This window comes from Lycium barbarum, chromosome 7 (assembly GCF_019175385.1).
Source record: "Lycium barbarum isolate Lr01 chromosome 7, ASM1917538v2, whole genome shotgun sequence".
NCBI classification, from domain to species: domain Eukaryota; kingdom Viridiplantae; phylum Streptophyta; class Magnoliopsida; order Solanales; family Solanaceae; genus Lycium; species Lycium barbarum.
In genome coordinates, this window is record NC_083343.1 from 72,056,066 (window position 1) to 72,128,154 (window position 72,089).

Sequence of the window (72,089 nt, forward strand, 5' to 3'; positions counted from 1 at the left end):
TGAATAAAATTAAAGGTGGAAAGTTACCTTGATGAAGGAGTAGTGACCTATCCTTAGAAAATTCGCCTCAAGGGTTCTTGGGAACCGTTCTTGGAGTTATGTGGGGAGTGGGGTCGAAATAAGGTATATAAACAGGGCTTCTGATTTAATGAGGACCGCTGCAGTGGTCCCCGCTTCGCTCAACGGCCTCGTTGCAGTGAGAACCACTTCCGCTGTAGTGGACCCTTGGAAGTTTGACCTTTCGCTGTAGCGAGACACCTTCTCACTGCAGCGGCTTCATTGCCACGGGAATCATGCACTGCAGCGACGCCCCTTAGGCAGTGAGCACGGAAATTTTACTAACCTTTAACCCGACTTCTCACAATCAATCTGAGGTCCTAATAACACAAGCTAATCATGTAAACCAATGTAAAAACATGCTACAGACTCACCCGCTGTTAGGCCCCGTGTTTTCGCACAGTTGGAAATCGGGAAATAACTACGACTCGGGTGTTAGAAGGGCATAAATTAATTTTTGAGAATATGACTATGTTGGTTGTGTAATCTTTAATGCTAAGACCTCGGGGAAGGCCGAGGATAAATTTGGAATTTCGGAAATTAGTTTCGGGAATTACAAAACGGGATTTTTAAGCATTGGGCCAAGAAACTACAAATGCAATTGAAGCCCAACAATGGAAGAGGGGGGATCCGGCCATGTTATAGGCCCAAACCCATTTTAAAAGGGTCATGTGCTATGCACATGACCCCTAAATAGATATATATGAATTATACTTAGTATTATCCAAGAAACAACTCACAAAATCAAGAACACCCAAAAAAAAGAAAAGGAAAAATCCCAAGCTGGTGTGGTGGTTCAATAATCTTGTTCTTTACATATTTGTGAAGTACTCAAGGCCCTCTTCAACGGGGTATAATTAGTTTGGCACGAGGACGACGTTTTCGACAAGTCGGGGTTTCAAGAAAGGTATGAATTCTTACCCTCTAATGTTATAGAATTGCTATGAATGGGTTAAGGATTGGAAGTAGACGAGAATCCCGTAATTTGGACATAAATGGAAACGTGTGGGTGTGTGTTTGTAGTAGGTTTGGCCGTGAGCCATAGATGGGAAAATTGGTGTGAATTGATCTTGTTTAAGTTGGTAGAATGTGTTGTTGTGGCCCTTATATCGTAAATGATTAATTGGTGAATGAAATTGGCATTTAAAAATGATTTTGAATATTATCGGAAAGCGTATACCTTCGGTATCTTTATGTATATCAATGTATATCTTGGGTGTTATGGACTTTAGATGTGAATCTATATCGATGTTGATGAATTCGGAATGAAACTACGTGAGTTAGAATGTTCGTAAGTGCATTTTAGATGTTTTGAAGAATTTGGGAAATAATGGATTTTATGCAATTTCGTGTATGGCATGGGTTGTAATTAGAATGTGATTGTATAAGTTTGAATGTGGGAATACATACAATTATGTAGGTATAGAATTGGAGTTGTGAAAGTTTGAATGAAAAGTTGCCAACTTAAGAAGTCATGAAAAACTTTGAAACTAGAATGGTGTTATTGTTGTTTGTTTTGGTTGTTGATGTGTGGGCTGTTGTAGTTGGTTAATTTGAGCCGAGCTATGCCTCGGGGATGTTAGATTTATAGGGGAAGTGCTGCCGAAATTTCGGTAGGCAATTGTGAAGTTAAAGGCATTTCTAAGCCTAAGGATCTCATTTGGTAACTTTGACCATTTGCAGATTTTTGACGAAACGGGACGAGACATTTGGAAGAGCTTACGACGTCTGTGAGGTATGTAAAGCCTCCCACTCTTTCATTTGGCATGTCTTAGTGTGTCAGTCGAATAGGAGACCTTTCGGAGCATTTCTGCTCCTCGAAACCCGATCCACAGAAAAGTTACTATTCATTCAATTCTATTGAAGCCTAAAGGCTCCAATTTGGCTAGAATGCCACTATTCGTCCGAAACCTATCAAAATGTGGTCGGGTAACCTAGGAATGATAATGTATGACCTTTGGCATATAAATGCTCGTAGAAACACGTTCGCCACCTCACTTCGACTCGAGGTGGGCCCGCTACCCCAAAATGCCCGATTTGCCCTTCGGGCCACCTTTGATAATAAATTTGTACATACTACTTCGGATCTTTGGAACATCCTCCTACGGGGTAGGTTTGGGCAATTCGATACGCTAACCTATGTTTTGAATTATATGGACCATTTTGGAAACGTTTTGCGAAATGAAACTTTATGTCGACTAAGTATTCGACTATTTTGTAATATGATATGATTTATGAATTTACTTTGTTTTGAAACACTATTTTGAAATACGATTTGCATTTGTTTGCTCACGACTCCGCTCGTGCCTTATTATGACTTCGTTCGCCGGTTCCCGGGCCGGTTTTGATTCGTGCGCTGTATGATAAATTCGGCCGTATGCTGTGTTACGGTTCCCGAGGCTTCGCCATAGGGCCCGGTACCGTTGGAGTTATGCTGTGATATGGCTCGGGATGCGATACGCTCACCGATGATTATGATTATGTTCGGGGATGTACGGAGATTTGAAACCTTCTGGTGTTATGATGTGTGTGGCGCCAGCGTCGGAGTGGCGACCACGTTCTTAAGCGTTTGCATGATTTTGTTGCATAAAATATATGTATATGATTTCGATACAGATTTTGACATACCAGTTTGTACCCCCCTTTGACATTTGATCTGCTTTCGGTTTTGATCCATAATTCTGTACTCCGTGCTTTACATACTCAGTACATATCTCGTACTGACCCCCTCTCTCCGGGGGCTGCGTTTTATGCCCGCAGGTGCAGATTCCGGTGATCTTCCGCAGTAGGCTTCACCTTTTGCTTTCTCGGAGTACTCTTACTTGATCCGGAGTCCACTCTTGGTACAGACTCCTCCACTTTGTATATACTTTGTATATTTGACGGTTTGGGTACGGCGGGGCCCTGTCTCGCCATATGTTATGTTTTGAATTCGTAGAGGCCTGTAGTCATCTTTGTGGGGCGAGGGTCCTATGTGTATATTGTATGATTTTGCTTTCGGGTCTTAAAGCGGTCTGTTTGATCTGATGGCCCCAAATGGCCCTTATGTATATATTTGTATTTTTACCGGCGATGCCTATTCCGCCGCTTTGTGTGAATTTGATTTGATATGACCGCTTAAGACATAATTTCGATATAAATTATGTTTGATATAATTTTTGTAAAATTTTGAAATAAATTTGAGTTCGGAAATGAATATGCGATTTGGTCTGGGTACCCAGGTAGGGTGCCAGTCGCGGCCCACGGGGCTGGGTCGTGACACCCGCAACCTCAGGATTCCCAACGGAGGTCAGAATTATTAAGTTAACCCCCAAATGAACACACAACGAGCTCAAACAAAAGACATAGTTAACCGTATCAAGTTTTAAACCTTTAATTTATACTTTTTGAGTTGTTGTTAGCTCGTTCCTAGCCTCGGGAAGATACTAGCGAGGGTAAAAGGGTCAAAGTCTCCATAACGACCGAGCAGGTCGTTACATAAATACTTTCAACCAACGGAGTACAAAAAAATTATCATTAAAAAATACTTGAAGCATGTGATGAAAAAATACAAGAAATTTGAGTTCAAGAAGAAGAAGAAGAAAGACTTATGTTACAGATGTTTGCACGTTCAAAGTCACTAAAAAAAAAAACACAAGTACAAATTTCTAGAGTAGAAACTAAGAAGGAACAATTTTTTTCGATTGATTGCAATAGAAGCAAGGAGGAGCGTTGAATTTTGCTTCTGTTACTTCTACTATTTTCTAGAATAATTATTTGTTTAGTTATAAGAGAAGTTTAATAGTTGATTTAGTAGAATATTCAGTCTTTAAGTTTTAGTAAGAGTCTAATACTTTTGTTGTATGAGGAGTCTACTACTTTATTTATGTGCCTATATAATGGCTTATAAGTAATAAAATTTAGATGAGACAGTTTTCATTCATATTTTCTACCTTGTTGTTTGCATCTCTCTCCATAAAATCACAACACTCACTACTTGCCGAGTGGGCTTAACATATAACTTAATCGAATGTGGTGCATATAGTACATCTATATCTATATCTATATATAATATAAAGCTGGGCAATAGAAAAGTGATGTGGCACCTCTCTATGACCAAGAATCCTATTTATCTTTTTTTCTCCTATTTTTTTTGACAATTTCTCCTACTTCTCTATTTTTTTATTGCACAAGAATAAATATGTCAATTAACCATTCATTCATATTCTTTAATGTAATTCTTTTTTCATATTCTTTAATGTAAAATCTTAATGGTCTTTATTTCCATTACTCCCACAACTTTTTATTATCATAACTCCAAATTAATTAATAGTCATGTTTATGACATTATTTGGTATTTCATATCATAGTCTTATAAATAGAGACATTGTAAAAATTTTGGGGCACCAACCAATCTCCCCAACACTCTTACCACGTAACAACTCATGTAGCATCACATTTGGAAGTGCAATGTGCATCTGAATTTCCAAGTTGAAGCAAAGGGAAGGAATATGAATGAACAAGAAAAGACAAAGCCAAAGCAAAGCCAAAATGGAACTTGCTTCAATTCTCTGGAGGACGATTAGGGATGTAGTCAATGAAATATTAAAGAGGAAGTGGTCAACAACAACAAATATAATTATTTTCAATAATTTGTAGAAAATTTTGGGCAGTAACATTAGCTTATTTCATTCATTATGATTCGTTTAAGATTAATTGTGCGTACTAACAACTCCGGAAGTTATTATTTTAATCCCGTTTATTACTCTTACTCTTCTTCCCCCTCTATTTCTTATGAATATAATGTATATTACTAACGAAAATGGTATTCATTTGGAATGTGAAATATCTTTTTTAATTTTTTTATATACAAGTCAAACAAGGCAGTAGACACCATGAGATGGGACTTGGACATCCGTATCATTTTCAGCAATTCTTGTAGGCACTTTTGTTTCGATTACCCTCCCTCTTTTCCTCTTCTTTCTCACATAGTATCTAATTTTAAATGTTTTTTCTTTATTCTTTGATGATGCTGATGTGAAAATTTATATATGTAGGTTGGTGAACGGAGGGAAATAAGGAATAGTAAAGAGTGAGGACAAAATTATTAAACTACCCAAATATGACTCTACAACAAAGCAAAAAATAAAGTGAAATACTTATCGATATAAACTTTACACACTACGACACAGAGCGACAAATTACTCTCAAAATTTATATAGTCCTATATGTGATTTTTGCGAAAAAAAAAGGTTTTGCTTCACCTATATTAATAATACAAAAATCAAAATTAGAGAAAAACAAATATCTAAGTGTTAATCTAATCAATATGAAGTTGAAGAACAAAAACGTATTTCAGATATTCAAAATTTAAAATAATTGTAGTACTCCAGTATTATAAAATTTATATATATATAAATATGATGAGTCATTTTATTATCGCATGAAGCGCGGGCAAGTTTACTAGTTTATTAAATAAACTACTTGACATAGTATTTAACAGAGTATCCACTCCATCAGTAGAATACAACACATTCAGAAACACAGTTTTCTGTAGGTTTTTCAACTCAAAATCAGTAGGATACAATAGATCAAGAACTTTACCCAAGGCTCTTTCTCTACATGCAATGGTCTCAATGAAACAGAACAATCTGTTAACCCTTTCCCTTGACTCTGGATGAACTAAAAGGTACATGATTTCTTCACAGTTAGGTCCATTAGTTAAAAGAGGATTTTGTGTCACTTCTATCTCGGTGCAGCTCTAAGACCCGAGGGTCCTTAGATGAGCATCTTTATCAACAACATATCTCTAGAGCAGCTAGAGTAATGGGGAATAAGACCAGAAGGTGATACAAGTGCATCCACAAGAACGTCGTTCAGAGTTAGTGGTATAGTGCCCTCATCCAATATCTGCACTAAGTAAGAAAGTGCAACTGCAATCCAAAGAAAAAATCACTTAGCAGCAACTGAAATCATCTCTTGTGGGAAATCAAAACTTTTGCGAGCATTCCCAGAAAGGAGCGATGAAGAAACATACTCTTGAGAGGTTGCTTCCAATTTCTCTCCTTTGCACGTTCTTGATATCTCGTCAAGAAGGTATCGTAGTAGCTATTTCAGAAACGATAGGAAGAAAGCATCACTAAGAAGAGGATATTAGAGTTGTAGAAGAGGGAGAAAACTTATGAAAAATTCTTCTATTATATACTTTTGGCCAAATACATAGAAAGCCCCTCTAACTAGTCCAAATATTCCATCTAGGCACCTAAACTTAACCTATAACCATTTGAACACTTGGTCCCTATTCAAAATGTGCCACTTAGACACATCTTGATAAGATGAAGGATGGCATTATAGGGTTAGTTAATCACATGTCATTGTGAATGTAAGAAAAAATGCAATGACATGTGATTAACTAACCCTATAATGCCATCCTTCATGTTATCTGTTGGCCCAGCCACCACCAATCCACCATTATTAGCATCCCTACCATTCCGCCTCTCCTATTCCTTTTACTTTCTTATTTTTGAGATTCCTTTTTATCAAATATGATATGAAAATATTTCTTAAAAATGTAGAGGAGTCCGGCGAGAATCGAAACGATGAAGACAAGTGAACATGTAATTTGCTTTTTTTTTTTTTTTGAGATAAGGTAAAAAATTTATTAAAGGGGTACCAAGAAGGTACTAAAAGGTTACATAAACAACAAAAATCTCCAGAAAAGAAAAACATACCACTAGACTTTCCTTCCTAGTAGATCTTGGAAATCCAATAGGTGATTCAGACTTCTAATTGAACTACTTCTACACCAGAAGAACAAATTCTTGAAGCAACTATCTTTTACTCTAGAAATAGGAGGTGTATGTCCTTCAAAACAGACCTTGTTCTTTTCCAGCCATATTGTCCAGAAAATGCACAATAGAATAGTCCTCCATATCTGCTTGTTCTCTTTATGAATAACCTGTTGTTGCCAACTTTGTAATAAATCTCTCACATACTGAGGCATCATCCATGTAATACCACATATACTTAGAAATACTTCTCAGCATTGTTTGGCAAACTCTGCAATGGATAGACAGGTGCTCCACTGTTTCTAGATCTTCTTGATACAAGTAACATCTATTGCATAATACAAAACCCCTTTTTTACAGATTATTTTATGTCAAACATGCCCCCCTTGTATCAATCCACCCAAAGCATGCTACTTTAATAGGAGCCTTGGTCTTACCTAACATCTTCCATGGCCAAGAAACTTCCTCTTGACCTGACTGCTTTGTTAACAGGCTGTAATAGTTCCTAACTGAAAATTTTTTGTCCTTTCTTGCTATCCAGATTAAAGAATTCTCTTTATAATGATCAGTATGAACTGATTCTATTTGTTGAAGCAACTTGCAAAAGTCCTCAATCTCCTAAACATTTAAATTCCTTCTACTTGTTGCTTCTTCTATGGTGGGATACATTATGTGGAATGATAATTAGATAAGGGATTGTGTTTTGTACAATATTTATGTACTTTTAATCCACACAAATTGACATTTTCAGAGAAACATCATTGATTGAATCAACAGATGTCAAAGTAATAGAGATTTGGCCAGGTTCGTAAAGAAAAGTGTTTGACTTATTGAAGAGGTTCAAACTGGGTTGATACAAAAGTCGGATATATAAATCCTTTCATCTCCTCCTGTGCCTTCGCCATATTCACCAAAATCTGCTCCACCACCATCTCCACCAGATCATCACCATCTCCGACAATACTTATCTAAAACCAACCAGATTTCATCCATATATTCTGCACCAAATTGCAATTGCAATTCCTACCAATTTTTGGGTTATTCTCAAGGGAGAACAACAAAGGTTTCAGTTGGATTTTAAGGTCTTAGGAAAAGTGGTAGAGAATGGTAAAAACAAAGTTTTTACTTTTTGTTCTTTGTTTTGTGCAAAAGAGTTATTTATTATTTGGGACCATTTTCCACGTGCCATTATTTAATTGGGATTTTTTGACAAGTCAGCGTGTGTGAATTACACGCAGTTTACTTTGCTTATTGTTTGAGTAAAACATGTCTAAGTGGCACATTTTGAGTAGAGATCAAGTGTTCAAATGGTCATAGATTAAGTGAAGGTGTCGAGATGGAATTGGGACAAGGTAGAGGGGCTGTCTATGTATTTGGCTTATCCTTTTTTCTTTCGGTTTTCATAGGTTGCACTTCTCCTTTCATCTTATACTGTTTCCTCCACATATAGTTTAAACTATCACCTTTGCAAAATGAAATAAAACGAAAAATATTTGAAGCCTTACCCTCCACCACGGCCCATCCGCCTTCCAGCTTTGTCAAATGCAAGTCCTTCATAGAGAGAGAGAGATAGAGAGAGAGAGAGAGAGAGAGAGTAGATGATGTTAAATGCAACTCAAAGAATTATCAGATTTGTCGATAATTTCAAGTTTTGAACTATGAGATGTTTGACAAAGATAAGCTAGGAAGTACTTACAAGGTAAAAGTAACAAATCAACAGGCTCATCCGCCAACAAGACTGCAATAAGAAAATTTCGTCAATTACTACCTACTAAGTCCACAGGCATATTTCAATCTTAAATGCAATGAAACTATACTGAATAAAAATAAGAAGTATATGACCAACAAGATTTGCATAATAAGCAATGTAAGTCAAAAAAATAGCCCGTCTACAACTGAGTTTCTCAATGAAGACCTCAAGGTCTTCGAAAGATGACGCAAGCACATGGGGGAAAATTAATATCAGCTTTGAAAGAAGCCACAAGGTCAAGCTTCAGTCCAAAACTTAAAAAGAAAAAAAAAACACAGCCATTGCTCTTCTCCATTTGTAAAACACATCTTATTATCATTGAGGCCTTCATCAAAGCAGCCAAAGTTTCAAAGATAAAAAAGGGCAAGATGATAGAAAGCTATGATGCTTTCATCTTTATTCTCTTGTTTGTCTTGCATGTTTCGGCGAGGAGATCTACTGTCACAACTGCACCCCAGACGTATATTTAGATTTTAACATTGATTATTCTGATTTCCCACAATAACAACCATGACCTTTAGAAAGAGCATTTTCAATATTGAGAACTATTGGTAACTATTCCTAGAAACAAGGTAAATGAAAAGACTATTGGTCATGCAATGTAAAGTTATTCTCGAGAACCTTTCACCATACTGCAAAATCTACTGAATACAAATTAAAGTTTCCAGTACGGCGAGGGTCAGAACACTGCTAATATCAATTTATTTAAGATGTTAACTTTAGGAAAGTTATGATCACATGCATCAACAATTTTCCAGCTATACTTATTACCAAAAGAGTTTGCTAGAATGATACGAACTTCAACATTAGAATATCACTTGATTACTAGAATAACAAATAAAAGAAATACACTATTTAAAGACAAAAAGTATGTATACCATCCTCCCTATCATTTCCTCTGGTATCTATTGGAGCTGGCTCCAAAATGTTCATTGAGTTTGTAATCAAGTCCTACATGTTTGAGATGTTTAGCATTCGCATGTTCCTATTCTTATCTTCCACACATGGGACATAAATCTTTTTCCTCATTTCCAAATCCGGTTCTGATTCGATAATGGCATGAGAACTAAAAAAAAAAGTTCTATAAGAAGTGAACCATTAAAGAGAAGCACTAAAAGAAAAAAAAAAAATAGCTATGAGAAAAATCCTTGTACCTTAGACTTGATAATAGTAAATGAACATAAAAGTTCTAAATTAACGACACTAACAAGTATATAGCTATCCTCTGTACATCAGTGATTACCTGAACTGTTCTAAAGGTTTCTCCTAATATTTCGCAGAATCAGGAAATAAGTTAGTGAGTGTGAAGTACCATAAACCATTAGTTTTTTGTGGTGAATGGGTCAGAACTTAGCATAGAAATTGTTCAACTATATAAGCTGAGGTAGTAATCTGTCTGCACTGTTTCCACTACTTTGCACCTGCCGCATGAGTACTTAGGAACTTGACAGTAGAAACTTGCTCCTCTTATTTAGCTTATAATATAAAAAAAATACAAAAAACAAGAATGACAAAGTGACCAAAGGTGGTCGATGAGCTTCGCGACTATCATAACCGGTGGATTGAATCAGAAAATTTCCTATTCCTCTTCCCCTCCCAAACCCCTATTTTTCTTCACTAATACTTACAACTACTACTGCTACTACTAGACGGATCCTCACTATCCATATTTCTCCATTTATACCTGTTTTCTAAGATAAAAATTGAACTATAAATATTGGAAGTTTTTGTTGTGGCTGAGAGACACACCTGCGGATGGCTTTTGGAGAGTGTGTAAGAGTATTTTGGTTGTGTCAACTTCTCGCAAAGCACTACAGCTTATGTAAGCGCACAATCTCTTACCATCTTTAAACCATGGAGCCTCCAAAACAATCCTTTGTATTGCTTCATCTGATGAGCCACATAGGGGTCCAATAGTTAATAATATCTATGGAGTTTAAAGTTCTATGCAGTGAATATAAAATGAATTTATACAATCAGGTGTTTTTTTCTTTATAACTGTGGTGTTCGGACCAACTAGCACGCACCTCGGCAAATTCCATGGGATACCTGCCTGGGATTTGAACCTAAGACCTCACGGTTCTCAACCCACTTCATTGACTACTTGTTACACCTCACACTTTCAGAGCATGAGCACACCACGTATTTCACCGTATTAATGGAGTATCGGAGACGTCCCGTGTAGTTTTGAAAGGTACAAGCTATGGGAAGTACATAAGAATGAAGTAAAGGATGAATTATGATCTCGTAAGTCGTAACCGGGAAGGGCGACCTTGGAACCAAAGGACGTGACCCTTATCAAGTATAATTAATAATAAATATCATGTACGAAAAGTTTCGGAAGATTCCGGGATCAAGCAAATCAAAGAAAACAAGTTTGTCAAAAATTTAGAAAAATTTGGCAGAATTTTGGGTCAACTTCAGAGAGGTATTTCTCCTGGTATATCAAAAGTTTTGAGGTGTTTCAAGAGCTTAAAATGAAGTTTATTGAGTATAATTTCCAATGCAACAAACCATTTGTCAATACAACATTGGAGTAGGCAGTTATGGGCGTTTTAAAACGGACTGCCAGAAGCCTGCGAATCTACGCGGAAATTCTAGAAACTACTTAAAAAGCCCACCAATTTTGGCCCATCAGCCCAAACCGAATTGGAATACTATATATACCCCCTTAAGTCACCTAAATCACCTCATTTTTCACCATTTCTCATCTCTACACTTCTCTAAAAGCTCACACAACATTCATCCAATATTCTTACACCAAGATATAGTAAATTTAGGAGTTCCTACATAAAATTAAGCTCGGGTTTGTAAGATTAACAACGAATCTTGACAAATCAAAGAAGGGCCACGACTTTGGGGCTCATATTTTCACCCAAACCGAACCTTCTAGACCCTTTGAGCTTTCTCCAACACTCCAAACCATTCCAAATCAAATCAAGAGAAGCTAAAGCCATAAAATCTTTAACTAGTTCATGGAAGGAGCTTGTTCGTACTTCTAATTGAAGTTGTAGTGGATAAGGTTTAGGGTGAATTGTGTAAGGTGAAGTTCTTCAAGTTATAAGGTATGTTTTTCATCTTGAGTTTGATATTAAGTCATTTATTTGAGGATTTTAATGGTTTAAAGTAAGGAAAAACATGGTGTAAAGGTCATAGATAGATATGTTGATGTTGTTGGCTTATGGACTAATTTTCAAAGGAAGTTTCGGACAGATTTGTATACATTTGCCATGTAGTATCTTGATTACGTTATTGTTGATGTTTTTAATGATGTTTGGGAGTTGTTTTGGAATTTGGAGAAAGTAGATAATACAGGGGAGATGCTGCCCGAATTTCGGCAGATTATAAGAGGATTTAATTTGAAGGTTTAAGACAAGCATATGACGATAAGCGTAACAATAGAATGAATTCTATTGTATGTAGGTTTATAAGATTGGGAGGATAAGCTTTAAGTAGTAAGGAGACCAAAAAGGTATGTTAAGGCTAAATCCCTTTCTTTCTAAAGGCATGATCCTCTTCTTATGAACTCATACATGGCTTCCATAACATTCTTATTCCCAAAAGCTAGAAGTTCATGATTCTTAGAGCTTCTTATGATGCTAAAGATAAGTATGTTCCGTGATGATAATGATGATGATAATGATCCCACTCTAGAGATTCCAAAGCTTATGGATTTAATGCTATTATTAGATTATTGAGCTTATTTCATGATTTTCGTGATTTTATTCACTGTTCTTGATCTCACCTTATGTTACTTGTTCCTTTGAGGTGAGATATAGCGATGACAATAATTCCATAATGACATATCGGAGGCTAACAATCTTACGTCACTCCGATAAAGTAATAGCTCTTATTTAGGCTCTCATGCATGCTAGGAATATTATATATGCATATAGATATTTTACGATATTACCGAGCCCTATTATGGACGGGTACCGATATTACCTAGTCCTTTTAAGGCTGGGTACCAATATTACCAAGTCCTTTTAAGGCCGGGTACCGATATTACTGAGCCTTACTATGGCCAGGTACTGATATTGTATAGGTATGTATGTGGATATATGAAATGTTTCTTCTCAAAAAAGGTTAAGTAAGTATGAGGTCTTAAGAGGTATAAACGATTCTTTTATCTTACGCTATTCTTCCTGCTTTTATCATGTTACTATTTATGCCTTACATACTCAGTACATTATTCTTATTGACGTCCTTTTGTTTATGGACGCTGTGCTCATGCCCGCAGGTAGGCAGGGAGACGGATCAGATCCGTAGGTGCTTTATGAACGGATTCTCAGGAGCACTCCACTTACTTCGAAGCTACGGTCTATTGGTATTGGTCTTTATGGTCACTTGTATTCTATGTAGAGGCTCGTAGACATGTGTGTACAGTTGGACGTTTCATAACCCTACCGGTTCATATTGTTGTATAATATTTTAGTAACCTTGTCGGCTGGTGATGATGGTCATGGTTGTTGAGGATTATATAGAGATGTGCCGTTATGTTGTGATATTTTTCCTTACAGATTATGATATCCATAACCTATCTTTATAGTCCACCCAGAAATGATTATGAGATGTATGCTTAGAGGTGCTCAGTATGTTAACTCCGGGTGCCCGTCATGGCCCTCTGGTTGGGTTATGAAAAAAGTGGTATCAACGCAGTTCGTCCTAGGGAGTGTCTATGAGCCGAGTCGAGTAGAGTTTTATTTATGGGTGTGAAGCGCGCCACACTTATAAACAAGAGGCTGCAGGGCATTTAGGAACCATTGACCCTTCCTTCTCATCTTAGATCGTGTCGTAGAGCTAAATTATAGGATGTGATGTCCCTGATTCTAACCCTAAATGTTTTGATTGTGGACAAGCAGTTGATTATGTCGCTATGAGGTAATTGATGAGAATTGAAGTTGTTACTCCGAAAGGTATGTTTCTGTCACGACCCAAACCCCGTGGGCCGCGACTGGTACCCTAACTGGGTACCCATACGTACCTACCTGATCGAATTCGAACCATACAGATTTTTTTTTTTTTTTGTGTTTCAAAACAGAAGTACAGAAGTAGGCCGATACAAGTACGGCACGCGCGTAACATACGTATATATACATATATACCTGAACATACAGATATTTACAAGTAAGCCGATAAGGCTAACATACAGACGAAACCCGTAACCCACACATCTATCTACAGGCCTCTACAGACATACAGAGTCATATGACGGGACAGGGCCCCGCCGTACCCAGAATATACAAACATACGGAGTACACAGAAGACAGAAGATATATACCAAAAGATATGCTCCAAGTCAAAGGAGCTCTTCAAAAAGCAAAGTCGGAAACCTACGCGGGCGGCGTATCACCTGGTGCGTCTGTACCTGCGGGCATGTAGCGCAGCCCCCGAAGAACGGGGGTCAGTACGGAAAATGTACCGAGTATGTAGAGCAAAAACGTAACAGATATAAACATAGTCCGAACTAGAGTCACAGAAATATAACGGGCAGAATCATAAATCAAACTGACGGACAGAGTTATGATCCAGACAGACACACAGAATCGTGTCACACACAAATGAACAGAATTATAGTTCGGGCAGACAGACGGAATCATAATGCGGACAGACGAGCAGAATCTGAATTCATACGGACATACAGAAGCAGAAGCCATACGGACATACAGAAATAGTCGTACCACAGACGGACAGACAGTAGTATGTCGGACAGAATTATGCATGCAGAGTAGCACAGAGTCATACAAAATCATACAGAGGCGTGTGCTTTATAAATACAGATGGCACACGCATATATTCATACAGATCCCGGCCCTGTCTGGGGGCGCGGTAACAGAACCCGGCCCTCTTAGTACGGGACGCGGTGGACAGACAGAATCAAATCAGATCATATGCCATCCTGGCCGCCATCCCCATACACAGATCATACAGACATACAGATCCCGGCCCGTACGCCGAGGGACGCGGTGAACAATGCAGAGAAATATGCACGATAACAGAACCTGGCCCGGGTCGCAGTGAAAGAATGCATTGAGATAGACACGAACCGATAAATGAGAAACCACCTACCTACAGACTCAACATACAGACTCAATCAAACTGAAGGGTGCCAAACGGCGAGCCAAAATCAGAATATCCATATAGTATGCATAGCACGCGCCTATATCCTAGTTGGGAAGGCACGACAGATTATTACCAGAATGGGATTCTCAGATGTTCAGAGATCATAATGTATAAATTACACAAAAATAGCCATAATATACATAAAATAATAGTTCAGAAGTTTTTGGAGAAAATCGGACCAAAACAGATGTATTTTAAAATCGTACCGGAAGTATCGGGCCTTGTGGGCCCACCTCGGACCAACCCGAGGCTACATACGTAAATTATTGATAGTTGACCTTATGAGGTCATCCATACTCAATCGGAAGTGTTCCGACTCCGTTTGGGGAAATTTTGTGCAAAATCTCACTTTAAGGGCAATTTGTAAGAAAATAGGTTCAATTGAATTGAAGGAATTGGAGCGGTTTTCCGTCTCGAATTCCAGGGAACGGAGTCGGACTTAAGGCTCGCGGCCGAACCTACCACATCCAGAACATGCCTAGGAACGTAGAGAAGTGCTTCACATACCTTGATGGCGCCTTATGCTCGCTTGGCGTCAATCCAAATTTCGTCCAAAATCTGGAAATGGTCAAGTTTACCATTTGGTTAGTTCCATTCTTTCAATACTCTAACTTTACACATAATTGCCTACCGAAATTTTGGCAGCATTTCCTCTGTATATACGACATCCCCGAGACTTAGCTCGGCTCAATTTAGCAACACAACAACCCAGAGGAGACATCCAAACAACAACAAACATCAATAAACACTAAATCATACGCTATGGCATTATTAGCCACCTTTCGACACGACGAATCATCTTTCGTTTCAAGCTTACATTTCCAACCAAAACTTATTATTTTCATATCCATTATCCATCAAAATCATTACGACACACATCGGAGGAATCCATAACATGTTCACATAATATTCATAAGATATTCATAAAATTCACAAACATTCAACTTTCCATCAAGTCACTACTTTTCCAATCCCTTCCTAACTTTCAACAACTTAATAACCAATCTTCCATAACAACACAATTAACATGCTAACAAGATTCAATTCACCTTCCAACACCAACACACACCACACGGCCACACCTCAAAATTCTCAACTTTCCTTAATTCATTCAACTTTCATTTCTAATACAATTCCTACCACACTACAACTAGATTTCAACGTAGTTTCAAGTCACCATAGACATGCAATATACATATATGCATTTCGGCCACACACCCCAAATTCCAACACACCAAATTTCCATATTTTTCATTCATTCACACATACTACAACATACATACATCATTTTTAACACAACAAAAGCATGAAATCCTTACCTTTCTTCAAGTTCTACACTTGGAAGATGAAATTGTTTTCTTGCCACAATCTTTATATCAACTTGTAGAGAATCTTGTGCTTAGCAATAATCTCTCAAGAGATGAACTTTTTAAACCAAAGGATTGGCTCCAAAAAAAATTTTCTTTCTTTTCTTTCTTTTTTTCTCTCCAAACCCGAAATGCTCTCTCTTGCTCTCTACTCTTTCTCTTTGATTTTTTTCTTGAATGTTCTTAAGGATATGGATGATATATATTTAGCACATGGAAATTAATTAATTCCATGGGCCTTGGGTTGGTCTTGGCCGAATGGGCCTCTTAAAATTGGGCCTCACTTCACTTATTTTTTTTTTTGAGCCCAAAATGGTTGGTTACATATGGTAATTCATGGAACAAGTTTCCAAAATTCCAATTTTGCCCTTGGCCACCTTTCGTAATTCCACCCCATTGAATTCATAACCTACACATGCATACCAAGTAAGGTCCAATTGTGGCCTTATTCATCACAAGTCAATTTATCTTGAATTTTTTTGAATAAGCGAAAATGTCGGATGTAACATCCTCCCCCCCTTTAAAAACATTCGTCCTCGAATGTTAAATTGACCTTATGGGGCGTCATACTACTTCGGGAGGGTTCCCTTTATAGTCGTCCTTTACTGACTTTCCGACATGGCTTCTTTACCAACATCATGGGGTAATTTTTCACATCACTGATTCAAATGCCTTCGTAATATATTTTCTCGTACCCCACGTAATTGTCGAACCATAAGCTATATTCTTGTAACAGACGAACGCTTTCCAGACGTCATAGTCCATACTATTCCTTGTTACACTCCTGAGATCCCTACCGCATCAATATAATCCCACTTCATACCAGACACTTCTTACCAACAGATTCAGGACTGGAACCGGACGCGTTGAGGCATATCGGACGGATTCGTAATCGGAAGCAGACATGCTAAACTCTGGCGGGTGGATTCATAATCAAAAGAAGAGATACGGAAGTATGTCAGACAGATCTGAGATCAGAGTCAGATGTATAAATAGGTATCGGACGGATTTCGAAATCGGAATCAGGCTTACAGAAATGTATCATACAGAGTCGCACTTAGAATCAGACATGCGGAGATGTATCAGACAGATGCGTGATCACAATTAGACGTACAGAGGCACACCAGACGGATTTATGTCCGGAGTCAGAAATACAGAGGTGTGTCAGACAGATTCGTAATCGGAGTTAATCGTACAGAGATATGTCAGACAGAAACGTATTCGGAGTCAATCATACAAATCGTCTTGGGTGTCGCTTATCGACTCTTTCAAAGATTCTGCTTACTCGCTTTACTTATCTTTCTCTTACCCTACTATCCATACTCTTTTTCCTTTAACAACTATCGTCATACCAGACTAACTTACGATGTAATTGGGCGTTTTCTATCCCCTGACAACATTCGGGTCGTCGCTGACTGTTATCCAGATTCGCTAAATTTTCCGAGTGGTACCACATCGGACTGTGTGGTGTTTGTAAAGGCACTAATTACTTCATACATTCTCTTTTCCTTTAGATTACCCCAAACTTTCATTTATATCAGTCATACCTACACTTGTGCAAAACTTTGCATTACTTCCCAGGGGGTCACCCATCCCAGAATTGCTCTGGCCTGAGCACGCTTAACTCCGAAACTTTCATGCATTTCGACGCGTTAGGGCAGATATAATTTCGTCGATCGCCCCGCACGACCTTTGTCACGTAATTTTAGAGCAAATCGGGGTCTTCGCAAATTTTCGGAAAATTTTTGTAGCGGGTCCCACCCCCGGCTAAGTCGTACCACTACCATGTCGCCTTTCTGAATCTTAAACATTCACTTTCATACACATATACATATGATTACAGATAACCCACGGATTTAAGTCTTCGTCACACGAATTCCGCCTCCAAATAATCGGTGGAATCTGATAAAATGTCACCGCAAGGTGTTCTTCGGCCACCGACAGAAGGAACTAAAGTCTGACAAGTATCGCGGGACCTTTTTGTACTTAATCTACATGTTTACCTCCATATCCTTGGAAAAATTTGGGCAGAGTTTCCTCTATATTTCTTACTATCTGGAACCTGTACACCAGAAATACCAGCCATGCCGCACAGGGCTAACACAGATATACTCACATACATATCATATCATGTCGTATCACAGCCACACGGGGCTGATAACTTCAAATAAGAATTATAACGCCGTCGACACTTACCACACGTGCCCCACTCAAATGGCATCGGAGGCACTTTCCTGTTTACTTCCATCCAGGATTTCCAAAATCACTCTGACGGTGGGGACATTTAGTCGCCCTTGTCTTGGGTCACTAGATCTCTAATTCCTTTAAATTTCCGTCGTCTTCATAGAACAACATCTTACAAATATCATACACACATAGGAAGTTCTAAAAACTCATACACTTATGAATAATCAATATCGAGTCTGACCTGGGGAGCTGCCGTGAGAGGTATGTCCACTATCATCCACGTCTGCCTGCTCCCTACCTATGCGGTCTCCATTATCACTCGCATCCGAATCGGAGGGGTATGGACGATCAGACAAATCCCGGCCCACTGGTGACCCAGGCCAAGAACAGGAGAAATCCATAGCACTCTCCGAGGTGGCCGGGCTATCAAGGTTCTCCCTACTAATAAGAGCTGGTGCATACTTGAAAATCTCCTCCTGCGTCATCCCAGAAGAATGCTCCGAAGGGCCTGCCTCATGACTATCCTCCTCCTCGGAGGTAAGAAGCTCCGGAGGGGTCATCGCCAAATCCTCCGAGATATCTGTATCGTAGCCATCCTCCACGGGATCCTCTGCTCCAGGGTTCGGAGACTCTGGAGGAGTCGTAGATGGGTCCTCCGACGGATCCGTATCGTAGCTATCCTCCGGGGAATCCTCCGAAGGACCCGTCTCGATCGAGTAACTGGGGCCCTGCCTACTCGGCCCCGGTGACAGCCTGGGGGCCTTCTTAGCACCCCCATCCTCATCGTCGGAAGCCGTCCTCTTCATTCTTCACCAACCTGCAATCACCTGCAAGGAGCGGGTCAGATACATTTCCCCCAAATACCGACACTTCTGCTCTTTGGAGCCTCGCTGTAGGTACAGCAATTCGCGAGGGAGAATCATCCTAATCATACCGCTTTATCGCACGATCTAAGAATCCAAAGAAGGGTAACATCCTAAATGCCCTGTAGCTTCCAGTTTATAGATGTGGTGCACAACACATCGATAAACAAGACTCTACTAGACACGGCCTGTAGACATACCGAGGACTAACCGCTCTGATACCACTTTTGTCACGACCCAAACCCCGTGGGCCGCGACTGGTACCCTAACTGGGTACCCATACGTACCTACCTGATCGAATTCGAACCATACAGATTTTTTTTTTTTTTGTGTTTCAAAACAGAAGTACAGAAGTAGGCCGATACAAGTACGGCACGCGCGTAACATACGTATATATACATATATACCTGAACATACAGATATTTACAAGTAAGCCGATAAGGCTAACATACAGCCGAAACCCGTAACCCACACATCTATCTACAGGCCTCTACAGACATACAGAGTCATATGACGGGACAGGGCCCCGCCGTACCCAGAATATACAAACATACGGAGTACACAGAAGACAGAAGATATATACCAAAAGATATGCTCCAAGTCAAAGGAGCTCTTCAAAAAGCAAAGTCGGAAACCTACGCGGGCGGCGTATCACCTGGTGCGTCTGTACCTGCGGGCATGTAGCGCAGCCCCCGAAGAACGGGGGTCAGTACGGAAAATGTACCGAGTATGTAGAGCAAAAACGTAACAGATATAAACATAGTCCGAACTAGAGTCACAGAAATATAACGGGCAGAATCATAAATCAAACTGACGGACAGAGTTATGATCCAGACAGACACACAGAATCGTGTCACACACAAATGAACAGAATTATAGTTCGGGCAGACAGACGGAATCATAATGCGGACAGACGAGCAGAATCTGAATTCATACGGACATACAGAAGCAGAAGCCATACGGACATACAGAAATAGTCGTACCACAGACGGACAGACAGTAGTATGTCGGACAGAATTATGCATGCAGAGTAGCACAGAGTCATACAAAATCATACAGAGGCGTGTGCTTTATAAATACAGATGGCACACGCATATATTCATACAGATCCCGGCCCTGTCTGGGGGCGCGGTAACAGAACCCGGCCCTCTTAGTACGGGACGCGGTGGACAGACAGAATCAAATCAGATCATATGCCATCCTGGCCGCCATCCCCATACACAGATCATACAGACATACAGATCCCGGCCCGTACGCCGAGGGACGCGGTGAACAATGCAGAGAAATATGCACGATAACAGAACCTGGCCCGGGTCGCAGTGAAAGAATGCATTGAGATAGACACGAACCGATAAATGAGAAACCACCTACCTACAGACTCAACATACAGACTCAATCAAACTGAAGGGTGCCAAACGGCGAGCCAAAATCAGAATATCCATATAGTATGCATAGCACGCGCCTATATCCTAGTTGGGAAGGCACGACAGATTATTACCAGAATGGGATTCTCAGATGTTCAGAGATCATAATGTATAAATTACACAAAAATAGCCATAATATACATAAAATAATAGTTCAGAAGTTTTTGGAGAAAATCGGACCAAAACAGATGTATTTTAAAATCGTACCGGAAGTATCGGGCCTTGTGGGCCCACCTCGGACCAACCCGAGGCTACATACGTAAATTATTGATAGTTGACCTTATGAGGTCATCCATACTCAATCGGAAGTGTTCCGACTCCGTTTGGGGAAATTTTGTGCAAAATCTCACTTTAAGGGCAATTTGTAAGAAAATAGGTTCAATTGAATTGAAGGAATTGGAGCGGTTTTCCGTCTCGAATTCCAGGGAACGGAGTCGGACTTAAGGCTCGCGGCCGAACCTACCACATCCAGAACATGCCTAGGAACGTAGAGAAGTGCTTCACATACCTTGATGGCGCCTTATGCTCGCTTGGCGTCAATCCAAATTTCGTCCAAAATCTGGAAATGGTCAAGTTTACCATTTGGTTAGTTCCATTCTTTCAATACTCTAACTTTACACATAATTGCCTACCGAAATTTTGGCAGCATTTCCTCTGTATATACGACATCCCCGAGACTTAGCTCGGCTCAATTTAGCAACACAACAACCCAGAGGAGACATCCAAACAACAACAAACATCAATAAACACTAAATCATACGCTATGGCATTATTAGCCACCTTTCGACACGACGAATCATCTTTCGTTTCAAGCTTACATTTCCAACCAAAACTTATTATTTTCATATCCATTATCCATCAAAATCATTACGACACACATCGGAGGAATCCATAACATGTTCACATAATATTCATAAGATATTCATAAAATTCACAAACATTCAACTTTCCATCAAGTCACTACTTTTCCAATCCCTTCCTAACTTTCAACAACTTAATAACCAATCTTCCATAACAACACAATTAACATGCTAACAAGATTCAATTCACCTTCCAACACCAACACACACCACACGGCCACACCTCAAAATTCTCAACTTTCCTTAATTCATTCAACTTTCATTTCTAATACAATTCCTACCACACTACAACTAGATTTCAACGTAGTTTCAAGTCACCATAGACATGCAATATACATATATGCATTTCGGCCACACACCCCAAATTCCAACACACCAAATTTCCATATTTTTCATTCATTCACACATACTACAACATACATACATCATTTTTAACACAACAAAAGCATGAAATCCTTACCTTTCTTCAAGTTCTACACTTGGAAGATGAAATTGTTTTCTTGCCACAATCTTTATATCAACTTGTAGAGAATCTTGTGCTTAGCAATAATCTCTCAAGAGATGAACTTTTTAAACCAAAGGATTGGCTCCAAAAAAAATTTTCTTTCTTTTCTTTCTTTTTTTCTCTCCAAACCCGAAATGCTCTCTCTTGCTCTCTACTCTTTCTCTTTGATTTTTTTCTTGAATGTTCTTAAGGATATGGATGATATATATTTAGCACATGGAAATTAATTAATTCCATGGGCCTTGGGTTGGTCTTGGCCGAATGGGCCTCTTAAAATTGGGCCTCACTTCACTTATTTTTTTTTTTGAGCCCAAAATGGTTGGTTACATATGGTAATTCATGGAACAAGTTTCCAAAATTCCAATTTTGCCCTTGGCCACCTTTCGTAATTCCACCCCATTGAATTCATAACCTACACATGCATACCAAGTAAGGTCCAATTGTGGCCTTATTCATCACAAGTCAATTTATCTTGAATTTTTTTGAATAAGCGAAAATGTCGGATGTAACAGTTTCCTGCCTTATTAATATTGATAGAATTTGATATAAGAACTGGAGTGAGATGTTACAGGTATTTGTGATCGCCCTGTGAGGCATTGGATGTGTTTTCTGGGCTATGTGCAGGAATGAGGTAGGAAGAAGTATAGAGGAAAGTCTGCCGAAATTTTTACAAATTGAATTGTTTGAATATCTGTGCTATAGAGAAAGAATGAAGGGAAAATGTGACAATCGGATGTTTGGTAAGTCATGATTGAATGAACAATTATTAGATGCTTTCAAAGAGAAATTTTAGAATTATTTTAATTTAATTTAAGGGAAGAACCTTGGAGGGGAAGAATGATTAGTAGTTAAAGGAACTGGAATGAGTTGCATTCGAGATTTCAGAGGATTGAGACTTATTGAAAACATAAGGAAAGTTGATATTAGGAACTCAAATACGGTATTACAATTTATAGATTAGATTGGTTAGAAGAGATAATGAAGTGATATTGTTATGGAAAAGGAAGTTAACGAGTAGAGGAAAGTTTTACTGTAGAAGTTTATATATATACACATAATATTAGGACAGGTTGATGATGGGTTTGTACTTGTAGTGGAATGTTCTACAGATTTCTAGGCACATACTATAAAATGGCAAAGGGAAAAGAGCACTTTAAGAGCAAAGCAAATCAAGAAGGACCTTGAGGACGGAAGTAAGAGAAAGTACGTTCATGAATTGGTTAAAGGAAGTTATGTGACCATCGATGGTAAGAGGAAGTCTAATAAATTAGTAAGGTTAGCCAAAGGTAGACATTGATAGCATAAGAAAATGGACATAGAGATACGATTACAAAGGAACAGGATGAGTATACAAGGGATAGACATACATATGAGCAAGCTATGGTATCGTAAAGGGAAATAAGAAATGAATGAAGGGAGAAATAAAATGGTGTATTTTACTAATATTTCATGATGAGAACAAGAATCGGTGGGACATTAGAAGGATTATGACACATGACTATGATACAAGCAATTAGTTAAGAAAAACTATGGGACAATGTTAGCTAAAATAAGGAAAGGACGGATCGTGAGAATGAATGAGATACAATATCAACTTTTGCTGGTATGGTATAGACATAAATCGGAATCGGGAACCAAGAGGAAGAAGAATCTTAAGTGTAGACATCTGACTTGATATAAGAACTCAGCTAGCAAAAAGGAAATAAGTTAAACCATGTGATGAAAAGAACTCCGACATTATATGGAATAGAGGAGTTGAAGGATCGCTAAGGTCGGCCAGATGACCACCAAAGACGGTTAATACTCAAATGTTATTGGTATATGAGAACATCCTTAAAAGGGGGGGGGGGGGGGGGGGCAAGGGGGGGGGGGCAAGGGGGGGGGGGGGGCGAAGAACAAATTCAGTTCCAAGATGAACTACAATATTCTCAAGTTCAGAAGAGGGAAATGTACTGGCTTGAAGGAGCCAAAATTCGAGATGAACCAATATATCAAGAATGCGCTAAAGAAAAGTGAGAATGGAGTAAATGCAAGTATATTATGAGACAAATGTGAAAAAAGAGGCATGACAAGATGATGAAGGTTTAGCGAATCAAATAGAATAAGTTTCATCAACGTGATACGTTGTGTTCCGGGCGATGATTCGAATCACTTACACCGGAGAAATTTTGGTTGCAATTAAATATGCAATAACGTACTCTAAAAGGTAACAAGAGGAGTAAGAAAGGCCTGCAAGCTGACCAGGAATAAGTATAAGGGACAATCAGGACTACTAACAAGAACTTGTAGCACTAGAAGAGATGAAAGCTTTAAAATAGGAATATTTATAGGAAGTTTAATGATCTTCAGAGGAAAGAAGATAGTGTGCCTATGGATAGTAAGACATCAGTACTGCCTGAGATTAGAAAGTTCCTCGTAAGTTGTGAAATTTTAAGTCACCGATTATATCAATTGTGAGCGTGTATGACATAGAACCATATAAACAATCGCCGTAATGAAACGACCAGTAGAATGGTGCAAGGAAGGCGATAAGGGGCCAAAGGAGAATAGAGGCTAATTTAAGTCTCAAATAATCACCGGTATAAGAGAACCAAGGACTTAAGGAGGGAAGCATACTCTTATTGAAAGGAAGTTATAATTAAGTAAGATTTTACCTTAGCCCCATATTTATGAGTTATATTGTAATTATGTTAAGATTGGAGGAGAAGAAATTGAAGGAAAAGTTCAAATATGAATTTGATGATATCTTGAGTCGTAAATTAGCTTGAGCTGTGATTATTAGTATATTATGAGTATAAACTTGCTACGAGGGAGTATTATATACACGTATATAAGGGATTGTGTTGAGGTTGGTGTTGAAAAGAAGTTTGGATGGACAATCTGAAATAAAATAATCACTGAGAATAATAAGTCATCAGCAATGAAATGTTATTGCAAATCATCTGGGCGCTACCATAAGTGGAACTATGATGATATTGTAAGGAATTAAGGAGTCCGACCAAGGAATTAAAAGGAGATGATATGGTATGTATATAAGGTCGACTAGTACAAAAAGGGATAATCTAAAACAACACCAGAGAAGGAAGCAAGGAAAGGTGCCATATTTGAACAAGAGAGTTTGTCTACTAGTAGAGAAATAAGGAGCAAGGAAAAAGAGTACAACAATTAAGAGTACTCACAGATCAAGGGGGAGCAGTAGCAATCATGAGTTAACACAACCTTATTGGCAACAGGTCCCAGGACGGTAACTAGATATCAGTTGACCAATGAGTACATACATAAGAACATGAGGATATGAAACTAATGAATGAGTTCGACAAAGAATTGGGAGAATATGAAAGAAGACTAATGAGCCCATATTATAAGAGCATGGAGATCAGGAACTAAAGAAGGACAACCATTTCAAGAAATTAATGATAGCATCGTAAGCTCGCAAGCTACAACATTCAAGGACGAATGTTTCTAAGGGGGGAAAGATGTTACACCTCGCACTTTTGAGCATGAGCACGCCACGCATTTCACCGTATTAATGGAGTATCGGAGACATCCCGTGAAGTTTTGAAAGGTACAAGCTATGGAAAGTACGTAACAACGAAGTAAAGGATGAATTATGATCTCGTAAGTCGTAACCGAGAAGGACAGCCATGGAACCAAAGGACATGACCCGTATCAAGTATAATTAATGATAAATATCATGTATGGAAAGTTTGGGAAGATTTCGGGATCAAGCAAATCAAAGAAAATAAGTTTGTTGAAAATTTGGAAAAATTTGGCAGAATTTTGGACAGAAATTTTGGGTCAACTTCAGAGAGGTATATCTCCTGGTATGTCCGGAGTTTTGAGGTGTTTCAAGAGCCTAAAATGAAGTTCCTCGAGTGTAGTTTCCAACGCACCAAACCGTTAGTCAATACGACATCGGAGTGGGGAGTTATGAGAGTATTAAAATGGACTGCCAGAAGCCTGCGAACCTACGCGAAAATTCTAGAAACTACTTAAAAAGCCCACCAATTTTGGCCCATTAGCCCAAACCAAATTGGACTACTATATATACCCCCTTAAGTCACATAAATCACCTCATTTTTCTCCATTTCTCATGTCCACACTTCTCTAGAAGCTCCCACAACATTCATCCAATATTCTTACACCAATATATAGTATATTTAGGAGTTCCTACATCAAATTAAGCTTGGGTTTGTAAGATTAACAATGAATCTCGACAAATCAAAGAAGGGCCACCACTTTGGGGCTCATATCTTAACCCAAACCTGACCTTCTAGACCGTATGAGCTTTCTCCAACACTCCAAAGCATTCCAAATCAAATCAAGAGAAGATCAAGCCATAAAATCTTTAACTAGTTTACGGAAGGAGCTTGTTCGTACTTCTAATTGAAGTTGTAGTGGATAAGCTCTAGGGTGAATTGTGTAAGGTGAAGTTCTTCAAGTTATAAGGTATGTTTTTCATCTTGAGTTTGATAGTAAGTCATTTCTTTGAGCATTTTAATGGTTTAAAGTAACGGAAAACATGGCATAAAGGTCGTACATAGATATATTGATGTTGTTGGCTTATGGACTGATTTTATAAGGAAGTTTCGGACGGATTTGTATACGTTTTTCATATAGTATCTTGATTACGTTATGGTTGATGTTGTTAATGATGTTTGGGTGTTATTTTGGAATTTGGTGGAAGTAGATAATACAGGGGAGATACTGCCCGAATTTCGACAGATTGTAAGTGGATTTAATTTGAAGTCTTAAGACAAGCATATGACGATAAGCCTAAAAATTGTATCAATTCTCTTGGATGTAGATTTAAAAGGCTGGGAGGATAAGATTTAAGTAGTAAGGAGACCAAAAAGGTATGTTAAGGCTAAATCCCTTTCTTTCTAAAGGCATGATTCTCTTCTTATGAACTCATACATGACTTCCATAACATTCTTATCCCCAAAAGCTAGAAGTTCATGATTCTTAGAGTTTCTTATGATGCTAAAGATAAGCATGTTCCATGATGATAATGATGATGATGATGATGATCCCATTCTAGAGATCCCAAAGCTTATGGATTTGATGCTATTATGAGATTATTGAGCTTATTTCATGATTTTCTTGATTTTATTCATTATTGTTGATCTCACCTTATGTGACTTTTTCCTTCAAGGTGTGATATAGAGATGACGATAATTCCATAATGACACATCGGTGGTTACCAATCTTACATCACTCCGATAAAGTAGTAGCTCTTATTTAGGCTCTCATGCATGCTATGAATATTATATATGTATATAGCTATTTTGCGATATTACCGAGTCCTATTATGGCTAGGTACCAATATTACAGAGTCCTTTTAAGGCCGGGTACCGATATTACCGAGCTTTACTATGGCCGGGTACCGATAGTGTATAGGTATGTATGTGGATATATGAAATGTTTCTTCTAAAAAAAGGTTAAGTAAGCATGATGAATGTCTTAAGATGTATTATGAGGTATAAACGATTCTTTTATCTTATGCTATTCTTCCTGCTTTTATCATGTTATTATTCATACCTTACATACTCAGTACATTATTCTTACTGACGTCCTTTTGTTTGTGGACATCGTGCTCATGCCCGCAGGTAGGCAGGGAGACGGATCAGATCCGTAGGTGCTTTATCAACGGATTCTCAAGAGCACTCCACTTACTTCGGAGTTGCAATCTATCGGTATTGGTCTTTATGGTCACTTGTATTATATTTGGAGGCTCGTAGACATATGTGTACAGTTGGACATTTCATAACCCTACCGGTTCATATTGTCGTATAATATTTTAGTAACCTTGTCGGCTGGTGATGATAGGCATAGTTGTTGAGGATTATATAGAGATGTGCCGTTATGTTGTGATATATGTTCTTACAGATTATGATATCCATGAGCTATCTTTATGGTCCACCCAGAAATGATTATGAAATGTATGCTTAGAGGTGCTCAGTATGTTAGATCCGGGTGCCCGTCATGGCCCTCTGGTTGGGTCGTGACACCCCTAGGCCACACCCATGCGTTTATACAATCAGGTTATTGAAAAGGTTAGTGTAGGTAAGTGTTACGGTTCGCTTTTACGCGGTTTAAAGGTATAAAAGTTACTAAGAGGTTGTTGGTTCTCTAAATTGGATATTTAATTTTTAGACTTGCCACCTAATTTATTCAAAGGAAAATTAGAAAAATCGGGTTAAAAGAGTTTTTCAAACTGAGAAAAATTCTTTGGGACCAGAGTTCGAGGTAAGGGTTCTGGTGATCTCACAGGGAAGGTTTTAAGCACCCTGATATTAAGGATTCGTAGAATACGGCTGACCTACGAGCTTCACTGTGTTGTATAATTATGCGTTTAAATGTTAGGTTTTCCGCAAAATAGCATTCTTGTGTTCATATCATCATGTTTTGGAAATATTTTGGCAAAAAGTCCCTTTATAAATAAGGGGGTTTGGTTTGGAAAAAATCCGCGCAAGTGTTCAACTCAATTTGTTGCCGGACTAGGACACACTCGGGATTTCTCCCAAGTAGAGTCACTACTATTCTAGTCCTAACGAGATGGGTTTAGTACTTATGGGTTTTATGATACATATATATAGAAAAACATGGGATATAGTCCCGTTTTTATACATATATATATAAATCATAAGTATTTCAATTTGAGTCCAGTTTTAAGTGAAGCCCATAAGTCAACTTAATATTCCAAGTCCAAAATCCACCAAACAACTCAACTCTTGGCCTAATAGTCTATTTTCAGTCTGCATTTTGGTCCATTTCAGCCCGTAAAAACGTTAATCCTTATCAAAAGATGGTCTAAATATTTTTAGCCCAAAAATCAGTTATGGCCCATTTCCAAGTGGACTTCCAGGTCCAAATTGTCGTTTTAGTATAAAACAAAGCAGTTATATTTTGGTTCAAATTTTATTCAACTCATGCCCAAATCTACCGAAAAAGAATTACATTTGTTGTTTCCAGCACATTAAAACATTAGGTTTTATTCTTTGTAAGAAGCAAATGTGCGATTTTTCTATTAAAAAAACAAGCAATATAAAATCTCCATTTAACCAGTTTCATTCTTTTTCTTTCCCTCAAAATGTAGTAAGTCTAGTAAATTTCATTTTTTCACAGCTCATAATTCCAAAGTCTCATGTTTACAAGTGTTTTGAAAAGACAAATAATTCGTTTACTTAGGCAGACCGTTTCTATCAATTTTTAAGCATAAATCGAATTTTGAAAGAATTTTGAGTTTGTTTTAGATAGGTTACCTAAGTTTACTAAGTGTGATCCTAGATTCTAACATTCATAGGGTTTCACTATATCATAGGTTTATTTACAAAATACATTAGATAAAACAAATAACCCAATAAAAGGGGGAAAGGAATTTTTTTCACTAATGGGCTACCCGTACCCATTAGTATTATTTTCACCCATAGCTGGGCCTTCAATAATAAATATTTGCTTCCCTTGCCATTTTTCTCCTCTCAGGCAGACTCAATCATGGATGGAATTTGGCTCAGCCCAATTCATGCGTGATAAATGCAAAGGCCCAAAGGCCGAAGGTATTTTTTACAAACACATAAGAAAGATTAGGATTAGTAACTAATCAATAGACTAATCAATTAATCATTATTATACTGATTTTACTTATTAATTTTTAGACTGATTAGGTTATAAAAAGTAAAGGCCCATAGAGACTTAAACGAAACATCACAGACCCAAGCCTAAGACTGAAATAAAGTAAACAGGCCCATAGGGTCATTTTCTTAAATAAAAAAGGTAATGCCACACAAATAGATATACACAACTATCAACCCTATACCATTAATATACACACCCATGGAGATACTAAAACAACCCAAAAAGGAAAGCTTTCACCTTCTTGTTCCTAATGCCGCACAAGATTCAAGGGGTTTGCAGGATTAACTTACACTCTAAGGAAGTCAAATTTTAAGCCAACTTACACTTGAAAGCATGAGGAGATAATAAGACTACTACTTCACTTAAACAGACTTCAGTGGAGTTAATGTACCTAGATGAACTGCACAAATATCCAGTTTTAATTATCTTCTTAGTGGGTTAGTGAAGCATGGTTTAAACTAGTATTTCATAAAGGGCAAGTATTCATTTTATCCTTATTGGATAAGTGACTCCATTTTATACAAACAAAGTGATTAAGTAAGACACCTAGCAAGTTATCATTCACTAGATTACACTAACTTATTTATTAACACAGCAACAAACCATACCCAAAAGATGTGACAGTTTTGAAATAACTCAGAGTGTTCCAGTTTTAAAATCCATAAGCCAATTACAAGTTAAACACCCAGTCAAATAGAGATTCAGCTTAAACAAAGAGGAGAAACTAGGTGTCTAAGAACAAATTTAGAACCCAAACAAGTCATCACTTAGTTACTAAGTGTGTATAATCTCCCTTTAAAGTTAATTTCTTTCAAACAAGACACTAACATAGCCATGTATTAAAACAAATTCTCAACAGATTATGTAAGCAAATTTTAGTTGGTCATAGACTAAGCCTAATCTTGTAAACAAGTTTGACTACCAATCTGTAAGCCATATTGAAGTATAACCTCCCATGAACGTCAATACCAACTTACTGCCCAACTTAAGCCACATTTTAAGCTTACATAGAATCATATAACCAAAGTTAAGCCTTATTTAAAGTGAATACAGTGTTGTCAAATAATACGGGTCAAACAGAGACCATTATAAAACATCTAAACTTGATTACTTACCCTTTTAGACAAATTTAGACTATAAATCTTTTAGGTAATATTATGAATGATCTAGCATGATTCAGGAATAGGGATATGTATTTAAAAGGCAAATACTGATTTAAATCATACATAAGGATAAGACCAGCAATTTATTAACATCCTAGGTTAATGTAAATACTTCCTTAATTACTATAAACCCAATATTAGCAGACAATAATTAAGAAAATTAAGAATACATATTTGATTAATATAAACAGTATCACATATTAAACCAACCTAGACAATAACAAGTTAACAAGCAACACATATTAAACTAATATAGACAGCAATACATATTGGACTAACTTAGATGGAAACCATTTAACAAAAACACATATTAAGGTAATGTAGACAGAAATCAGACCCCAGTTACTAAACTAATCAACATTATCTTAACCTAACTTAAGCAAAATGAACTAGCAAAACTAACTACCTTTAAACTAAACTAATACTAAACTAATAACACATAAAGCATAAATTAATGAAATGCAATAAAAGAAAAGATGAGAAATTACCTTTTTATGGTGCAACATAGAAGAGATTGAACTTTAGTAGAACCTTTTCTCCTCCAAATTCCAACACTCAGCCACCAATCAACAATAACAACAACACTTAATATTTAAAAACTTTAAAATTAATCCGAAAGTTAAAGGTTTTAAGCAAAAATGACTAGAAATCCTAAGTATTCGAATTTTTATGCAAATGAGATTTTCAGATGCTACAACTTTTTTAAAAAAAATGCAAATTTATAGAACCCCTAAATCATAAAACCCTAATTCTCAAATGATGTGGGACAAGCAAACTGTCACGACCCAACCCCGTAGGCCGCGACTCGTGTCCGAGCAGGACACCTTACGTATCCAGTAACCCCAAACCAACATATAAATTAGATACATAAATATATAAAGTCAAACGGAGTCACAAGCTATCGTACATAAGCAGATGTAGCGCACAGAAGCCGATAAGGCCATCACAGAATACGTATTTCCCAGAACATATACACAACCCACATATGTGTTGTTATAGCCCGTATATTGTACGTTTGGAAATTCCAAAGTCGTCGTGGAAAGTTAAGGGCGAGACCATTTTCGAAAATTATTTTAATGCACAAGTTGGTTATAAATATTATTTATGAACATTGGTAGTATGGAAATATTGAGAAAGGTTAAGGGCAAAAAGGAGAAATTGCAAAATGGTAAATGGTAATATTGAGGAAAGTCGAGGGGCTTAAGTGTATATACATAGGTAAATGGTGGACAAAATAAAAATAAGACATATGGATAAAGCTTATGAGATAAGCTAAGTGGTCATCCTTTTATTTAAGAAAATTTCAAGAAAATGGAGGAAAACTCTAGGCAAAGAAAGAAAGGGAGGCATGTGGTTATTTCATATTAAGTGGGGGCTAATTGTAAATAATAAAAACACATGGGGCCAAAGCTTTCATAAGAAGACAATTAGTCTTCTTTGACCAACATGGGAAAAATTCAAGAAAAAAGGAAGAAATTCCTAGAGAATTCTAGAGAAAGAGGGCATGTGCCCCTCACATGATATATATATATATATATATATATATATATATATGATCATTAGTCATATTCTCACAAGAAAAGAAGACTTGGAAAAAATGAATGAAGAAGGGATGAAGAGAGGGGGGATTTCGGCCAAGGGTGGCCAAATGGAGCCATGGAAATTGATCAAAATAAATTATTTTCTTCTAGTATTTCCCCCAAATGGAAGGTCCTCATCAACATGGAGTAATTGTTGAAGCAAGTAGAAGACTTTTTGATGTCATATACCAACCCTAAACCAAGTGGGAAGTTGAAGAAAAAAAAGGTAAGGTTACATCTCTTTTATATGTTATGAATGGTTTGTGCATGTTGTTGAATGTGGAAATGATGGAAATTCATGAAGTATTGCATGTTCAAGTTTGGCCGTGTGTTGGGTGTAAGGTGTAGGAATAGCGAATTTAATGTATTTAGCATGATTATGTGTTGTTGTAATGTGTTGTAATGTGTAGAAAAGAATGGAAATTCATGAAAACCTATGGATTGTGTTGTGGCCGAATGGAATAGGGTTTGGAAAGTTATGGTAACTTGATGTTGTTTGACATTTTAGATGCCGTCGTTATGGATTCTATAACGAGAAGTGTAAGTTTAATGACTTAAAATAATGTTATGTTGGTTATGGGATGATTTGGAAATTTATGTGAATTTTATAAAATTTTTGTATTTAGGGGAATTGTATTGTTAAGGTGTGGGGTGATGGTGTAAGTTATGAATTTTGAGGAAAAGAATGTGTTTGGTGTAGCTCTCGGGTTGGGAGGCAATTTCGGGTGAGTTGGAGCCTTGTTTGAGTTGCTCGAAATATTGTGTGAATTGAATTTGATATCGAAGTATTGCTAGAATAATTGTTGGCATTGTTGTTGTATTCATTAAGTTGAAAGGTTTCGGGTAAGGTTGGGTGTTGGTTTGGACGTTTTGAATTACTTGTCGATATTGCTATTATGATGGGTAATATTGTTGTTGATATTGTGGCCGGGTCAAATTCCCGGATTGTTGTTGTTGATTTGGGGCCGAGCCGTATTCTCGGGGATGGTGCATTTACAGGGGAAATGCTGCCGAAATTTCGGCAGACAAAGTGTTACTTTAAAGAATCAACTTCTAAAGGCTCTAATCGAGTTTTGGTAAACATGACCAATTTGTAGATTTTGGCGGATTTGGAACGTGAATTTGGAGTCGCATAAGAAGCAGAAAAGGTATGTAAGGCTTCACCCTTCTTTCTATGGCATGTCTTAGACGGAATATGTTAGATATGAGCCTCGGGAATAACTCTACCCTCCGGAATCCGCGCCTAAAGTTTTATTTTTTTCAATCAGTAGAATTGAACTAAAAAGTGTGCAAAATGTTGGAAGAATTTCCTAAACCTCTAGAACCCGCATAAATAGGACCCGACTACCCTAAAACCCTCACAAGTAACGCCATGACATGTAACATATGTAAATTTGGTACGCCACCTCATTTGACCCGAGGTGGGCCCATGGTCCCCGGATTTTCCTTATTGTTCCGTTTGATCTATTTTGAAGCAGAATCCAAAGAAAACTGTTGATCCTTATCCCGTTCACCGAGTGACAAGTACTGTAACTATGCTAACGAGGATACTTCTATGATGACAATGATAATGATGATGTTAAGAAAGGGAATATGCCTATGATAAGTATGACAAAGATGATTCCATGACTAAGACGATGAATATGATCTTATAATGATAACGATGTAGTCCAAGACGAGAAAATGCCTACGGTAGATGTGTTGGCAAAATGTTCTGCTATGAAAAGGAAAATATGGAAACGTTAAATTAATTCTTGATATCTCAACTCTATTACAGGTAATAACTACTCTAAAGGTCCTAGGTATATGAAACTGTACCCTATGACCCTATTTGATGTTTTCCTCATAATGACACTTTTCATTGGTAGTCTCGCCTCACAATACTCGTTCCTTCAAGGTGAGACAAAGCGACTATGGTTGTTCCATAATGTAATCGGAGGCTACCGACCTTCCGTCACTCCGATGGACACATGACTTTCTTTGAGCTCTCATGCATGCCAATGGTATGACATATGTATATGAATGTGAATATGTATATGTATATGTATATGGGGAAAAAGGGGAAGGGCCACTGTTATATCACCACCTGATTCAGTTGGATTTCGTCCCGGACGCGGGATGCCCGGACGCAGGATATGGGAGAGCCGGATACAGCGTCTGTATATGTGATATATATATATAATATAGTGGGACACTGTTGGGGATGGGGGTGGGAGAGCCGATGTACTCGGCGTCTGTGGATGTAAATAAAGGACACCGTTTTCTGAAATGTTCTGTTTCCTGTACATGTAAATAAGAAGTACTGTTTTTCTGAAAAAGGGACTAAGCATGCATGGCATCTGCCTGAACGACATTCATATGTACAGGTTACTTCTGTCCCAAGATAAGCTCCATATGTCTATTCCGTTATTATTCATACTGTATATTCCTTTATTATGTCACTATTCATGCCTTACATACTCAGTACATTACTCGTACTGACCCCTCTTATTCGGGGGCTGCATTCATGCCGCGCAGGTACACCCAGACGTATTAAAGACGTTATAGAAGATGTTCCAGCGGAGTTGGCAGGCTCCACTTGTTCAGGAGTGCTGCCGAGTCAGAGTATCTGAGCCATGATGTTTGTTTGATGTTAGAGACTTTGCAGGCAGAGTCGTGGGTATAGAGTGTCGATAATATGCTATATCATAAAGTCCATGTGATTGCAGATTCTGTTTGACTTGAGTACGATGGAAAAAAAAATCTCTTGAAAGTTTTATTATGTTTTCCATTTTTTATTGATATAAGAGTCTAAGGAAGTTAAGTATGTAACAAAAGTCAGCGGGTTCGCTCGGCTCCAGATATGGGGTCGGGTGCCCATCACACCCTAGTAAAGTCGGGGTGTGACATGTGTCTACAGACCTCTACGAACAGTAATAACAGAAACATAAGACGGGACAGGGCCTCGTCGTACCCCTGAATAGCGTACATATATACAATAGAAGAATACTATACCAAAATATAGGCTCCGGATAAAAGAGCGCTCCAAAATAGCAGAACAAAGTCCTAAGCGGGCGGATCAGCAAACCTGTCGTCTGTACCTGCGCGGCATGAAAACGCAGCCCCCGAAGAAAGGGGGTCAGTACGGAATATGTACTGAGTTGTAAAGCATGAAGTACAGTAGACGAAATCATAACCGGAACAGAAAATACAGAGAATGAGTGCAAAGTCCAGGATATCAAAATGTATACTTACAAAACGTAAATAATGCATGCAGAAACATATGCCAAATCCGGCCCCAATACGGGACTCGGTGAACAGAACGTGGCGCCACCCCGTCACTGGCGCCACAACACATCATACTTCAGAGTAGGGAATAGCTCCGTAACATATCATAACATATCAGATGGCCACACCATATCATATCATATCATATCATATCATATCATATCATATCATATCATATCAGAACATAGGTGTGCATGGCACATCATACTCCGGACCCATGTACATGTCATACCTGCCCCCTCACATCGAGGCACGGCGAACAATGCAGTGGAATACGCTTGATAACAAATCCTGGCCCGGGCTCAGTGAAGGAAGCATTGAGGCATCCACGAGTGGAGTAGTGAGAAACTTATGCATCATAAAATATTTACAAAGACTCGACAGAATAATCCGAATGACAGGTCATTTAAGAAAGAAATCAGACGATAGTCATAGCACGTACCTTTCGGATGTCGCGGGGGATTATATCGAATTAAAGCTTTTGGGATTGTTTGAACATATCAAAATATAACATTTACAGAATCTCGATAGCATAACTCAGATGGAAAATCATATAAAAGAGATTGAACAGTAATCATAGCGTATGCCTTTCGGATGTCACGATGGTTTATATCAAAATAAGCTTTCTGAAATCGTTTTCATGTTTCAAAATGCATTATGGAACTCAACAAAATAATTCAAACAAACGTCATATGGTAGTTAGAAGAGTAACCAAAAGTTTCCTTTGAATTCTACTTCAGAACAAGTCAAACGGAACAAATCAGAAAAATCCGGGAGTAGTGGGCCCACCTCGGGTCAAACGAGGTGGCGGACACAAGGTATGTGTAATAAACTTTATGGAGTCTCTTATGAGGGTTTTAAGGTAATCGGATTTTATTTACACAAGTTCTAGGTATTTAAACAACTTTCCTAACCATTTGCAACATAATTAGTTCAATTCCACTGAATGGAAAAGGGGCAAATTTAGACGCGGATTCCGAAGAGTAGAGTAGTCCCCGAGGTTCAAATTCAAACCTAATATATCTAGGACATGCCAAGAGAAGGAAAGGGTGAGCTTTACATACCTTATTCGCTCCTTACGCCTCTCCAAATTCAAATCCCGTTTCGTCCAAAATCTACATTTGGTCACATTTACCAAATATTAATCATAAGGTTTAAAAGTTCAATTTTAATCAATACTTGTCTACAGAAATTTGGGCAGCATCTCCCCTATACATACAACATCCCCGAGATTCAACTCGGCTCAAATAGCAACAACCATACCAAACAACAATACCAATAATCATCAATGATCGACTAAAACACATTCTAACATAAATAGTCTTCTTTTCCGAATAATGCAACAACTTCCAAACCAACTTTACACTTTCAAGTCAATATCAATATTTCCATATTCATACACTAATTTAAGATCATACAAACATAGGCCAAGAATATTCCAAGCCATATATCCAATATTCAATAATTCCATCAATTCCATATTTCACCCAAAAGTCTTACATATACAACAAAACAATCAAAACACATTTTCTACTTGCAAATTCATGATCAACAACATCAATCCATACTTTCACAACTTCATTTTCCATAATATCATAAAATCACACTAAAATGACATAACCTTCTACAATCCATTTTATTGCCAACTTAAACCATTTAGCCCTCATTTACATCATAAGGATCACAACAACACAACTAACACATTAAACAAAATTAATCCATTTCCATTCCAATTCCATACATCACACGGCCAACACCTATATTTCCAACTTCAACCAAATTCATTCAACTTTCATTTCCAATATAAATTCCACCATAACCACAACTAGAATACAACACAAAAATTCAACTCATCATATCTATACATTAACACACACACACGACCACCTTCATATAAACACACCCACTTTGCAAACTTCCATATTTTCATAAATTCTACTCATTTCTACATACTACAACATAAACCAAACTTCATAACATAAGAAAAATTAATTGATTCTTACCTTTTTCCACAATCTTCTTCACTTGACCAAGTTGTCAACTTGAAGAAACAAATGCCCTTTCTTCCAAAACAACTACACCAAGTTGTAAAGGACCCTTGAATTAGTGGAAATACCACAAGAAAATAATTTTTGGAGAAAGATTTCAAAGAGCTAACTTTTTCTATGGCCAAAGCCGTATAGGCTCTTCTTGCTCTTGTTATTCTTGTTTTTCTCCTTGTCTAATTCTCTTGAAGCTTCTAATGAAGTATGACTCATATATGGTCCTTTATTTTAATTTAGCACATGGAAATTTATAAAATTCCATGGGCTTGGGCCATGTTGGCCGGCCACCCCATCTCTTTTGGGCCTTAATTCCTTTTTATTTATCTTTTTGGGCCAACCCGGTTGGTCCCGAGTTGGGCCTAGCCCACTGACCTTTCGACCTTACAACGTTCGTATCTCCTTGTACCGACGTCACCTGGGAACCCACGACCTATGGTTGGAAAGCTAATTCAATTATCTACAACTTATATTTCTTGGTATTTTTCCAAATTCCAAACTTATAATACCGTTTTTGCCCCTCGAAGTCAGGTCACCCGAAAACGTTTTCTTAAAAATATTCGTTTGGAGGGCTTCCACTTTGATTTGGCCCAAGGGCCCTTCACGAGTTGTGTTTAACTTTACATATGCGATTCATATAACTTGTCACATGTTCCAAAAAAAAAATCTTGACGTGTGGGCCCCACCTCAGCTTACAAATAATCCGACGTTCGAAAATACGGGATATAACACAAACGGTGCTTCTCCACATTGTTTCAATGGCCCAGATTTTAGCAAATTGAAACATATACGGCTAAGATCTACTCAAAAATACTTAGAGAAACAAATTTGACCTCAATCTGAGAGGTCTTCAACGACCCAATGAGAAATCGACATTTCAAACGCATGCAAACAAAGACCATTAATATTTGCAGAGCTTTCAGACCGTTGTAATGAAAAAGTAAAGTAAAAATACAAATTTATACTTCGTTTGGCTTGTTTTTGGATGAAAGAGGAAGAAGCATTAAATGCTTTTCCTCAAAAAGGATACACCACGACTGTGCCATGCCTGTGGCACTCTGAAAGTTTGTCAAACATGGCGAACCACGCAGGAGAGAGGAAGTCGCCTTAAGGCGGCGCTAGGGTTTAAAAACCCTTCAACTGAGAAAATAAGAACAACCCCTAAGGGGTTCGTTTGGTTGACACCTTTGTGCTTTTATATTTTTGAGTTGTTGGGCTGGGTCAATCCTTAATGGACTGGACTCGGCCACTTTTTTTTTTAAAGGAATAGGCGGCCCAGTTTTAGACATGTGTATACATGAGATATACACATGTATATGTATATTCATGTGTATATCCGTGAATACATGTATATTGGGAGGAGCTTCTACATAAAATTTTAAACAAATAGCCGTATTTAAAAGAATGTTCACTAATTGAACATTTTTTGCAATCAAGACCACTTTTAAATTAATTTGCTAATTAATTTCTAATTTGCAAATATGACTCTAAGTAAGATAAAACATGAATTAGGCTATTAAAATGAAAATTAGATTATTCAATTGTAATCGTATTTTGACCATAATGAGCTATTTGTGAAAAAATTAAAGTTAAATGGCAAAATTGAATGTTTATTTTAAATAACCAATTTCCTTGAATTAAAAGAAGTGAAATACTTACTAAATTGATTCAATTTTTCTGGAAAATACCAATATTGTTCTAATAATATGTAAATTAATTTCCAAATGACTTGTAATATTTATAGAAATTATTTTACCAAGTGAGAATGGTAAAATATTATCTAAATAATTTTATAAAATCATTTTGGCTTCTAAAAATACCTATTTCACTCCATTTAATATTCAAGGACTCTGGGTGATTAAAATAAATTATGGGAGGTCAAAAATTAGGTGTCAACAGTAAGCCTATTAGATAATATTGATTGGTAACCAAAAATCCCTATCAGAACTCATTTGATACATAAATATCATTAGACTAGGAGATCCAATATGGGTTTGTGGGGATCAGCAGAATCTAATATATATATATATATATATATATTGTCACGACCTATTTTCACTAAGTCGTGCGGGCACCTACCTTTCCTATCTCGGTAAGCAAACCCTTATCCCAACAATCATAAAAATATAAATAAAGCGGAAGAAGATAGAATAAAGTAATTCTCACGATCATAATATAAGAAGATGCAGAAGTAAATGAAATACACCCCAGTATTTGGTCTGGTCATACAAGATCATTTAACTAAATACTTCAAGTCTGAATAGTAGTAATGCATAAGTAGTCTCAAGATCATGTCTCAGGATGGAAATAAAGACAAAATGGAAGGAAGAGTCTTCGGGCAGCGAACGTCCTCATGCTCCCCCTGAAAAGCTCGAATCAGAAATCCTCGAATATCAGTCACGAGGAGTAGAGGTCGATCCCACCTCGTACTCTGCATTCATAAAAGAATGCAACAAGTGCAGGTTAGTACAATAACAAGTACTGGTAGGTATCATAGGCCGACTAAGACTAGCTAACGTATATGAAGACGACAAGCAAGATAGACACCTAAACCAACAAAGTACAAGTCAACATGAATCCATATCCACGGCACAAGTCATCACCTATGTTATAGCATCTAAGACTGACTGTGCCAAGTCTCAGTATAATCAATCCGAACCAGAACATCACAATCATATCACAACAAGTCATAACCTATATTATAGCATCTAAGCCTAACGGTTCCAAGTCTCAGTATAATCATTCCGAACCAGTATATCACAATCATATCATAACAAGTCGTCTCCTATGTTATAGCATCTAAACCCAACTTTGCCAAGTCTGAGTATAACTATTCCAAACTAGTACATCACAACCATATCACAATGATGTCACAGGAAACCAAAAGGTACAATGTAATGCAATAAAGTATGTAGGATGAATGCAATGCATATGCACCGTACACATGTACTCCGATGATGGAACATCATATCTGGGCAGCACAACCCATGGGGGACCCGCAAAGTCCATGTACCACTCTTACGATCCCAGCAAAGACGTCAGGTATCGAACAGTCAGTCTTTCCCGACAAGAAACCTCGGGCAACGTACACTCAGTCCGCTTCGGTAAATGACCTCAGATCACAAAGTCTCATCTTTCTTTTACGCTCTCCGGCAAAAACCTCAGAGGCTACAATCTCTCACTTATCATCATCAGTACCATAACCATGCAATATCAATGAATCATGAAAATGAGTATGAATATGATGCAATGTAATATCAACAATCAATTCAATACCAACAATACCACACAGGGCACACAAGTAATATCAATCATAAGGCTACACAATAGGAGTCACCATTCTCATCTCAATATCAATCAAGTAAAGTACCGCAATATCATAGCCGTGATATATCACTAATCACCAATATCCGATGTCTCAACTTGGCAATGAGCTAATAAGTAAACAGAACAAGATAAGTTAACAACACAATGGGGTGGCTAGCCCCCAAATCATACAACAAGGCCTAAACTAAGACAATATGTAACCCAACTTCATACCCAAAGGTTTACATGCATTCTCCGACAATATCATCTAAACATACACTTCGCTAATCGAAGTCTCACCATAAGGTAAATCGTAGCCTACCTGGAAAGCCGGACAACAAAGTCTCCAATAATCAAACCTTAGTCTTTCCCTTTATTTGAGCCTCGAGATAATGAAAGTCTAAACATATCAGAATCACAAAATTAAAATCAAGAAGAACGTCATTCAAACCTTACTTATATTCAAGTCCCAATCCTAACCTATGGAATGGGGTTTATGAATTAAAAAGGAGAAATTAGGGATTCTGTTACACCTCGGAAAATCATCCGTTAATGCATAAGTGAACGGGCTAGTGAAGGGTATGAGTATACGATATGTTCATAAGTAAGCGATGACATTCGACGACTCTAGATAATATTTTAAAGATGTTAGAGATGGGGGAAGAGGATTGCCAAGAGAAGGCAAAGTATTCGATAAGTATCGGGAAGGAAATACGAGTAACGAGTTAGCGAGGTTTTAAGCATGGCTTGGGGAAGCGTGATAACGTCCCTTAGATTGGTATTGAAGTGTTGAACAAGTGTTAGGAAGGTTCCATAAGGATTGGAGATCATGCGAGACGATGAAACGAACTTCGGAACCCCTGGGAGTTATACGGCCAAACATACTGGCCGTATAGTTTATACGGTCCGTATGTTTGGGACCGTATAACCAGCCCAGCAAGGAAAGAGTTTCTGGACCAAATGTACGACCAAACGTACGGCCCGTACAATTTATACGGACCGTATGTTGGTCCGTATATTTGGTCGGGACAGATTTTGGCTCAATAAATGGAAGGGCCAAGTTATATTTCATTTCATTTTCCCTTAACACCCCTTCTCCCTAAAACATCTCTCTACATATATTCCACAAGTTTTCAAGGATTATTAAGGATCAACAACACAAATCAAGTGAATCAAGTGTAAGCAAATCCATTAAGATCATTCAAAGTCAAGAGCTCCAAATGGAGATAAACTAGGGTTTTTGCTCAAGTGGAGTATTATCAACCAAGGCTTGTTCCTACAACATCTAGGGTAAGATTCATGACATTTATGTGTTGTTTAAGGTATTTGGGAGTTAAAATGCTTGGGCATTGGGTCAGTATAGGAAAATGGGTCATGAATGATGAATAGTGACGTTTTGAGAAATAGTTTGAATTGAATCATGATTGTTGTTGTGTTGTGATATGCATCTGTTATAAATGATGTTAAGATCATAAAAATTGGCATTTTACATGAATGAACGAAGTCGGGCAATATGACCATGAATATGAGTGAATTAGGAGCGAATTGAGAAATCTAGATAATGTGGGTAATGTGAATGATTAATGGCCATTGTTATGATATTGTGAATGTATTATTGACGTTTGGGAGTTGAATTACGATATGGACGGATGTCGTGTAAATAACGGAGATGTTGTCCGATTTTCTCTAGCTTTAGCCATGTGTGCTAGTTGTCGATTCTAACGATAGTATGACCTTTAATGAAGGTATAAACGCAAGCGTTGAAAGAGAACATGCAAGTGATATATAGTCGAACGAAAAGGTATGTAAGGCTAACCCTTCTTTCATAAGGCATGGTTCTTTGGCCAAACGTCTAAATCTCCTATAAGACTATGATTCCTTCAAATGATTTGATCTTCCGAGATAGTAAGCTCACGATGCTTAATATGCTACGATTGTACTAAGTTCCTCATATGATAGTAATGATGATGAGAATAATATGATACTAAGGATGCCTATGAGCTATTATATATATGTGTGCCTATGAAGGGATATAATAAGACCCCGAGTTTATGATACCGGGTAGGATGTATGTATATGAATATGTATAGAGTATGTAAATGATTACGTAACACGCGGGCACTTCTACAGAAGGTACGGATAACCCTGAAGCCTTGGTAGGGACAGGTATGTATAACCTTGAGCCTTGGTTGGCCAAGTATGTATGCAATACCGATCCTTCATGGTCGGGTACGCTATATAAAGGCTATATGTATATATATATATATGACATCAATATGAGTACGAATATGTTGAGTATATGTAAATGTTGCGCAAAGGCTAGGTATATGCAATGTATATGAGATGTAGACGATATAAATATGAGTATGAATACGAATAAATAAGACTATGTATATGGATACGCGATAGGAAAGAAACGTCCCTATAGAAAGCAAGTAAGTGCCATGACGACGATGTTATTGTCTCCCCTCCCATGCTGTTTCATATGTTATCTATTACGCTTTTATATTGATGATGATCATGCTTTACATACTCAGTATATTCTTCGTACTCATGTCCTTTTGTTTATGGACGCTGCGTCATGCCCGCAGGTGGCCAGTGAGACAGAGTTGATTCGTAGCTACATTCTCAGTGATTACATAGCGGAGCTCCATTTCATTCGGAGCCATAGCTTTGGGTACTTATTATTTTGTGTACATATTATGGGCATAGCGGGATCCTGTCCTGCCTATGTGTTATGTTATACTTTCCTTAGAGGCTCGTAGTCACGTGTATATGGGTAGATATGTCTGGCCTTGTCGGCCTATATTTTGTATATCATTTTGTTGGCCTCGTCGGCTCATGTACGTTGATGTGGCATAAATGCCTATGATGATATAAATATCTTGTTGTCCAAAGGGGACTAGTATGATGGATCAATAGAAATGTATGTTTTAATATATGGCTCGCCTAGATTTTATGTAAAAGTCTGTCAAAGGGTGCCCGGGTGGGATAGCACTGGGTGCTCGTCGCGGCCCCTTAGTTGGGTCGTGACAAAAGGGGTATCAGAGTAGTTCAGTCCTAGGGTGTGTGTACGAGCCGTGTGTAGTAGAGTCTTAGTTATGGGTGTGTTGCGCGCCACACTTATAAACAAGAAGCTGCAGACATGTTAGGAATAATTGACCTTCTTTTCTTCATAAGAATCGTGCGATAGAGCTATGATGTGAGAAATTCTTGTTCCTTAATCGTGTGTTGTGTATTTCAGAAATGCCTAGAAAGAGAAAAACTACAGCTGCCCAAAAGGGCAAGACGGTGGCAGAAAAGCGGGCTGAAAAAGCACCGCCACCGGTAGTAGAGGGAAGTGAGGCCCAGAGTGCGGCTCAATCTCAGTCCTCCCAGACAGTGCCTATTACTGAGGAGCGTGAGGGAGCTCCAGCTCCTTCGCCAGATGCTGCAGGCCGAGATGTAAAAGAGGCCATACATTTGCTTACTCAGTTGGTTGCTGCTCAAACTCAGCGGCAAAGTACAGGGACAGGTGAAAAGGCTGTTAGTGCAAGGGCCCGTGATTTTATTACTTTGAACCCCCCGGAATTCTTTAGGTCAAAGCCGGAGAAGGACCCTCAGGACTTCATTGATGGTATGTTGAGGACGCTTCGATTGATCCATGCTTCGGACACTGAATCGGTGGAGTTAGCGTCGTATAGATTGAGAGATGTCTCGATCCAATGGTATACAGTTTGGATGGCTTCACGGGGAGCCAATGCACCTTCCCCGGTATGGCAAGAGTTTGTTGATGCTTTTCTCCGACATTACATGCCTCCAGAATTTCGGCGAGCTAGAGCCGATAAGTTCTTAAATTTGAGGCAAGGTAGTATAAGTGCTCTAGAGTATATAGTCTCCACTTCAATTCCTTGGCTAGGTATGCTTCGGCCATGGTAGCGGACATGGGTGACCGAGTGCACCGATTTGTGAAAGGCCTATGGCCACACTTGATGGATAGATGCTTGACTGCGTCCCTTCAGGATGGTATGGATATTGCACGCATTCAGGCCCATGCTCAAAACTTAGAAGAAAGCCTGCAACAGCAAACAAGGGAACGTGAGCAAGATAGGGGCCATAGCAAGAAGGCCAGATCTTCGGGTCCGATGAGTGAGATTAGAGGTGGGCACAGGCAGCAGTTTCCCGGGCATTCAGGCTACTCTATGACCAGTGCACCTCCACGGTTTTCAAGCCAGAGATTTGACAGATCTGCTTGTACGGGGCCGAGTCCGAGTTCTTCAGGGTCCCAGTTTAGAGGTGATTCGGGTCAGGCGAGGCCGCCCATGCCACGATGTTCCCAGTGTGGGAAGTTACATTGGGGTCAATGCCGATCAGGTTCAGATGGTTTCTATTCATGTGGTCCGCCAGGCCATATCATGCGTGATTGCCCCTCAGTTCATGGTAGGGGTAGGACCCAACCCTTAGGGTCAGTAGTCGGATCTTCATCTTCTATGTGCCCTATGGGGCCAGGTTCACATGCTCCAGTCGGCCATGGTAGAGGCAGAGGGAGAGCTCCCAGTTCTAGCGGTCCCCAGCACCATATTTATGCTTTGGCTGGACGCCAAGATCTTGAGTCTTCTTCTGACGTGGTCACTGGTATATTATCGGTATTCTCTCATGATGTATATGCTTTGATTGATCCGGGCTCCACATTGTCCTATGTTACTCCATATATTACGGGTCGATTTTGAGTCGAACTAGAGTCGATCAAACCTTTTGAGGTGTCTACACCCGTTGGTGAATCGGTGATAGCTAGCTGAGTGTATAGAGATTGTGTAGTTTTGATTTGTGATCATCGTACCATGATCGATTTGCATGAGCTAGAAATGGTAGATTTTGATGTTATTATGGGCATGGATTGGTTGGCTTTTTGCTATGCCAATGTCGATTGTAGAATGAAAATGGTTCGTTTTCAATTTCCGGGAGAACCAGTTTTAGAATGGAAAGGGAATACGGCATCACCAAAAGGTAGGTTTATTTCCTATCTAAAGGCAAGGAAAATGATCACAAAAGGGTGTATTTATTATCTAGTTCGAGTTCAAGATGTAGAAGCTGAATCGTCGACTCTTTAGTCAGTCCCTGTAGTAAATTAATTTCCGGATGTGTTCCCGAAAGAGCTTCCAGGCCTTCCTCCCGAGCGAGAGATTGATTTTGCTATTGATGTGTTGCTAGACACTAAGCCTATATCTATCCCTCCTTATAGAATGGCTCCAGTAGAATTGAAAGAGTTGAAGGACCAATTGAAAGACTTGCTTGAAAAAGGCTTTATTAGGCTTAGTTCATCCCCGTAGGGAGCACCCGTATTGTTTGTCCGAAAGAAAGATGGCTCCTTGAGAATGTGCATTGATTATCAATAATTTAATAAGGTGACGATTAAGAATAAATATCCTCTTCCGAGAATTGATGATTTATTTGATCAATTGCAAGGAGCCAAGTGGTTTTCAAAGATTTATTTGAGGTCCGGGTATCATCAAGTGAGAGTTAGGGAGAAAGATATCCCTAAGACAACCTTCAGAACAAGATATGGTCATTTTGAGTTCCGGGTGATGTCATTTGGGATAACTAATGCACCGGCAGTATTTATGGATTTGATAAACAATGTGTTTAGGCCCTTCCTGGATTTATTTGTGATCGTATTTATTGATGATATCTTGGTGTATTCTAGATCCGAGGCAGAACATGCGGATCATTTGTGCACTGTCCTTGGAGTTCTTCGAACTCGAGAGTTGTTTGCAAAATTCTCCAAGTGTGAATTTTGGTTGAACTCAGTGGCATTCCTGGGGCATATTGTTTCAGCCGATGGTATTCGAGTGGATAGTCAAAAGATTGAGGCCGTGAAGACTTGGCCAAGGCCCACAACTCCTATAGAGGTTCGTAGCTTTCTGGGCTTAGCAGGTTATTACAAGAGGTTCGTTGAAGGTTTTTCTTCTATTTCTGCTCCACTCACAAAGTTGACTCAGAAATCAGCAAAGTTTCAATGGACAGATGCTTGTGAACGTAGCTTCCAAGAGTTGAAAGATAGATTGACTTCTGCACCAGTCTTGACACTTCCAGAGGGATTGGAAGGATATGTTGTCTATTGGGATGCTTCAGGTGTTAGGCTAGGCTGTGTATTGATGCAACATGGTAAAGTGATCGCATATGCTTCAAGGCAATTGCGGAAACATGAACAGAATTATCTGACCCATGACTTAGAATTGGCCGCAGTGGTTCATGCATTAAAGATATGGAGACATTATTTATATGTTGTCCATGTGGATATTTATACGGATCACAAGAGTCTTCAATATATCTTCAAGCAGAAAGAGTTGAATTTGCGGCAACGACGATGGTTGGAACTGCTAAAGGATTATGATATTGATATCTTATATCACCCCGGAAAGGCAAGCGTTGTAGCTGATGCTCTTAGCCGCAGATCTATGGGAAGGTTATGTGATGTACGACCAGAGAAGAGAGAAATGGCTCGTGAGCTTCAGCTGTTAGCTAGCCTAGGAGTCCGAGTAGCGGACTCAGGTAGCAGGGGAACTACAATTCAGAATTCAGCAGTCTCATCGCTAGTAGAAGAAGTGAAACAACGACAATATGAGGATTCCATGCTAATGCATTACAGAGATACGCTCCCTCAGAAAGAGGAGTCATCATTTGATATTTTAGGAGACGGAGTTCTTCGATGTCGAGGCAGATTATGTGTTCCCGATGTGGCAGGTCTACACCCCAGATTTTGAGAGAAGCTCATTGTTCCCGTTATTCTGTTCACCCCGGAGCAACGAAAATGTATCATGATCTCAAGTCTATATATTGGTGGAGTGGGATGAAGAAAGACATAGCAGAATTTGTGGCTCAATGTCCCAACTGTCAACATGTGAAAATCGAGCGCCAAAAGCCGGGTGGATTGTTGCAAGCTATAGAAATCCCAACTTGGAAGTGGGAAGTGATTAACATGGACTTTATTGCAGGCTTGCCCTGTTCTTGACGTAAGTATGATTCCATATGGGTGATTGTGGATAGACTCACTAAGTCAGCTTATTTTCTACCGGTCAGAACGACCTACGTGGCAGAAGATTATGCAAAGCTTTATCTTAAAGAGATAGTGAGACTCCATGGTGTTCCGGTGTCTATTATTTTTGATATAGGGACTCAGTTCACGACAAATTTTTGGAGGTCTTTCCAAGAGGGTCTAGGGACCCAAGTGAGCCTTAGCACAACATTTCATCCGCAGACCGACGCACAAGCTGAGCGCACCATTCAGACTCTTGAAAATATGTTACGGGCATGTATGATAGACTTTGGAGGTAATTGGGAAGATCATTTGCCACTCATTGAATTTGCTTACAATAATAGTTATCATTCTAGCATTAAAATGGCACCGTATGAGGCCTTATTTGGGCGAAAGTGTAGATCCCAAATTGGGTGGTTTGAAATTGGAGAAGCTGAATTAATAGGGCCAGACTTGGTCCAGTAAGCCATAGAGAAAGTTAAGCTCATACAAGATCGGTTGTTGGCAGCTCAAAGTCGTCAAAAGTCCTATGCAGATAATCGTCGAAGGGACTTAGAGTTCCAAGTTAAAGACTGGGTATTCTTGAAAGTGTCGCCAATGAAGGACGTTATGAGATTTGGCAAAAAGGGGAAGCTTACTCCCCAGTACATTGGGCCATATGAGATTGTGCGAAAAATAGGCAAAGTGGCCTACGAGCTAGATTTACCTCAGGAGTTAGAGTCTGTTCATCCAGTGTTCCATGTCTCGATGCTTCGAAAATGCGTTGGAGATCCTACGAGGATCGTCCCAGTAAATGATGTACAAGTGACAGAGAAATTGACTTATGAAGAAATACCCATTGCCATACTAGATAGGCAAGTACGGAGGCTTAGAAATAAAGAAGTGGCTTCAGTTAAGGTTTCATGGAGAAGAAGTAACCGAGAAGAAATGACATGGGAAGCGGAAGAGAGTATGCGATCCATATACTCGCATTTGTTTCAGCCCCTAGAAGAGATACAAGGTGAGACGTCAAGATCACAAGGTATGTATGTTTTTCCTTTTATGCTTTTGGGTCATGTGTGGCCAAATTGTATTGCTCTTATGTTGTGGCCCTGTGAGGCATTGTTATTGTGGGTTGTTATGACAGGATGGTAGTGCCCTGTTATAGGGGGAAACTCTGGCGAAATTTTTATAGAATCCCCGAAGACTTTAATATTCGAGGACAAATGTTCTTAAGGGGGGGGGGGGGGGAATGTTACACCTCGGAAAATCTTCCGTTAATGCATAAGTGAACGGGCTACTGAAGGGTATTAGTATACGATATGTTCATAAGTAAGCGATGACATTCGACGACTCTAGATAATATTTTAAAGATGTTAGAGATGGGGGAAGAGGAGTGCCAAGAGAAGGCAAAGTATTCGATAAGTATCGGGAAGGAAATACGAGTAACGAGTTAGCGAGGCTTTAAGAATGCCTTGGGGAAGAGTGATGACGTCCCTTAGATTGGTATTGAAGTGTTGAACAAGTGTTAGGAAGGTTCCATAAGGATTGGAGATCAAGCGAGACGACGAAACGAACTTCGGAACCCCTGGGAATTATACGGCCAAACATACTGGCCGTATAATTTATACGGTACGTATGTTTGGGACCATATAACCAGCCCAGCAAGGCAAGATTTTCTGGACCAAATGTACGACCAAACATACGACCCGTACAATTTATACGGACCGTATGTTGGTCCGTATATTTGGTCGGGACAGATTTTGGCTCAATAAATGGAAGGGCCAAGTTATATTTCATTTCATTTTCCCTTGACGCCCCTTCTCTCTAAAACATCTCTCTACATATATTCCACAAGTTTTCAAGGATTATTAAGGATCAACAACACAAATCAAGTGAATCAAGTGTAAGCAAACCCATTAAGATCATTCAAAGTCAAGAGCTCCAAATGGAGATAAACTAGGGTTTTTGCTCAAGTGGAGTATTATCAACCAAGGCATGTTCCTACAACATCTAGGGTAAGATTCATAACATTTATGTGTTGTTTAAGGTATTTGAGAGTTAAAATGCTTGGGCATTGGGTGAGTATAGGAAAATGGGTCATGAATGATGAATAGTGACATTTTGAGAAATAGTTTGAATTGAATCATGATTGTTGTTGTGTTGTGATATGCATGTGTTATAAAGGACATTAAGATCATAAAAATTGGCATTTTACATGAATGAACGAAGTCGGGTAATATGACCATAAATATGGGTGAATTAGGAGCGAATTGAGAAATCTAGATAATGTGGGTAATGTGAATGATTAATGGCCATTGTTATGATATTGTGAATGTATTATTGACATTTGGGAGTTGAATTACGATATGGACGGATGTCGTGTAAATAACGGAGATGTTGTCCGATTTTCTCTAGCTTTAGCCATGTGTGCTAGTTGTCGATTCTAACGATAGTATGACCTTTAATGAAGGTATAAACGCAAGCGTTGAAAGAGAACGTGCAAGTGATAGATAGTCGAACGAAAAGGTATGTAAGGTTAACCCTTCTTTCATAAGGCATGGTTCTTTGGCCAAACGTCAAAATCTCCTATAAGACTATGATTCCTTCAAATGATTTGATCTTCCGAGCTAGTAAGCTCACGATGCTTAATATGCTACGATTGTACTAAGTTCCTCATATGATGAGTAGGCCTATAAGATAGATGTAATGATAACGACGATGATAGTGATAATGATAGTAATAATGATGAGAATAATATTATGCTAAAGATGCCTATGAGCTATTATATGTATGTGTGCCTATGAAGGGTTATAATAAGACCCCTAGTTTATGATGCCGGGTAGGATGTATGTATATGAATATGTATAGAGTATGTAAATGATTACGTAACGCGCGGGCACTTCTACAGAAGGTACGGATAACCCTGAAGCCTTGGTAGGGCCAGGTTTGTATAACCTTGAGCCTTGGTTGGCCAAGTATGTATGAAACACCGATCCTTCATGGTCGGGTACGCTATATAAAGGCTATATGTATATATATATATATGACATCAATATGAGTACGAATATGTTGAGTATATGTAAATGTTGCGCAAAGGCTATGTATATGAGATGTAGACGATATAAATATGAGTATGAATACGAATGAATAAGACTATGTATACGGATACGCGATAGGAAAGAAACGTCCCTATGGAAAGCAAGTAAGTGCCATGACGACGATGTTATTGTCTCCCCTCCCATGTTGTTTCATATGTTATCTATTACGCTTTTATATTGATGATGATCATGCTTTACATACTCAGTACATTCTTCGTACTGACGTCCTTTTGTTTGTGGACGCAGCGTCATGCCCGCAGGTGGCCAGGGAGACAGAGTTGATTCGTAGCTACATTCTCAGTGATTACATAGCGGAGCTCCATTTCATTCGGAGCCATAGCTTTGGGTAGTTATTCTTTTGTGTACAGATTATGGGCATACTGTCCCGCTTATGTGTTATGTTATACTTTCCTTAGAGGCTCGTAGTCACGTGTATATGGGTAGATATGTCTGGCCTTGTCGGCCTATATTTTGTATATCATTTTGTTGGCCTCGTCGGCCCATGTACGTTGATGTGGCATAAATGCCTGTGATGATATAAAGATCTTGTTGTCCAAAGGGGACTAGTATGATGGATGAATAGAAATGTATGTTTTAATATATGGCTCGCCTAGATTTTATGTAAAATTCTGTCAGGGGGTGCCCGGGTGGGATAGCACCGGGTACTCGTCGCGGCCCCTTAGTTGGGTCATGACAGATTCTAAGCTTAAACAAGAAATTCATACTCTAGGTGATCAATTCCCATCAATTAGAAGCTATATTAACTCATGAAATACTTCAATTCAGATTCTTGGTGAAACCCCAAATTTTGGGTATAAACCCTAACTTTCCAATTCACGAATTTATAACTAATAATGGAAGATTCATGATTAACAAACTTAGATATACCAAATTCTATAATAACCCAGCCAATTTTCATCAACATAAACAACTCGGGAGTCTAAACCATTTTTATGAACTTTCATGAAAAACCCAAATTGATTCCTCTTGATTCTAGGGATTCTAGCTTTAGATTACAGATTAATAGAAGTAAATGGAGGATTCTAAGATCAACGAAGTTACCTTTGTGAAAAACAAAACCCTCCAAAAATCGCCTCCCAAGCCTTAAGATATGAATAAGAAATAATGACAAGAGGTTGGGGTTTTATTCACTTTAAGTCACAGATTCAGTCATCAACGCTTCTGTGGCATCGTGACGGTCCCGCTATGGCGGTCAACCCATATTCTCACTATGCCGCTTTTACGGCCGTGGCACTGCAACGATAATGGTGTCGCCATAGTGGACACTTGACACCAGAATCTTAAACTCAAGTTCACAATCTCAACCTGAAATTTGGACTATCACCCGAGGCCATTTGCTCACATACCATATATGCAGACATACATAAAAACACTTTGCGAACGTACTCTTGGCCTCAGAATTATCAACGGAGGTCTCGTGGATCGAGTCGACCCTCGAAACCTCAAATTTGACTTCCCAACCCCAGTCCCAAAATGCACTCGAGTGCATTGGGAACCTAACCGAATATACGCACAAGTTCTAAAATATCATCCGGACCTCTCGAAATCGACGGATTCCCGAAAAAGGCCTGTGTACCCAAAAGTTAACTTTGAGTCAACACTTTTTTGCTTTAAGCCCAAACTTCCCACAAAGTCGCCCACATCATATCTAAAGACGTCGAAAAGCGTGTCAACAGTCCCTGCGGGTCAAATATGAGCTAATAAAGCTCGGAAAGGATCAAAAGGGTCGGAAAAGCTATAACGACCAAACGGGTCGTTACACACACACACACACACACACATATATATATATATATATTAAAACTCATAGTACCTTGTTGGGATCTAAGTGTAGTATCCATGGACTTGAGATCTCTCTTAACAACTGATCGGATGGCCTTTTTCTGCTTGAAAATAGTGTTTGAATGGCTTCCTTCCTCGCCTGTGCTCATGCTGATTACAACGAGGTTGACTGCAGTAGCTGACGTGGCTGCTATTGCCTACAGATTCACCTGTTCTGCTTCCACATATATGTCTCCTCTCCCCACGTTTCGACATGCTCAATCCGATTGACTAGTGTTATGTACTTTGGTACTAGGAAATCCATTTTAATTTGGTGATACCATTGGAACGACGATAAAATTTTAGAAAAAAAAATGAAGATTTTTAGGTGTAGTTCAAAATTCAATAATATTTGTATAGTTGTAAACTTTTGAAAGCTGTGATTTTAAATATTAATATTTATATGATTATAAAAGCTTCTTATTAGGCTTAAAATATAAAGTACGGAAAAAGGCCAGATATGCCTGTGAACTATACAATATTACGCGGTTATGCCCGTCGTTTAGAGGTGGGAAAAGATGTGTCCTTACCGTCATAAAGGTCATCCATGCGTGCCCTTAGCCTTACAGAAACTCATTTTGACCCGAATCCCCCTACTTTTACCCCGACCCATAAACCTAATTAAAAAAAGCCCAAACCCCACCCTTATTTCCCCTTTCTTTTTCTTTCTTTTTCATTATTTTCTCATCTCAAACTTCTCTCTTCGTCGACTCCAAGGGCTAGAATTTCCGCAGGATCATAAATTCTAATCGAAAGGGTTTTATTTGTTGTTCCCCGATCGTATTGGTTAAGGTATGAGATTTGATGCATTCTTCTCTCTTTTGTATGAAAGGTGTTTTATATGTGGGGTTAGGGTTAGGTTATTTCTGTTAGAATCGAGTAAAGTCTTCCTTTTTATGATTCTTTCTGTACTTTAATATACTAAAGAACAAAAATTTGGCCAGTAAAAGTGAGCCTTTTCATGGTTTTGTTAGGTTGTTGAGGTACTTTAATGTTGATGACGTTTTTGTAGTTGGATATACATTTTTTTATGGCTGTTTTTTACTGATGTTGTCCCTCCTTTGTCCTTTTTTCTATTCCTTTGCATGTGTTGCCTGTGAAGATGATTGAGAAAGTGGACTTGGTATTCCACTATGGAGGTATTGGGTCTTTTCACATAACCTAGTCTATCATAGAAAGCTGGTGCACACTTTGTTTGGTTTGGAATCTTGCATGATTAGATATCATTCTGTTTGTCAAGAATTTACAAAGAAGTGTGGGTATAGATTGTAAAACAACGTCTAGTGACTAGACCTCCGGGGAGGTATTACCTGGTTTCTGATGATGATGGTTTAAGGATTCTTCAGTGCTTATTCTCTAAAGATTTTAAGGTTATTAACTTCTTTGCTACTGATGCATCTGACCTAAAGGATTTTGCTCAAAATATTACTCATCATACATAGACATATTCTATAGACGTTAATGTAGCCTCTGAATGTAAGCATAGTCTTGGGGAAGTGATGTAGACGAATTAGATGTTTTTGAATCTGATTCTACAGATCTTGAAGCTATTAGCAAAGAAAGAAAGAAGGTTATAATTGATAAGTTGGAGCAGTTTATGGATTTAGAGCTGGGTATGACTTTGAAATATGTTGAAGAAGCTAGAACTGTAGTGAACTTTTATGCACTGGTCAATATGAGAGGGTTGAAGATAAAAAAAATTTGATAGAACTAGGGTTAGTTATAAGTGTCAAGATGGCTGCTCCTTTAGATTGTATAGTGCAACACAAAACAACATTATTAGTTTGAAAATCAAGACATTTATTGATGAACGCACATGAGGGCTGAACAAAATACTTTGGCTCAGTTTTTTAAGAGAAAGGTTCAATACAATCCTAAGTATGAGGTGAGGGACATGAAAGGGGATTTGGAGAATGTTTTTGAATTAAATATGTCATAGGCTAAGCTCAAAAGGGCCAAAGGGTTGGCTCTTAAGAAGTTAGATGGATTTTTTCTTCATGACTACAAGAAACTTGAGGCTTATAGACAAGAAGTTAGACAATCTAACCACGGCAGTAATGTTGTGATAAATATATCAAAGGATGCGTTTCAATAAGGGAAAAGAAAATTTCTAAGGATGTACATATGTTTCAATGCATTGAAGAATGGTTGGAAAAGTGGGTCGAGACTGTTGATTGGGTTGGATGGTACCTTTCTTAAGGGTAGATATAAGGGTCAGATGTTAGTGGCTATTGCTCAAGATTGCATGGACGAATTTCATCCACTTGCCTGGTCTGTGGTAGAAAAGGAAACTGCCAAGACTTGGGGTTGATTTTTGGAGTATTTGAAGCTTTATCTAGACCAAAAAGATGGAAAAGGGTTGACTTCGATCTTAGATATACAAAAGGTAAAAGTTATAGTGTTTTTATTCAATGTCCAGTTTTTAATTTTTTGGTGTAGTTTTAACTTTTCATTGTTTGTTCCAATTTTTCCATAGGGATTAATTGATGTTGTGAAGAGTATTATAGGCACAAGACAGATTAATGCATATATGACTTCTGATGATTGACAAACGGGCAAACAGTGATTGACAACAGATCACATTGTTTGGTACCATGAAGAAGACAAACTAGCTCTAGATACATATGAGAATGCACACAAATGATTGAAATGATCTAGACATCTGGATGAAGGAAACAGAAGTTACAATGTACGAATAAGAAAGGATGTAGTGAACATTGAACAAATCCAAAAACCTGATCTATCGCAAAAGAAGATTTGCAAGCAATGCACATGAATTAGGTTTACAGACATGTTCTACTAGATACAGACAAGCAGACAAGCACATAAGAAGAAGTGACCCAGCCCACAAAGATGTTCAGTGTATGGCATGAATAGATATATGAATAGAACAATTGAACAAGCCGAAAAAAAAAGAGAAGATCAAGAGATAAGATGACTAAGAGATAGAACAAGTATACACAACATGTTCTATCAGGTGGAGGAATGGTCACAGGTCATCAGGTGCAATAGATGAATGACCCAACAGTAGGGAGAAGTGAATTGACTCAGATTGCTGAAGACAATGTTCAGAAGTAAGAAATTTTTTTGCTAAAGAGTTTGCAAACGAAGCATGTGAATCAGGTTAACACAAGAACCAGGTCTGCAAACATGCTCCATCACATAGCAAGAAATATATCAGAAGTCAAAGAGTGAGTCAAGATTAAAGACATGATTTATTCCAGCAATGAATAAATGTATGTGAAAAAAAATAGACACAGAGAAACACATGATCAATGAAACAGGTTTGTCAACATGTTCCAGCCAAGATCTCAGAAGCAGTTCAACGGTAGATGAAGAATGAAAGAGATTGGTGGAACAGGTGCATGAACATGTTCTATCTCAGATAGTGCAAATATTCAGAGCCAGACGAACCATGTGGATGTAACAGGTTCATGAACATGTTCCAGGGCAAGTCCTACAACAATTAGGATTTGCATAATTATGGAAAGAACTTGGAGATCAAGTATGAAATGTTCCTTGCCCTATTTGTAGGGATTAATAAGCCTTCTACACGTATTAGAAGCATACAAAAGGCAAGAATCCAAGTACTACACAAACCCTACGTGTGGTTCATTGACCGACTAGGAAAGGGTTTTGTGGTAACCGACCCGTGAAACATCAATGTTATAAATACCCAAGTCTTTTCAAGAAGGCGTTTTGTGCACCCACAAAGAGAGAATTTAAAATATTGAGTGAGGAGAGGGTTTATCCATCATATGCAAGAATCTGGGGTTGCATCCCTAGTACAAGAAGACGGATTGAAGGAGTTGTTCTACTGAATAATGTTTTCCAGTTCTTAAGTCTAGAATCTTGTATTAGGTTTGTGCTATCAAGTTTTATCTTTATCCGCTTAGTTAGTAGCATAAGTAGATACAAGCGTTGTAACTTCTAGTTAGAGTCTAGCTTGAAGATAGCTTGCTAGTCAGAGTTTGGGTAGCAAGGCTGTTGTAGTTGGGATTAGGTTGCAGAGTTTGTAACTTAATTTACAGTTGGCTCAGTTGTAGTGAAGTTTGAAGTAAATCCTACAGGTCTGTAGGTTGTGGTTTTTATCACCTTTTGAATCAGGTGGTTTCCACGTAAATATCGTGTGTCCTTTATTTACCTGCAGTTTATTATTCCGCAAAGACGCTGGCATCGAACAGGTACAGTAACATGTTCTATCCTTAGACAAAAATTAGTTACGCATAAGATAGGAAGTAGGTCATGAAATCCAACAAGTGGTATCATAGCAGGTTCTCCTTGAAGAGTTAACACCTTAGAGAAGATCATAATGAATACTGCACCTCCTACAGGACATTCAGAAGGTCAGTCCACTAGAAGGCCATCACTTTTAATGGACAATTTTATCAACGGTGGAAGGCGTGAATGGAAGATCACCTGTAAGCAGAATATTTTGAGTTATGGGACAGGGTGATCGAAGGACCTAAGTATCCCATGAAGGCTGAAGATGGGACTGCAGTAATCGAAGAAAAGACTGAGTACACAGAAAGTGACTACAAGATTCTTAAAAAGAATTCCATTGCCAAGAACGTGTTAAATTTGTGGTTTTAGACCTGACGAATACAATAGAATATCCGGGTGTACCACAACCACACAAATTTTGCAAAGACGCTAGGATAGACAGGTACAGTAATGTGTTCCATCCTTAGGCGAAGATTGGTTACGCATAAGATAGGAAGTAGGTCTTGTAATCCAACAAATACACTTCCTATTTCTCACCATAGATTTTGTGTGAGACATATTGAGGTAAATTAGCAGAAAAAGTGGAGAAGTGGACAGGTGAAGAAGCTCTTGTAGTGGTGTGCTTGGAGCACTTATGCAGAAGATTTCAAAGACTAATTATGAAAGTTGAGTGAGTTATCTCAGGAGGTTGATGATGCTGTTGTTGTCAAAGATCTCTTGCACTTTTCTCCCCAGGCTTGGTGTAGAGCATATTTTGACACTCAGTGTAAAAATATGATGGTTGATAATAATCTCACTGAGTCATTTAATGCATGGATTCTTGAAGCTAGAAGTATTTCAATCATCAAGATGCTGGAGGCAATTAGGATAAAGGTTATGAATTTTGCTACAAATGAATATACATCAGGTGAATTCCTTACTGCAGTTATTTCTTTTTTTTTTTTTGACCTTAACCTATTATTTTTCTCTATTTTAACAAGAAATGGAAATGTAAGTTTGGTCTTCCAACTTTGAAGTTGTATAATGACTATAGAGCAATTTTTGATTGTTGCAATACTGAGTTTAATGATAACTTTGGGTATGAAATATCTGAAGGTAAAGACACACATATTGTGGATCTTTTACAGAAAAAGTGCACATGTAGAGTGTAACGACCCGTTTGGTCGTTTAGGCATTTTGGCCCTTTTACCCCTAGTTACATAGGGCGTGTTTGACTCGTGGGGATGGGTAGCGAGGTGATCGGGATTGGTTTTTAGAAAATTAGAGACTTAAAGTGAAAAACCTTTGACCAATAGTTGACTTTTGGGTAAACAAACCTTTTTAGGACTTTCATCAATTTCATGAGGCCTGGATAGTCATTTATGACTTGGTGGGGTGGTTGGTTCGGTTCCTGAGGCACTAGGGAGTGTTTTGGTCCCTTTGTTGAAAACTTGTTTTTGGGGTTTTAGGGGTCGACTGGGTTAAGGCGACCTCCGTCGGGAATTCAGAGGGCACAGGTGAGTTCGTAGCGTGTTTTTACATTAGTATGCATATTTGGTTTGTATCCGAAGGGTCTCCGATGAGTGTCGGGTTTTGGGTTGGACTTGGTGAAAAATAAGATTTTACTGGTTTATGGTGTTCCACTTCTGCGGACGTGGGTTCACATCTGTGGGCCTACCTATGCGTGACTTGGCCTGCTGACGCGAGGAAATGAGGTGGTAAGCGGCTCCACTTATGCTAGCAGTTCTTCAAGAGGCGAGTCAGCATATGCGGACAAAGTGTCCGCTGATGTGAGAATCGCTGATCAGTAAACATTATATTCCCAATTTCGAACCCTTTCTTCCCATTCACTAAATTAGAGACCTATAAGAGATTTTTGAGCAATTTTTGTGGAGATTTTGGGTGATTCTTCTATGGGTAAGTTATTTATATTTCCTTTCTATTTTATTTATGATTAAGTATGGGATCCATGGTAGCTTTCCATCTTCTAGTTGGGGAAAAATGGGTCATAAACCCTAAGTGTTTTCACGAATCTTTTTCAATCCAAATGAATTTTGTTTGGAAACCATCTTGAGCCTAGTCTGTGAATCATTGGGATAACTAGTATCTAAATTGAATCTCTCTTTAATTCAAGGTTTGATTATGAAAATTGGGGGTTTTCAATTAATGATGCAATTGATGCTAATTTAGGACTAGTTTGTGTTGATAATTAGTGTTTGGACTTCTTAAGCTTTGGGTTGACCTTTTCCATCTTGAATTTATGTTTTTGCCCTTGTGGACCTAGGTTTCCTTTTTAAGGGTTATTTTTTATTCGTGTCATATTGTAGAATTATGGGTATCGTTAGTCTTGAATTCTTATATAGATTAAATTGTCGATTAGATTTTGACCTTTCAAAAGCTCTTCATAAAGGGAAGGATCGTGTTGGATAGTCATGGCAACTACTCGGCAATGAGGTAGGTTAAGGCTTACCTTGTGGTTAGACTTCGATTAGTGAAGCATATTTAGAGTTTAGTTATTTACCGGGAATGTATGATAGGCCTTTGTGCTTGGCGTGGAGGTGAAATCTAATTAGGTTGGTTCCGTCAGCTGTTATGTGGGCTTGTCGCCATATTTGCTATATATGTGAATTGAGTGTCATTTATCTCCCTCTTGATATCTCACTTATCATTCGGAAAGGAAGAAACATGAAAATGATGTGAATTATGATGTGTACTTCATGACAAGTGGTTGGAGATAATTGATATGATTTACTGTTGATGCTGACATTATGCCCGCATGCAGTCTTATTACGTACTGATGATTTGAGTTACGTATGGCATTCCTCATATGACATTTAATGTTTCCTTGATTTTAGTTGTTGATTAAGACTTGTCCAATCATTTATATATCTTCCATTCATATGCATCAATGGTTACTATAGAAATAATGATACTCTATATGGGCCCAAATGGCAAAGGTAACAAAGAAAATTCTATGTGAACCCTTGTGGCGGCGTTCTGTGTGAGTCCTAGTGGATATTGGTATTTTGAGCAGACCTAGTGGTGGTGTTCTGTGTGAGCCCTAGCGGACATTTTTGTGTGAGTACATAGACTTTGTGGGTCCCCAATAAGTCATGACTATGAGGCATTGCCCTTAGCATGTGTGTACAGATCAAAGGTTGGCTAGTGCATTGCATTACTTGCAACTCATATACATTCACTCATTCATATTGACTGTGTTTATGGAATCTTCTACATTTGGTTGATCTCAATCATTGAATGATATTGTATGCTTGATTAATTATATACTTGAGACTGTTCTTGACTATACTTGATTGCCGTACCTGTTAGTTTCTTTACTTTATGTGTGTAAACTAATCATTGATGGCCTATGATGCTTACCAGTGCTTGTGTTATATTGATTCTACTCTTGTTTTACTCTTTTTCTGTGTGCAGAGTTTGGTATTGGATCCACGTCTCAGCCTCGCGAAGGATCCTAAGGCCTACATACCGAAGATTCCAGAGTGAGCATTGCCAGATCTGCAGCCCGGAGCCTTTTTCTCATTATATTTGTCATTTTTCTATCTTGAGACAATTTTGCTTAGTATTGAGACTTTAGTATTTCATCAAACTTGTATTTAGTTAGCAGCTCTAGTACTATGGTTTAGACCAGATCTTTGGTGTTTTTGTCTTGTATTTACGCACATTGCTTTGTATTTGTATATCGAGACTTCTTATGCATTTATCTCAATCTTCCACATGTTTTATTAAAATGAGATAAAGTAAGGGAAGGGTTCAACCATCAGGGGGGTTAGCGTCGGTGCCTGCTCGACTCACGAGTTGGGTCGTGACAAGTTGATATCAGAGCCCTAGGTTACCACTCTTACAAGTACAAGAGCAATGTGTAGTAGAGTCTTGCGGATCGGTACGATGAGCTCCGTACTTATCTGCGAGAGGCTATAGGACATTTAGGAAATTTCCAATTCTTTCATTCCTTTTATGCTGCTTTATTTAAATTACTATCTAGAAGGTCCAAATTGGTATCTGACTTGACTTATATTCTCTCATAGATAGTGAGGACATGTACGACTATTGTGAGGGATGAGGTGCCCATGCTCGCTGGTAGGGTCGGAGTACAAGGTCGAGGCCAAGAAAGAGGCCGTGGTGCAGCACCAGCCAGGAACAGGGCCCATGTGGTTGGTGAGGCCTGAGCCAGATCAGTATCTCTTGAGCCAGAGGTCCAGCAAGAGCACGAGCCCATGGATGAGAAGGAGCTAGTACCAGTCAGGTTCAGCCCGAGATGATTTCTACACCTGTACTCCAAGATGCCATGGTTCGCATCTTGAGCCTTATTGAGGGTATGTATCAGACAGGTACCCTTCCAGCTACTCCAGGAGGATCTCAGATTAGAGCAGGAGGACAGATTCCTGAGCAGTATCAGAACCATAGGACATAGCCTGCACCTGCGGTGGATCCCTGTATTGACGAGATCCCCACACCTGTATTCACTTCTAGACTTGTTTCCTGTCCGACTATGACTATTGAGGAGAAAGATTTGTTCGATATGTTCATCAAGATAAAGCTGCAAGAATTCTTTGGTACTCCTGGAGAGGATGCTTATGAATTTATTGTTGACCGTCATGAGAGGCTTCACAAGCTGAGTATAGTTGATTCACATGGCGTTGATTATGTGTCCTTTTAGTTGCGTGGGGACGCAAAGATATGGTGGAGGTGCTATGTTGAGTGTCAACCAGCTGGGTCACCTCTTTTGACTTGGACCCAGTTCTATTAGGTGTTCTTGGGGAAGTACGTCCCCGGTACTTTGAGATATATAAGGAGTGATGAGTTCAATGACTTGGAGTAGAGAGGTATGTCTGTAGCAGAGTATGAGACCAGATTCCATTCCTTGGTTCGCTATGTTGTTTAGCTCATCCCCACCGAGATAGATACAGTGAGGAGATTTGTCAGAGGATTAGTGTATCCATTACAAATGGCTACTCTTCAGCTTGTGGCTATAGGTTCTTCATTTCAGTCTGTGGTGATCATGCTACAGAGGTTGAGTCTGCAAGTATTCGAGCTCATGGTGGGGGCAGCGACAAGAGAATCCGCCAGTTTAGCAGTTTCAGTGGTTCTAGTTGGAGAGGTAGGGGCCAGTCGAGCAGGATTCATCAGCACCATTCTGGCCGCCCCATCCAGTCAGCGTTTCAGGTATCACCAGGTGGCCCTTCTTGACAACGTAGATTTAGTACTGGGCAGACTTCTCGAGGTTGCTATTCTCGATCTTCAGACCGTCGTGGATTTTCTAGTTCTACAGTTTCAGTGGCTCAGCCCCAGACACCCAGAGTTTTTTATTCGTGTGGTGACCCCGGACATTTTGCTAGAGCGTGTCCCCAACCCAGACAGAGTAGGGCCCAACAGGGTTCCAGCACCTACAGTTAGCCGAGGTGGATCTTCATGCAGAGGTGGGTCACAACCTAGCAGAGGCGGATAACAGTCTGGGCGAGGTGGTCATCATCCCGGCAGAGGCGGTTCACAGTCCATGAGATAAGGAGCTCAGTCAGTCCTGGGTGGCCGAGGAGCCGCACAGTCTGATGGTAGACAAGGTCATTGCTATGCCTTCCCCAGGAGACAGAGGCGGAGGCTTCCGATGCAGTCATTACATGTACTATTTCAGTTTGTCATTGGGCAGCCTCGGTATTATTTGATCCGGGGTCTACCTTCTCATGCGTGTCTACATATTTCTCTACTGGTTTTGATATGACTTGTGATATTCTTGATGGCTGCCCATACGTGTTTCTACTCCGATCGGAGATTCTGTGGTAATAGATAGAGTCTATCGATCATGTGTGGTTACTTTTATGGGTTATGATACATGGGTAGAGTTTTGTGATCCTTAGCATGGTGGACTTTGATATTATATTGGGCATGAACTAGTTATCTCTTTACCACGCGATTCTAGACTGTCATGCCAAGACAGTACCGTTAGCGATGCTAGGCATTCCGAGATTAGAGTGGAAGGGTACTTTTGGCCCAACTCCTAAGAAGATTATATCATTTCTGTGAGTGAAGAAATTGGTGGATAAGGGGTGTTTGGCATATTTGGCGCATTTTCATGATACGAGTGCATATATTTTCTTCCCTGGAGTCTATTCTTGTAGTTAGCGAGTTTTCGGAGGTCTTTTCTACAGACTTGCTTGGTATGTCGCCTGACCGTGACATTGACTTTTGCATCGATTTGGAGCCCGGCACTCAGCCTATTTCTATTCTGCCTTATCGTATGGCTCCGGCAGAGCTAAGAAAGTTGATGGAGCAATTGCAAGACTTGCTGAGTAAGGGGTTCATCAGACCTAGTATTTCCTCTTGGGGTGCTCCTGTGTTGTTTGTGAAGAAAAAGGATGGCTCTATGCGCATGTGTATCAATTATCGGCAATTGAACTGTCACGACCCAACCCCGTAGGCCGTGACTAGTGCCCGATCTGGGCACTCAAACGCATTCTAGTATATGGCAGAAGCCGACAAGGCTTTATTTCAAATTTAGCTAATTTTTAGAAAACTTTCGGCAGAGTTTCCTTTGTTTTAAGGACTATCCCATATATCCTGCACGCAGAAAATACCAACAAAGACCACACAGGGCCAACAACGCAACATTTAAATATATGCGGACCGGCCGCCGCGGCGAATGGGATCGCCCAAACACAACATAAGCACCCAACTGTGCAGAAAGATCCCAACCCACAACATGTCCACAGACCTCTAACAAACCGACAGAATCCTATGACGGGACAGGGCCCCGCCGTACCCATGAACGAGAATATACATATATAGAAGTGACAAACTATACCAAAAGATGGCTCTGAATAAAAGAGCGCTCCAAGAATAGCAGAATGAGATCCTAAGCAGACGGATCAGCAAACCTGTCGTCGGTACCTGCGCGGCATGAAAACGCAGCCCCCAAAGAAAGGGGGTCAGTACGAAATATGTACTGAATATGTAAAGCCTGAGTTGCAGAAACAAAATCATAACTGGTGCAGAACATACAGACAGTAAACAGAAAATCCAAAGTATCAGATACATATTTCCAAAACATGCAGAGTGTGTACAGAACATATGTCATATCAAATCCGGCCCCTGCCAAGGGACTCGGCAGACAGAACGTGGCCACCCTCCCGACGCTGGTGCCACAACACAGCAGAATCAGAATAGGGGCATAACCCCGTAACATAATATGTCATATCAGATGGCCATAGTAAATCATATCAGAACAAACGTACATGGCACAGCATACTCCACAAACCCATGTACGCATATACCTGCCCCCTCACATCGAGGCACGGCGAACAATGCAGGGGGATTACGCTTGACAACATATCCTGGCCCGGGCTCAGTGTGGGAAACATTGGGGCATCCACGAATAGAGTCGTGAGAAACTAATGCAAGTAAAATATCATAAATGTTTCCATAGACTCGATGAGGCATATCAAAGACAAACCGATCCGATGAAGTCGGGAGGAATCATAGTAAATGAGTTTCGAGTATCAAAACAATTTATCAGACTTAATGGAATATTTAAAACCATATTAGTTAAGTAATTAAAAGGGTAGTCGAAACATTTCTTTCAAAAATCGTTCAAAAAGGGGACTTTAGTACATTAAGGGCAAAACCGGGAATAGCGGGCCCACCTCGGAACAAGCAAGGCGGTGGGCTCAAATTACGCCTTTTAAGCTTATGGGGTCACCTATAAAGGTTCTACGGACATTCTATAGCTTTCCCAGGAGTTTAGGGAAAGTTTGCATAATTTCAGGAAAAGCATATCAAAATGGTTCAATTCTACTGAAGGAAAAACTGAGATTTTCTCTTGCGGATTCCGATGGCCAAGAAGGTCTTTTGAGGCCAGAATCCGATCCTAAAACACTTAGACATGCCAAAAGAAGGATCGGGGTAGCTTTACATACCTTTCAAGCTCCTTACGCCTTTCCAAACTCACTTCCCGTTTCGTCAAAAATCTGCAAATGGTCAAGTTTACCAATTGTAAGTTATAGGTGCTACAAATTCAATTCAACTCTTATTTGTCTACCGAAATTTCGGCAGCATTTCCCCTATACATATAGCACCCCCGAGAATTCAACTCGGCTCACAATCATCAACAACAACCCAAACAACAACATCAACATCCACAACAAACACTAGAAACACAATATGGCACAACTAGTTCTACTTGCCGACATAAGGCCATAACCTTCATTTCAACTTCGATTTCCAAACCAATATCAATGATTTCACATTCATCAACAATCAAGATCATCACCATATAGTTCTAGAAACATTTCATATCATTTTCCTTAAGTTATACACACGATATACATAATATACAACTTTCCGCCAAAGTCATAACTTGTTCAAAATATCAAATCTTTGGCATACATATTAATAACTTGTTTCCAACTTCCAAATTCATCAATGACCATCACAATTAACAACCAAACAACTTCATTTTCTTAATGTCGGAAAATCATACTAGAACGACATAAGTTTCTACATTCCAATTCAATACAACTTATATCATTCTATCTTCATTTACATAGCAAGCATCACAATAACCCACTAACACACTAAGCCACTTAATTCATTTCTATCCCAAGCCAAACACACCCTACGGCCATATGCCCATTTTATCAATTATCAACTAAATTCATCCAACTTTCATTTCCAATATGCATTTCACCACAATCACAACTAGAATGCAACATAAATTTCAACTCATTTCAATTACACATTGACACACACACACGGCCACATTCTATATTCCACACCCACTTTGCAAACTTCCATTTTTCTATACAATCAACTCATTTCTACATACTACAACACAAACAAGACTTCATAACACAATTATAAGGGATAAATTCTTACCTTTTTACTCAATCTTCTTCACTTGAATATAAGGTCAACTTGAAGGAACAAGACCTCTTTCTTCCAAACCAACTACACCAAGTTGAGAAGGGACCTTGAATTAGTAGAAATCCAACAAGGGAAAAATTTTTAAGACAAGATTTTTGGTGGCTATTTTTTTCTCCCAAACCCGAAACCCTTTGCTCTTCTTGCTCTTGTTTGTTTTGATCTTCCTCTTCTAACTTTTCTTGAACCTTCATATGTATATAATAGTCCCTTAATTAAATTGTCACATACTTGCCATGTGACTTGGGTTTGGGCCAAGTATGTTGGCCGGCCACCCTTGTCAAGGAATGGGCCTCATTGCTTCTTATTTTTGCATGCCCAAATGGCTACAAAGTTTTATTTTTGCAATTCCCGAAACTAATTTCCGAAATTCCACGTTTTGCCCTTAGCCTTATCCCACACTTCCACGACAATATTCTTTCATACACAACTCCTATGTCAAGTGAAAATTAGTTATGACCTTATTTCTTACAAGTCAAGATTGTTTCTAAATTTTTCCAACGTGTGAAAACACGGGATATAACATCCTCCCCCCCTTTAGAACATTCGTCCTCGAATGTTAAATTAATCTTATAGGGTCTGAAAATACTTTGGGGAAGTTTATGTTTATAGACAGCACATATGACACACATTCATTATTGAAATAAAATTAAGCAAGGATTCAGGATTACCTGTGGGTATAGGGAACAGATGAGGGTATTTCTTTTTCATTTCCTCTTCGGCCTCCCATGTCATTTCCTCCCTATTATTGTTCCGCCACAATACCTTGACAGAGGCTACATCTTTGTTCCGAAGCTTTCTTACCTGGCGGTCCAAGATAGCTACGGGCTGCTCCTCGTAAGATAACTGCTCCGTCACTTGAATATCATCTGCAGGAAATATTCTGGAGGGATCACCGATGCATTTGCGGAGCATAGACACAAGGAATACCGGATGTACTGCTTCCAAATCAGATGGCAGGTCTAACTCATAGGCGACATTCCCAATTTTCCGCATGATCAGATAAGGCCCAATATAACGCGGACTAAGCTTACCCTTTCTGCCGAACCGCATTACGCCTTTCATAGGCGATACCTTCAGAAATACCCAATCACCAACCTGGAATTCCAAAGGACGACGCCGTTTGTCAGCGTATGATTTCTGTCGACTCTGGGCTGCCAATAGTCGTTCCCGAATAAGTTTCACCTTATTAACGGCCTGCTGGATCATATCTGGGCCGATTAATTCTGTCTCGCCAATATCAAACCAGCCGATAGGTGACCTGCATTTCCTACCATATAAAGCCTCATACGGAGCCATCTGGATGCTAGAATGGTAGCTGTTATTATAAGAAAATTCAATCAATGGCAAGTGATCCTCCCAGCTACCTCTGAAATCAATAACTCTAGCCCGCAACATATCTTCTAGCGTCTGGATAGTGCGCTCGGCCTGTCCGTTACTCTGAGGATGGAAAGTTGTGCTCAGGCTCAGCTGAGTCCCTAATCCTTCCTGAAAAGATCTCCAGAAGTTCGCCGTGAACTGAGCACCTCTGTCAGTGATAATAGATATAGGAACTCCATGAAGCTTCACTATTTCTTTAATATAAAGCCTGGCATAATCCTCGGCGGAATAACTAGTTCTGACAGGGAGAAAATGGGCTGATTTAGTCAGCCTATCAACAATAACCCAGATGGAATCATACTTCCGTGGAGTGCGAGGCAAACCGGTAATGAAGTCCATATTAATGATCTCCCACTTCCACGTCGGAATTTCCATTTCCTGCAACAGTCCACCCGGTTTCTGATGTTCAATTTTGACCTGTTGACAATTGGGACACTGGGCGACGAACTCTGCGATATCCCATTTCATGCCATCCCACCAGTATAAGCATCGGAGATCATGGTACATCTTCGTAGACCCAGGATGGACCGAATAGCGAGCATAATGTGCCTCGCTCATAACCTGCTGTCGAAGACCTGCAATATCAGGTACACACAACCTGCCCCTAAATAATAAAGTCCCGTCCGGAGTGAACTCGAACGGAGTCTTCTCCTTATCATAGGTTGTGTCTCTGTATCGTGCCAAAACAGGATCTTCATATTGATGCCGCTTGATATCTTCCTTAATAGATGATTCGGAAACCCCTCGGACAGAAATCCGTGTACCTCCAGAATCGGCCAGACGAACCCCAAGATTATCCAACTGATGAATGTCACGTACTATCTCTCTCATGTCTGGCTGTAAATCTACCAAGCTACCCATAGATTTCCGGCTAAGCGCATCTGCAACAACATTAGCCTTGCCCGGATGATACAGAATATCCACATCATAGTCTTTCAGGAGCTCCAGCCACCTCCGCTGCCGCAAATTAAGCTCTTTCTGCCTGAAAATATACTGGAGACTCTTATGATCTGTATAGATATCAACAAGAACGCCATATAAATAATGTCTCCATATCTTCAGGGCATGGATCACTGCTGCAAGCTCCAGATCGTGAGTAGGATAATTCTTTTCATGCTTTTTCAATTGCCGAGAAGCATAAGCTATAACTCTACCGTGCTGCATCAATACACAGCCCAATCCCACGCCAGAAGCGTCACAATAAATAACATATCCATCGGGTCCCTCTGGAAGAGTCAGAACTGGGGCTGTAGTCAGCTTCTCTTTCAGCAACTGGAAGTTTCGTTCACAAGCATCAGTCCACTGGAACTTGGCTCCCTTCTGAGTTAGCCTTGTCAAAGGCGCTGAAATCGAAGCAAACTTTTCCACAAATCTTCTCTAATAGCCTGCTAACCCCAGGAAACTACGTACCTCGGTGGGCGTCGTGGGTCCGGGCCAATTTTTCACGGCCTCAATCTTCTGTGTATCCACCCGGACACCATCAGCTGCAATAATATGCCCCAGAAATGCCACTGAAGCCAGCCAGAATTCACATTTAGAAAATTTTGCATATAATTTCTGACGCCGAAGTACCCCCAATACTGCTCTCAGATGATCTGCGTGCTCTGCCTCGGATCGAGAATAAACCAGAATATCATCGATAAATACAATTACGAACATATCCAAGAATGGCCTGAATACCCGATTCATTAAATCCATGAATACCGCAGGAGCATTAGTCAGCCCAAAAGACATAACTCTGAATTCATAATGCCCATATCTGTTCCGGAATGCTGTCTTAGGAATATCGGCCTCCCGTACCCGTACCTGATGATAGCCAGACCGAAGATCTATCTTCGAAAAATACTTGGCGCCCTGCAACTGATCAAACAAATCGTCAATTCTGGGGAGGGGGTATTTATTCTTTATGGTTACCTTATTCAGCTGTCGATAATCAATACACATACGCAACGACCCGTCTTTCTTACGTACAAATAATACCGGGGCTCCCCAAGGCGAAGTGCTGGGTCTAATGAAGCCTTTTTCTAACAGATCCTTCAACTGCTCTTTCAGTTCTTTCAATTCTGCTGGTGCCATTCTGTACGGGGGAATAGATATCGGCTGAGTATCTGGAAGCAAATCAATAGTAAAATCTATCTCCCGCTCTGGAGGAAGGCCTGGAAGCTCTTCTGGGAACACATCTGGAAATTCATTAACCACGAGAACTGACTGAAGAGTCGGCGTTTCTGCTGTCAAGTCTTGTACCCGAACCAGATGATAAAAATAACCCTTTCTGATCATTTTCGTTGCCTTAAGGTATGAAATAAACTTACCTTTCGGCGATGCTGTATTACCGGCCCATTCTATAACTGGCTCCCCAGGAAACTGGAAACGAACTACCTTATTTTGGCAATCAACATTAGCATAACAGGAGGCTAGCCAGTCCATTCCCATAATAACGTCGAACTCGACCATATCTAACTCCACCAGATCTGCCTTAGTGTCACAGCCACATACAATTACAGAACAGTTCTTATATACCTATTTTGCTACAATAAAGTCCCCAATCGGTGTGGCTACCTCAAACGGCTCTATAGGTTCAGATGTTATACCAATTTTACAAACAACCAGAGGCGAAATATATGACAAGGTCGAACCTGGATCAATCAATGCATACACAGACCGAGAGAAAACTGATAATGTACCTGTAACGACATTAGGCGATGCCTCCTGATCCTGGCGGCTGGACAGAGCATAAATGCGGTTCGAAGGGCCGCTAGTACCAGAAGCTCCACCACGGCCTCTGCCGCGACCCGCCGGTGCTGATGTACCCGGCCCTGTAGGGCGCATAGCCACTGATGAAGATGATGACCCGGCGGCTGATCCGGTAGGCTGCGCTGCACCACCCGAACTACCCTTATACGGGAAGTCTCTCACAGAATGGCCCTGACGGCCACAAGAAAAACATGCACCGGTGGCTCTGTAGCACTCCCCAGGATGGTATCTGCCACAATAAGAACACTTAGGCATAGGTGGCCTCGTCTGACCAGAACCCCTGTCTGTCCGCGAACCTGAAGCCCTGGGGCTCTGACCTGCTCCTGAATAACCTGGGCTATCAAATCTGCGACCTGTAGGCTGTGGAGGTGCGCTCTGTGCCGGCTGGGATATATGTCTGCTAGGCTGCTGCGGCTGCTGAGGCTGCCTGCCCCGAAAATCTCCAGAATACCCAGATGATCTGGCCCTCTTGGGCTGTCTCCGATCCTGGCCCCTATCAGGCTGACGCTCCCTATGCCGGTCCTCCAAGCCCTGGGCGTGGGCCTGAATCCGGGCAATATCCATGCCGGGCTGAGCAGCCAATACCAAACAGCTGTCGACAAAATAACGGTCCAGCCCCATAATGTACCTGTGCATCCTATCAGCCATAGTAGCTACCACAGCAGGTGCGTATCGGGCCAATCAGTCGAACTCCATACTATACTCTCGAACACTGCGACCCCTCTGCCTCAGCAATAAGAATCTGTCAGCCTTGGCCCGCCGTAACTCCGGAGGCAGAAAGTGGCTAAGAAAAGCCTGAGAAAAATCATCCCAAACTGCTGGGGGAGCGCCGTCGCCTCTGGATAACTCCCATGACTCGTACCAATTTGCCGCTACATCATACAACCGGTACGAAGCCAATCCAACTGACTCTGTCTCGGAAGCATTAATAAACTGTAAGGTGCGCCGCATCTTCCTGATGAACTCCTCGGAATCCTCCTCGGGCTTTGTCCCGAAGAACTCTGGAGGGCCACAAGTCAAGAACTCACGGGCTCTCGAACTGTCACGCCTGTAAGCCCGGTCACCTCCCAGTCCGTGCCCCTGAACCTGTCCTGCCACAAGTCTAGTCAATAGCTGGACTGCCTCTCTCATAGTCTGATCCTCAGTCCCTGGCCGTGGAGCTGGAGGCTCAGGTACTGGAATCTCGGGAGCTGGCGGTGGAGCCGCCCCTCGACCTGCAGCTGCTGCTGCTCCAATCTCCTCTACGTGTGGCGGTGTGGAAGAGCCCTCTGCCGGGGGCAAAATATCAGGAGCAATATGAGCATGGGCCCTGGTAACCCTCTGGGCCCGACTAGTCTCTCCCACAGCTACTGCCTTGGCCTTTTGGGCCGCTGTCGCCTTTTTTGGAGGCATAACTGCAAATGTAACAATTCGTTAGGGAGGAATCATCCTGATAACACAGCTCTATCGCACGATCTAAGACAGAAAGAAGGGTAATATCCTAAATGCCCTGTAGCCTCTTGTTTATAGGTGTGGTGCACAACACACCGATAAACAAGACTCTACTAGACACGGTCTGTAGACATTCCGAGGACGAACCGCTCTGATACCACTTTTGTCACGACCCAACCCCGTAGGCCATGACTAGTGCCCGATCTGGGCACTCAAACGCATTCTAGTATATGGCAGAAGCCGACAAGGCTTTATTTCAAATTTAGCTAATTTTTAGAAAACTTTCGGCAGAGTTTCCTTTGTTTTAAGGACTATCCCATATATCCTGCACGCAGAAAATACCAACAAAGACCACACAGGGCCAACAACGCAACATTTAAATATATGCGGACCGGCCGCCGCGGCGAATGGGATCGCCCAAACACAACATAAGCACCCAACTGTGCAGAAAGATCCCAACCCACAACATGTCCACAGACCTCTAACAAACCGACAGAATCCTATGACGGGACAGGGCCCCGCCGTACCCATGAACGAGAATATACATATAT

The 72,089-nt window shown here is 39.6% G+C and overlaps 1 pseudogene; it reads right to left on the reverse strand.

The window, feature by feature from the left end:
- Window positions 1-5,471: 5,471 nt before the first annotated feature.
- On the reverse strand, window positions 5,472-52,946 carry LOC132601531 (5-formyltetrahydrofolate cyclo-ligase, mitochondrial-like; annotated as a pseudogene).
- Window positions 52,947-72,089: the final 19,143 nt, after the last annotated feature.